Consider the following 72,089-nt stretch of genomic DNA (forward strand, 5'->3'; position numbering starts at 1 on the left):
CTCAAATTGATTACTTAATGCCGCACCCTCCCCTCTCCACCAAGAAGCACGAGGCAATTATACGATCGTGTGTTGGATCAGCGTAACAGATAACCGCTGTCAGCCGCGCTAACAGCACACCTCTGTGACCCTCGAACGTCCCGCAAGTATCGGACTCGGCTTAATGGCCTATGGTAATGGCCCATAGGCCTATCTGTGCGGCCCATCGTTCATCGCGCCTCGTTCGGAGTTCGACTGAGAGAGAGAGCTGCAGCCGTTTCTCACACAATCTTATCGGCATGCTCAGGGACATCTCGCGTGCTGGACCAGAACAAAGAGCAGATGCTGCTGCTGGCGCGTATCTCCGGCCGCTGGATGCATAAGCGGCGTTCGTCGTTCCGCTGATTCACTCCTCTACTATCTTGAGGAATTTCACTGCTTGTAACCAGGACACACGTTCCGGAATTGAGCAAGCCAGTTGTCGTTAGCAAACGGACTGTTTTATAAGGCAGTCCCAAAATGCCCAAAACGAGGACACTTCAAAAAGTAAGTTAAACATTACCATCATAAGCCAAGTAACTGATATTGAATACTGCACTACACCTCAAATAACACACATAGATTGCACTACGTGTCAACACAGTGACCACGTCACTGCATGTAACAGTGTGAATATGCTACCAATCTTTCAATCCCTCGAAGATAGATATCCACTGCTTGGTCTTGGAGCGTTTCGAAAAGAAGCTACAAGAAAGTTCTAATGGCTGAAATATCTCTTTCTCCCCTAATGTTCTTACAGTATCCCGAACAGATGGAAATTGCATGACTCAAGATCAGCATCAGTTATGTTTGTGAGACCTCGGTCAAATTGTTGGCAAATTTCAGTATAGCTGGACACGACGCTACACTTGGCTCATATATCACCAGAATATGTCTGCGGTTTAAACATTTTGCCCACTAGAATCTAACTACCCCGTTTATTTAAGCTTTTGAGTACGTTTCCAGTTACTGCACCATTTCAATCGCACATTGTGATGTATACAGCAGGAGAATTACACGTTACAGTCACTTCAACGTGACCACCTGTCAAAAGCCGCCTTTTGTAGAGCGGGCATCTGCGAAAAGTGCAGGAAGACAGCCAGTGAGGTCCTGGAGAGTAATGACTGGTTTGTGGAGCCATGCCGACACCAATGCCGTGCGCTAGGTTCCTGAGTTGAGGATCCGTAGCCAGACGTGCTAGGTTTCTAGGTTGAGAATCCATGGCGCGAACAGCCCGATGGAGGTAGTTTCCCAGGTTCTCTGTTGGGTTCCAATCCAGGAAGTTTGGAGGCCAGAGATTACGGTAAACTCATCTGTTTTGCACCGCGCACGTACGATGCTTGCTGTATGGCACGTTGCATTGTCCTGTTGGTAGATAGCACCGTGCTGAGGAAATAAAAACTGAATGCGATGGATGTGTCGATCCATTGCGCCTCCCAGTACAACGAGATAGCCCAGAGTATGCCATGAAAACATTACGCTCCGATGATTGTTGCACAGTGATTTGTTTCGGACGTTTTACGCAGTACGCGCCATCGGCTGTCGGTCCTAAAACTTGGTGTATCTGAAGAGGTCACCTGTTGCCACTCAGTAAACTCTCCAGTTGCTGTATTGGCGTGCAAATGCCAGCCTTCGTCACCGATAGAGAGAATTGAGCTTGGGTGCATGAAAGGGGTACCTGCTGCGGATGCCCATAAGAAGCCACATTCTCTGAACGGTGAGACACTGTTGGTAGTTACATGTTTCGTCTGGAAGTTTAGTTGCTCAACAGCTGTTCGGTGGTACACTTCTTCCCAGCAGTGGTTCACCCCTGTCATCTAAGTAACGTGTTCCACAGCAGTTGCCGTTTTGGATAACACCATTTTCCATACTACTTCACAGGGTTAATTATAAACAATACATGATTAAAAATTCAATTAACAATTATATTCACTGGAGTAAACTTAACATTCTTCCCTGAACACTTGCGGGGTGTACTTAAACCACGACGGCACGCAAACAGTTTACAAATTTAGCCGTTTCGATACTGCTTCTAGCCTTGGCAATTGGTCGTAAGATTCTGTGGGACCTAACTGCTGAGATCATCGGTACCTAGGCTTACAAAGTACTTAATGTAAGTTAAAGTAACTTACACCAAGGACAACATACACACCCATGCCAGAGGGAGGACTCGAACCTCCGACGAGGGCAGCCGCGCAAACCGTGACAAGACGACCAAGACCACGCGGCTACCCTTGGCCTGAGATCTATTGCTCATGTCCTTTTGGATGGCGGATAAATCATAGCGTTTTCGCAACACAACAACGACTGCACTGTTTTCCTCGTCCCCCGACGAGCGTTATCCACCCTTCATTGCTACTGCTGCCACTTACTGCGACGATTGCTTTGTTTTCCTCGTTCCCCGATGCGCTTTATATACGCTCCACTCCTATTGCTGTCACCTGCCATCTGTGACGGATATTGCACGATGCACGCGGTGGTCAGACTACTTTGACACGACCGTGTATGCAGGAAACAAGGAATATTTACTCTCCCCTGACCACGTGACACTCTTGTTACGCAATAGTGCTGGGCGACCTGTGTTATTTACATCCTTAAGTCTCTACGTACAGTCGGTAATCACTCTGATCGGACTTTTTCACTGACTTAAAAGTCCCTGGAAGATTAGAACTATGTGGCTGACTGAGTATCGAGACTGGGATCATTTCCTTCCGCAGGCCAGTGCTCTATCGACTGAGCTATCCAAGCACGATTCACGAGGCACGCTCCCAGCAAAAGTCCCAGGTTCGGGTAGTGATCAGGCACATAGTTTTACTCGTCCAGGACATTACAACATGTAACGTTCTGACATTGCTGAAGCACCTGCAATGCACCTAGATTTCGAATATCGCTTGCGCTGTCTTGCTAATTGGTAGACGCAAATCAGATGTAATGCCTGCACCTTCGCAGCTCTTCAGCCGATGAAAAAACTGTGATACATACGACACTGTGCAGTAGACTCTTCCTTGCAGTTCCAGTCGGTCGGAGGCCGTGACTGTAGGAGGTTGTGTTGTTACTGTTAAAGAATTTCGAAGACGGTCGATCAGTGCAGTATAAGCAAATGTATTGTCACTAAATCCTTGTTTATCGTAAGAGGTGTAAGGATGGGTATTCAGAATACAAATGTTTAAAAGAAAAGATCACAGGCCTGAAATATTATCCAGTAAATCCACACATGTTACGAGAATGATAGCACTGGCGACCCAAATTGTGACAGGAGACGAGACGTGGGTACAGTACTACGAATAAGACGTGAAACACCAGTCCATGAAATATCGATACAAGGTCTCGGCCCAGAAATAGAAATTCAGTATATAGGAATATATTGACATCGGCTGAAAAATCTCATGGAATCTGCAGTTTGTGACGCAGATGGTGACACTCATATAGTTTTTCTTGTATGTGGAAAACAATCAGTTCAAAGTTGCGTACTTTAAATATTGACAAGGATACCAAAAGGATATAGAAATGTTTTCCATCAGCATGACAGTCACGTGGCAAAACGGCAGAACTTCAGAGACCTAAGCTTGCTACCGAAAGTCATCCTGCATACAGTGTAGATTTGGCACCGTATGACTTCTACATATAACCAGTAGGAGAAGACGAGCCGTAGAAACATGATTGTGAATTTGACGAAGAAGTTGAGAGAACGCTGGGAGGCTTGTTGCGAAACAGTAAGTAGACTGCTTAGGTGATGGCTACAGAAAACTTCTTCATTTCTGATACAAGCGTATCCAGGTTTTCGGGGATTGAGTATAAAAGTGCATATCAGTAATTAAAGTGCACATTCTAAAATTACGCCACGTTTTCATTTATTAGAATATTAGCAACGAATTTGGATAAGCCACTTTTCATTGAACGATCGTAATTTGTTTTCGGTATCTAAACTGGGTATATTTTACTGTTTGATACAGATAATCGAAGAATTTAGTCACATACGTGCATGTTTTGTTCTCGTTGCGATAATATCTCACTGGAATGTGCACATTTAGATTGCAGTTGACACTCCACTGTGGGTCGCATTATACGTTACACTCAGAAAGTGCACACAGCTCGAACAGAACTGTTAACAAAGAAATCGTAATTTGCAGATAAACACTAGGAGAATGCTAACATATTCTTGAAACAGTCATATCGTGTGCTTGTGAGCAACAAACAAGATCTAACTATCTACTGCAAGCTGTATTCTCTCGACACAATACAAAAACTTAACGATAAGGATGCATTTTAAGTATAGGGAACGCTGAGGCTTTCAAGTCTGATGTCAGGTTGCGTGTGGGATTTCTGCCACAATCGACAGCTGAAAGCAAGTTTGGAATATCAGCTGGGTTCGCCGGAAAACAGGACAATGGCTGCCAGGAAAACGCCATCGGGTCAAAGAGATACGCCGGCCTGTGTATCGGGAAAAAACGGTACAAGGTGCTTTAAAGACAAAGTCCAATCCACACTTGTTCAGGGGTGGGGGATTAAGCAGTGAATTAGATTAAAACTTTTCTAACATTCTGTGTGGTGTCTGTTGTTCTATGTCGTGTCTCCCTACCACTTTCGCGCAACGACGCTCTGAGCGTGTTTTTTAGGGAATTGACTAGTTTTAACCTGGGACCTGTTGCGGGTAAGGAGACGCCAGACCACACATGAAATGTAGAGTTCAGAAGAGTTCAGTGAGACTAGCGATGATATAACCAAATACTTAATGATTTCAGCGTCAGCTCCACTGCACTCCCTGTAAAAGAATCTTAATACTAACTAAATTAAGTGGAAGGGGTTCAAGGCTTTCCTATTTTTAGTTAGCTGGTAAAATAACGTCGAAAAAGCAGTTAAGTTTACCATTGGAAATTTTATTCTACTCACAAAACATCGTTTATAAATTGCACTATTGATAAAAGTAAATGTTTTAATACAGGATGATAAAACCAACTGCGTTCAACAAAAATGTGAACGAATATTCCCTGAATGGGTTTCCAAGTTCTACAATGGATCGAAGGATGACCTATGCCATATCACATCTATAATCTAGGTTTAAATTAAGTTTCACAAAAGAGAAAACTATCAAAATGGTCTACAGTGACCCTCAATTATCTTTAATTACTTATCTAACTTGTCGTAAATTACAGTGGCTGATGTGGCTTCTCAATAATTATATAACAGAGAAATCATCGCGTTTCAGATGTTAACTTATGTAGCAAATGTGAGTACCATGAGATTTAATTAACGATCGACACTAGTATTACGTAAAAAGGGGATGTAACAGATAAGACTCCTGCAGTTGTGAATGAAGCCTTATGCGCTCAAAAATGCGGCATCCCGTGCGTTCATTACCTTGTCGGTGTTCATCAGGGGGCGGCGGCCGGCGCAGTTCCATACAGCTCGCCGTCTCGGAAGCAACTCTTTCCTAACTTCTCCTTACTACAATTTACCGAAGTTGGTTAAAAAAAAACTATCTGGCTGTGTTTTTCATCTGACCAATCAGGGTCTCAATGTTAACCTTAAGCTCTGTCTACAAAAATTCTGTCTATCCAATGAGAAACGTTATACTTTTCGTGGTGGGGCTATGTTTTTAAAGTTTGCAACGTAACAGAGACGCGAAAAAGTCTCACGCTAAGACTTGCAGCTGGTGTGGCCCTTTTAGTGTTATCGTAAGATCTATTCTGTTCTTCTGGAGGGCTCTATCTTGTAACATGGGCTGGGGGATGGTCCTGGTGGTCTTGGAAATAATTCTTATTTGTTAGTGTAACAAAGTTGAAATGAGTGTCTAGAAACAAAAACTTTTTACTTGTACAAGATATTTAGAAAATGTGCTAGGAATAGATTTTACTTAGTTACTACATTTATAAAAAAAATATTTCTAAGCAAATCGATGTGAAAGACTCCTCACTTTCGATAACAAATTTGGAAGCGGCAGAAGACCAGTTTACAATGTACTATATGAAACAAGTACCTTTCGAAAACTACATTACGACAGCATTGAAAAACATAGGCAAAGAACAGGACAAGGGTCCTGAAATACTAGGATTCAAACACAAGTGGAGAAATAAGGATTTTCCAGATAGTCGACAGCACTATCTCGTAAAAACTATGTTTTATTTTTTAGACGAAATGTTGCAACGAATGAATGGTTAATTTATATCCCAGATGAACTAATTAATAAGTACATATGGTATACACATTTAAGTAATGGCCACTTTGGACCAAAGAAATGCTTTCTAAAGATAAAACAAACAAGCTATTTTCCTAATATGGAAAGATGAATTAGAACAGTATTAGTCAAATGCAACAATTTATGAGAGCTAAACACATCACTTTCCAAACCAAACCACCTATGTTTCCAATAATCCCTAAAAAATTAAAACAAATAGCTGCAACAGATTTGATGCACAAAAAATGAATATATTTTCATATTTGTCGTTTTGGAACTTACTTCTAAATATGTTGACACCATTAAAATGGGCAATACGTCTTACTATAAGTAAAGCATTTAGACAAGATTTTCTCAGGCAAGTAGGTCGAGTGGAACGAATAATTTCGGATAATGGCCCACAATACAAATCAGTGCAATGGCAGAACACGTTAAAACAACACAAAATAGATCCCATCTACATATCTAAGTACAAACTTAGCGCAAATCCAGCAGAACGATCTATGAAGGACATAGGCACTTTATGCCGATTAGATGCAGGCAAAAGACACAACACTTGGGATATATACCTTAAAGATTTTCAAGAAGTAATAATTGAAATGCCACATAGCACTATATTTCTACCTCCAGTTACTGTACTGAAAAATATTGAACCCCCATACATAACCAGGGAATATGTTAGATTTCCTATTGTACCACGTAGACAGCACAAACAAATCACAGCAACAGCACTCTCCAACATCAGAAAGGCAGCATTAAAAGAAAAGAAAGAGGAGATAGAACAGCAATTAAAAGAATATACTCAGTAGGCCAGAAAGTATTAGTAAAAACACACCATCTCTCCAGTAAACAGAAACACAAAATACATAAGTTTTACGCTGCATACAAAGGACCTGTCATAATTAGCCGAATTTTTCATGATAATGCTGTGGAACTAATGAACCCAAAAACTGGCAAAACCTTAGGACTTCACCATGCGAGCCATATCAAATAGTTTGAAGATTAATTTTATTACTGGTAAATAATCAGCACAATATTTCAAGATTATGTTGCAGATAAGATCGCAGGAGAAAGTAGAATGAAGAGAGAGGAAGGTGGGAAAAAGGAAGTAGTTTCAATTTAAAAAAAAAAAAAAAACAAAAATAATACCAATAGTACCATAGATTAAGTTGAAGGGATAAAGTGTAGATAGTCTAACAGCATGAAATACTAAAATGCTATACACCATGACACTACACAAAAATAAAAAACGAATTTGAGGATTTTTGTAGAAGTTAAGACTCAAAATATCTTAGAATTGTAACATGCAAAGGGCGCCGATATTTGTAAAGCTTTTTAAGAAGGCGTAAAACAATGTAGGTACTAGACATATGTTAGATGATTATAAGTAAAACTTTTTGTAAGTACCATTGTAAAAACTCCAGCAAAGACCAGATGCAATGACCCACAGGTTGCAATGCAAGAAGTATCAAGAAAGAAAAAGACGTAATTAGCAAGACACGATTCCTACAAGGCAGAAGTGTTGTGAGAAGGGAAAGGACAGCGAACCAACAGAGGGCTCTTGTAGCCGAAGTGGGAAGTAAATATGCAGCCAAGCGGAACCACAGAGTGGCGGAACCCTGCTGGGAAAGAACACAGAACCACAGAGAGGTGGAACACGGAAGGCCAAGAGGGTCTTCAAACGCCCCAACTCAGCAGAGCGAGCAAAAAATGGCCCGACGAGAAGACCGCTTGGGCAAGCTACCACTGGCAAAGAAATATGTGTAAAAGTCACAATATTTCTATTAAACAGCACGCTCCACTTAGTAAAAATGACACGCCCAAACAATTTATCAATTTGTTACAAAGAGGAGAACTTCAAAGCGACTAGTTATCAATAAATATTTCCTTATCCTGCCCAGAGAAGAACCAAGAAGCAAATAAGAAGCAGAGAAAAAGCAGGAGGAACAGAAGTAGAAGATTCGCAAGATTGATACCAAGAAAAAAGATGGGTGAAGAATAGACGACATACCTTCCCAAATCCCTATCCTATTGTAAACTAGTCGTCTGCGAAGTATTACAGCGAAAAACGACCACTTTCAGCGATATATAACGATGACTTTCATGCATAGAAAGCCAGTAAACCACGAGATTCTGCACTCACAGCTCCATTCCATTATGGGACCTCCACAACAGCAACACACACTTGCAAACCCAACAAGGAATGACGAACGAAGCAGTACATCAAATACTTGCCCACATCCATCTCGCTCAAGTCCATCACCTTCGTGCAAAAACATTCGCCAACCTCATGCTTAAACATTCATAGGATTGTGTGAATGTGTGAAATCAAATTACATGATGTAGGAATTGTCCAAAAAGAAACGTGTGAGAAACTAAATAAGTTAAGCGCACCACATGGCTAATAAACTACAAAATAACAGTAATTGACTATGGACTTAAGTAAAAAATAGACTTTCGAGGAAAATAAGTCATTAGTTCTGGAAAGGACAGTATATAATGAACAAAAGTAAGGCATAATAAACACTAAAACTATATGCCACTTATTTTCTCCTCATAAAAATAAAAGAATATCCAATGAGAAACGTTATACTTTTTGTGGTGGGGCAATGTCTTTAAAGTTTGCAACATAACAGAGACGCGAAAAAGTCTCACGCTAAAACTTGCAGCTGGTGTGGCCCATTATCGTAAGATCTATACTGTTCTTCTGGAGGGCTCTATCTTTTAACATGGGCTTGGGGGTGGTCCTGGTGGTTAGCTGGCGACGTGGGTGTCCGTCCCTTATCGTGGGGGCTTCTAGCTTAACATGGTTCTGCTCTCGGCTTCTGTTCTCGTTTCTTCCCTCGGAACTGCGTCTGTTTCACGGTGGGATGATATGACACGCATTTAGGCGTTCTAGTGTTAGTCTGTGGTATTCCATTTGCTCACTCGTTGATGGTATTACTTTAGTTAATTTAATGTCAGGATTTATTCGGGGCTATGTGACATACTGCCGGATTTGCTTATCGTGTCAGGGTTTTGATGGAAGGTGTTGGAATTGCCTGAACCTTACACTTTTAATTAATAAACGTAACAATATGACAACGTAATATAAGAAATGGCATTTTCTAGACGTTACAGTGCTGCCTTACAACTTTAATCTTAGTCGCCACTAGAGTTTACCAGCACGAAGTAGAGAAATACAAAAATTCAGAAAATTTTGTTTTAAAAGTAAAAGTAAATACACTGAACAAAACTTAAATACTCAGTTTTTCACAACACTGTAATTCTCTCGTGTTGCGACTCAGTAGTTTGAAATTCGCCTTAACGGTCCCCAAAAACTTCCTCTGTAATAATGCAAAAGCATGGTTCCCCGTGACGTCGTCCTCAGGCTAGATAACACCTCCAACAATAAGGTGTTGACACATGTGGAAAGTAGACCACAGCTCAGAAGTTCAGGCAACGTGCAAGATGGATCAGTGACTTCACATTGGCACCAAACTTCACACAACGCTGCCCAGTGCCACTGTGGACCTGTCACACGATGTGAAGATTGTCACACACCCTCTAACTCACATTTCACACATTCTTTTGAGGCCTCTTTAATGGGCGTCACAACAGGGAAGACCTGTGTTTAAATTACGTGGTTTCCCTATGGCTGGACGAGGAAGACAATTCAAAGGAACAGCCACTGAGGATCGACAAGAAAACGGGGTCAATGATACTACGTCTCTCGTTGGAATCTTCATTCCTGCACATTTCGCGCTCGAAAACTACAGTCCACAGGACGTCATCTTGACATCCTTCGACAATGCCGCGGATGTTATAGCCCTCCTCTAAGTACACTGTGGGACAGCACCTTCATTCAAGTTTGGAGAGCAGTGCGATCAAAATATCTGTTTCCGTGTACAGTACGGAACCACTAAAGACAGTTAAAAACAATTCAATGAAATTCGAACGTGATCAGGAGCTGCGCTCTCCTGTGGCGTGGCCATGAGACCGTGAGACTTTGACCAAATGTGTGAATGAAATGGTGAAGGATCACCGAAAGCTCCACCCCACGATTAGCAATAAACTGGGTGAACTACCTGGTGTGCCCAGCAAATCTCAGGGAGTTGGTATGAGATTGTGTGGTTCTTGGAATAAAAAGATCAACTTAAAATGCACAAAGTGACCAAAACCATCCCTATACCCCCAAAAATATACGTTTTTTTATATTACGAGCTATGTGCTGCCACCTACTGCCTTGTACTCCGTAACAGCGACCGCAGTAGTCATTAGACATCGTGAGAGAGCAAAACGGGGCTCCGCGGAACTCACGGACTACGAACGTTGTTAGGTGATTGGGTGTCATTAGTGTCATATGCTTTTACGCGAGAGTTACACACTCCTAAACATCCCTAGGTCCAGTGTTTACGATGAGGTAGTGAGGTGAAAACGCGAAGGAACGCGTACATCACGAAAGCGTGCAGACCGACCTCGTCTGTTGACTGACACCGGCGACAATTGAACAAGGTCGTAATGTGTCATAGGCAGGGATCTGACTGTTGTTGTTGTTGTCTTCAGTCCTGAGACTGGTTTGATGCAGCTCTCCATGCTGCTCTATCCTGTGTTAGCTTCTTCATCTCCCAGTACCTACTGCAGCCTACATCCTTCTGAATCTGCTTAGTGTGTTCATCTCTTGGTCTCCCTCTACGATTTTTACCCTCCACGCTGACCTCCAGTACTAAATTGGTGATCCCCTGATGCCTCAGAACACGTCCTACCAACCGATCCCTTCTTCTGGTCAAGTTGTGCCACAAACTCCTCTTCTCCCCAAATCTATTCAATACCTCTTCATTAGTTTTGTGATGTACCCATCTAATCTTCAGCTTTCTTCTGTAGCACCACATTTCGAAAGCTTCTATTCTCTTCTTGTCTAAACTGTTTATCGTCCATGTTTCACTTCCATACATGGCTACACCCCATACAAATACCTTCAGAAACGACTTCCTGACACTTAAATCTATACTCAATGTTAACAAATTCCTCTTCTTCAGAAACGCTTTCCTTGCCATTGCCAGTCTACATTTAATGTCCTCTCTACTTCGACCAACATCAGTTATTTTGCTCCCCAAATAGTAATCTCCTTTACTACTTTGTCTCATTTCCTAATCTGATTCCCTCAGCATCACCCGACTTCATTAGACTACATTCAATTATCCCCGTTTTGCTTTTGTTGATGTTTATCTAATACCCAGTCCATTCCGTTCAACTGCTCATCCAAGTCCTTTGCTGTCTCTGAAAGAATTACAATGTCATTGGTGAACCTAAAAGTTTTTATTTCTTCTCCATGGATTTTAACTCCTAGTCCGAACTTTTGTTTTGTTTCCTTTACTGCTTGCTCAATATACACATTGAATAGCATCGGGGAGAGGCTACAACCCTGTCTCACTCCCTTCCCAACCAATGCTTCCCTTTCATGTCCCTTAACTGCCATCTGCTTTCTTCACAAATTGTAAATAGCCTTTCACTCCCTGTATTTTACTCCTGCCACCTTCAGAGTTTGAAAGAGAGTATTCCAGTCAACACTGTGAAAAGCTCTCTCTAAGTCTACAAATGCTAGAAATGTAGGTTTGCCTTCCTTAACCTTTCTTCTAAGATAAGGCGTAGGGTCAGTATTGTCTCACGTGTTCCACCATTTCTACGGAATCCAAACTGATCTTCCCGAAGTCGGCTTCTACCAGTTTTTCCATTCGTCTCTAAAGAATTCGCGTTAGTATTTTGCAGCTGCAACACCTGCTTTCTTTGGGATTGGAATTATTATATTCTTCTTGAAGTCTGAGGGTATTTCGTCTGTCTCATACGTCTCGCTCACCAGATGGTAGAGTTTTGTCAAGACTAGCTTTCCGAAGGCTGTCAGTAGTTCCAATGGAATGTTGTCTACTCCCGGGGCCTTGTTTCGACTTAGGTCTTTCAGTGCTCTGTCAAACTCTTCACGCAGTATCGTATCTCCCATTTCATCTTCATCTACCTCCTCTCCCATTTCCATCATATTGTCCTCAAGAACATCGCCCCTGTATAGACCCTCTATATACTCCTTCCACCTTTCTGCTTTCCCTTCTTCCCTTTCTTCTTTCCCTTTGGAAACTGGGTTTCCATCTAAGCTCTTGATATTCATTCAAGTGGTTCTCTTTTCTCCAAAGGTCACTTTAATTTTCCTGTAGGCAGTATCTATCTAACACCTTGTGAGATAAGCCTCTACATCCTTACATTTGTCCTCTAGCCCTTCCTGCTTAGCCATTTTGCATTTTCTGTCGATCTCATTTTTGAGACGTTTGTATTGATTTTTGGCTGCTTCACTTACTGCATTTTTGTATTTTCTCCTTACATCAATTAAATTCAGTATCTCTTCTGCTACCCAAGGATTTCTACTAGCCCTCATCTTTTTACCTACTTGATCCTCTGCTGGCTTCACTATTTCATTCCTCAAAACTACCCATTCTTCTTCTACTGTATTTCCTTCCCCCATTTCTGTTCATTGTTCCTTTATGCTCTCTCTGAAACTGTGTGCAACCTCTGGTTCTTTCAGTTCATCCAGGTCCCATCTCCTTATATTCCCACCTTTTTGCAGTTTCTTCAGTTTTAATCTACAGTTCATAACCAATAGATTGTGGTCAGAGTCCACATAAGCCGCTGGAAACGTCTTACAATTTAAAATCAGGTTCCTAAATCTCTGTCTTACCATTATATAATCTATCTGAAACCTTCTAGTATCTCCAGAGTTCTTCCATGTATACAACCTATCCAGACTATCACATAGAAATTACAAATTGCCTCAGGATCCACTGCAAGTACTATGATTTAGGCTGGAGGTGAGAAAACTTGGATTTCATGGTCGAACGGCTGCACATAAGCCACACATCACACCGGTAACGGCCAAACGACGCCTCAATGGGTGTAACATGCTTAAACATTGGACGATTCAACAGTGGAAAAACATATTGTGCAGTGACGAAATACGGTACACAATGTTGCGATCCGATGGCAGGGTGTGAGTATGGCGAATGTCCGGTGAACGTCATCTGCCAGCGTGTGTAATGCCAACAGCAGAATTTGGAGGCGTTGGTGTTATGGTGTGGCCGTGTTTTTTTATGGAGGGGGCTTGCAACTCTTGTTGTTTTTCGTGGCACTATCACAGCACAGGCCTGCATTGATGTTTGAAGCACCTTCTTGCTTTCCACTGTTGAAGAGCAATTCGGGAATGGCGAAAGCATCTTTTAACACGCTCGAGCACCTGTTCATAATGCACTGCCTGTGGCGGAATAGTTACACGACAATAACTTCCCTGTAATCGACTGGCCTACACAGAGACCTGACCTGAGTCGGATAGAATACCATTGGGAAGTTTTGGAATACCGACTTTGTGCCAGGCCTCACCGACCGACATCAATACCACTCCTCGGTGCATTATTCCGTGAAAAATGGGCTGACATTCCCCGAGGAACCTTCCAGCACCTGACTGAACGTATGCCTGTCAGAGTGGAAACTGTCATCAAAGCTAAGGGTGGGCCAATACCATACTGAGTTCCAGCATTACCGATGGAGATCACCACGAACTTGTAAATAATTTTCAACCAGGTGTCCGGATACTTTTGATTACATAATGTATAAGAGGTAAAAATCTTTTATTGAAAACATATTCGAACTATTTTCAATACTTCTTCATAAACATCACTTTTCGTATTGTTTTCCGATATCCATACAAATTTTTCGTATCTCCTACTCGAGAGCAAGCTACGTGTAGTCGACTACGAGGGAAGTAGGAGTCATTGAGGTTGACGCAGCAATATTTTAAAGTTTGTCCTTTAGTTTTGTTAGTTGTAAAACTGCAGGCACATTGTATTGAAATTGCGTCTTTTAAATTGGAATACCAGTTCAGTAGAGACCATTGGTATTTAAGGGATTAATAGTTAGCGTCCTTTGTACTTTCCAGTCATAAGCTCGGCATCGATGATGTTATTCGATAGCTGTTCGACGACCATCCTTGCTCCATATCCCAGTTGTGGTGAATTAATGTTACTGAGTAGTATTATCGGAGATCAAATTTTAAGTCGAAGGCATTGTAATGGCATTCTTTCTTGCAGAGAGTTTCGAAATTCTGTGGGGAAGTTAACACTTTCTTCAACGTTTACCGTCGTGTCGATAAATTTGTATACTTTCTCTTTAACGGGAATTTTCTTTTGAATATTAAACTTGGTCTCTATTTTAGTTGCCGAAATTGGCCGTTCAAATAGACAGTCCGGATTGTTATGGTTGTAAGCAATGTTTGGTTAAATTTGTTTGACAAGTTTGTTTTCATCAGTAGCTGTGTTGCAGAGATCACGAGTTTAATGTGACCGATGGTCGGTTCAGTAGAATACGTACCTTCGTCTGTTTGTAAAATTATTGAGCAAAATGTGCTGTCGTTTCGTATTTTGATAGTTCAACTCTCACATTTTTTGTTAGCCGCAGTATTTCTAAGTGTGGCTAGAGATGTGACTTTTTAACCCTGCATTTATCTCTTCCGCTGGTTTAGACTTGGAGATAACTGGAAGTGTTTGTCGAAACAGTATGAGTAGAGCTCCTCTCATCACTTCTGAGGTTTCTCGCAAGTTTTGTAATGTTCTGTCCATGTCTTCGAGTGATTTTTTTTGTGACGTTGTGCATTCGTCCTAGAAGATAGTTTTAGCTTGCTTCAGAAGTTTATCACGTCAAGATGCTCTTAATATTTTACATCCCGGTAATTGTTCTTCGGCTATATTCAGCGGTAGCTGAGGGTGGAGTGGGCAGTTCAGCCTGCTTCTGTAAGTGTGGTTCCAATGCCGAATGATTCCAGTGCAAGTGTGATGTGTTGTTTGACATTTCCGCCAGCAATAGATTTACTAGAAACGTTTCCCCAGTGCCGCTTGGTGAGTCGAAGAAAATAATTCCGCCATTGTTGTTCTCGATCTGTCCATGATAATATTGCAAATTTCCGTTTGATTGTCAATAAGGAGTGGCTTACTGTGAGCAATGTATTAGAATAGTTCGTTGATGTAGCCTTTTTCCATTCCAGTTGTTTCCTTTGTAATTTCGTAGTTTACCACAGTGGTAGCATCTTTTCGTGGTGCTCGCATCCCAAGCTGTTCTAAGGTCTGGTCGTTTATTGCTAAAAATTTATCTTCAGGGCCAATGAGTGTTTCATTGAAGATTAGGTCGTTGAATTCGATGGTCAGTCCAAGATGTGCTTGTCGGATTTGGTACAGTACGTCTTCACTCTCTTTGAAGGAATCCTGTAGCTGATTTTGATTCTACGGAACACAAGCTGTTAAAATTATGGCGAATAGGTCATTTGTTCAGCTAAGGCTTTAGTAATTCTTCTTTTGTTTTTAATAGCCAGTGGTTGTCGTTCTCCAGTAGTCCTAAGCGTTGGCATGCTTGTCTCAGTTTCAGGCATAGGTAAGCGTCAACATTCTTGAGATCTGTGAAATTGGTCCCGGTATTACATGTACTAACATCCGGAGATAGAAAGATTCGGCGCTGTTCAGATGTACGATGTCTACTGGGAATAGTGAGCCAGTTTTCATAGTTTCTGAACGGGCTTCTACAGGACCTCCTTGTTTTCGTCGTTGACAGATTTTTCTCGATCCGTTCCAAGCATAGTAGGTAGGGACGTCGACAGTAATGCTTTCGCGAACTTGTCCGTTTGGCACAGTCGGTAAAAAAAAAGTTATGGTGTGTTTGAGGTTAATCGCTTGTACCTTTTCGGGCTACGTCTTCCGTGAAGTAAACTCTCTATCTATTCTCCAAATGTACTGCTAAATGTTGACAGGTGGTCCGCGTTCGTGTGCAGGAGAACAGAATTTCCTCCCCGCTACTTCGTTACTGTTGATGTACCTTCCCATTTGGTAAATGAGGAACTCGTCGTTTCTGTTTTGTAGTTCGCTGTGTTCGACTGCTTCAAATACTGCCACGTCACTGCCTTTGTTCACATACTTACCGACATATTTGATGGATTTCACTGAATTGCAGTATTATAAGTTTGTGTGTGCTTGGAGCAATTTAGAAGTAGTATGTTATATGGTACTACCTACTGATTATGTATTTCCAATTCGTCGCTGAGCCGTATTCGTAGTTTTGCTCTAAAGTCACCGTTTCTATGTGATCGTCTACTGTGTTTGGGACAGCTATCAACTCCGGTTTTTGTGTCGCCCAAGTCACATTGAGAATTGGGGTTTAATGGCCCGCATAGTCCGTAAATCATGTTTTTCCACTAGTATGTCGTACAGTTCCTGATCTTCTTGTAGACTAGGAAATTCAGCTTGGGTAATGTTGTCGATATCGGTGGGATGAATTCTGTCGTATAGCCATATGAGATTATTTGCGTGAGGCAGTCCTCGTTTATTCCATTAGACTGTGTACACCCAGCATCTAACGGCCAGAGGTGTGGTATTTATTGATGTCTTCAGTAAATCTCACTTGTTTCATCGGAAAACTCTGGCTGTTCCCTTGAGTCGATGAATGGAGTCTTGTCCGTATCTTAGTTGTTGATTTCTATCCACGACGAGTTGCAAGTAAATGTTACGAAAAGGTCAGGCTGTCTATATCTTCTTATGTAGGCCATGGTATCTTGAGTGTTTTCGTGCATGTGGTTTGGATTTCCTATGTATGATGAGGGTAAGATTTTCATTAATCCAATGTCGTCAATGTTTCTGCCATTAGTTCGTGGGTCTTGAAGGTGGATTTATTATTAGGTGAGTAGTTTCTTCTGATTCAGTCTGATGTAAAGCACTCGTTACGCTTCTGTTTTGCGTACGTATCTAGCAGGAAACGCTGGAGTAAAAACGAGTGTTGAGAACGTGGTTGTATGTTTCATTGATTCTTATCATTATACGGTAAGCAGAGAACTTTTTGGAAGCCACTCTTTTGTTTATTTCTACGCCTGTTTCTTGGTTAAGTTGTTTCCATATCCGTTCTCTCCGTGCAGAAATATTAATGGGTACTGTAGGGCATGGTGTGTCTCTGCAGTGCGTTTTAGTCCCCTTCTTCGCAGTACAATTACGTCACGTGCCTGTGTTTTCATTGTCCACAACTATGATGCCCACTTGGTCTACCTGAGGTACATTAAATCGACATTCGTGTTCTCCAAGTGATCTTTTGTCTGCTCGAATTATAACTTTATATTCATCAGAAATCATTCGATCTTGTGCTGTTTTGAATATGTGAAACCGTTGACTGTATTTGTGTAACATCCTCTGTACATCTTGGACTACATCTCGTCTCAGTCCACTGATTCTTGTGCACAGTTGACCAGTTTCTACCTCTACATTTCCGATGAAGAATGCCTGCAGAAATTTAAGATCTTCGTTGGGTAGTAATAGTAATGATCCCAAGTTGTGACAGATTTGTCCTTCGAGGGAAAAAAATTCATTTGGAAGCTGCCGTTGAACGCTTTCATATTTTGAAGAAAGTGTTTTGATTCTAAAGTTCCCCTACCATGTAATGTAAAAAATCCTGCTGAGGTAATTGCAATGGAAGTAATCGAATTTTGGCGTTCATGCAACAGAAACCTGATGTTCCTCTACAGAATTATTTTGGCGTCGCAAAATTGGCAGCATGTATCCATTTTTCCGATTACAGCGTGTTTGTGTGTTATATTCTCGCACAGGGTCGTAGTAGGCTACGCCGTTTGTTAGGTTGTTTTGTTTACTTCTTCTCGTCCACGCTTCTCGTAGGGTGATATTTTCATGTCTGGTATGGGTTCGCAATCTTTTATTATAAGATTGTGTTGCAATTCTTGATTATTCAGTCCGTTCACTTCGTTGTTCTTCTGCTTCTCTGCAGCTCCCAGTGCTCACTGTCGTTCGTTGGGAACTTAAACATGCTTCGAGTCCTTCGCCTGTTTCGTTTTTTCGCTGTTCTTTTCGTTTTCACCGTTTTGCTTTAGAACTGCTAAGATCTCCTCTTTTACGTTTCGGCAGGTAGTAGGGCGATGGGGTGCTGAGGACACTTTTGATATTAAATTGATATGCAAATTAATTAAACTGATGAATTAATTACCCCACCGCTCCACCCCCGACCACCCCGGCCCCATCCCCAGACCAGTTCACGGGTTTTCCCCTGGTGCCACGTGGGTCCCCGCCCCCTCACCCTCCCCACACCTCCCTCTCCCCGTCGTTCCCTACCCTAATGGCGGGAATTTCAAATTTTGGCGGGATTTATGAATTTTCGTGGTAAAACTGAATTTTCGTTGTCAAATGTAATTGTCATTTCAGACGATATAATATTAACAGAAATTGTGTAACAGCGGTAGATAGAAATAGAGAAGAAATGCAGGGGGTGGGAAATCGGAGAATTATGTACTGCAGAGCATATAATTTGAGTTTTGTAGGACCGGGAAAATTCAAACCATGGTAAATCGATGAATTATGCAGCGCAGAGGACATAATTAGCATTTCCTAGGACACAGATGCTCTTATTTATCTTCCGATCACGTCCTATACTCTGGTCGGTCCACCAGGTGTTGCACGTGGCCTGATCGGGAAAGCAGTCTGCAGTTGAATGATGGCTCGACCACAGCTGCCTCACTTGCGCAAAATTACCGTACCACACACACAGGACCCACCCTCTGCCTCCGAGCCAGCGTTCTAAAAAGTCCGCTACCGTTCAGTGCCACAGAGGGGTCCTGCATATGCCATGAACAACAGATTTGTTTTGAAACGTTAACGCTTTCCTCTCCAAGCTGTGCCCTAGTGAACAAAGACATGTATCTCGAAGGATGCAGCTGGTGTCAGAAGTGCCATGCTATCAGTTAGTCCCAGATGAACAACGAATGTTTTTCTAAAAATATCAGCTGTGTCCAGTTTTCCAGCAACAAGCAGCCACTTGCCAGCAACAAAGCATGTTTTCGAAAGGTCCCTTTATCTATTAGTCCCAGAATTTTTTCCTCTCTCACAACAGCGTTTTGTTTCTCAGCCACCTGCACCCAGCTTGCTTTATCCTGCTCAAATAAAAAAAGAAGAAAAGTTATAACTTGCTGGTATGGCATTCTGAGTTCCTACAGGTACTCCACAAAATAGGGAGTGAAATCTGAAGTTATATAAAGGCCAACTCCCATCACAATTCATTAGTTTTTGGTAGTACCTAGTTAAGTGATTCTCACACTATGAAATGGTCATCCAGTAGAGATCACAGAATAAGTGGTGATGGGAAATGGCCAAACTGTGGCTAACTGCCATGTAAGCGTTTATAAAAAAATGATGAGTTCAGATCGTTACAGCTATAAAAATTCGTAGCAAAGTATTCGAATTTTTCGACATTGTGATACATTTTCCTAACAAGTGAAGTTCTCTTTCCTTGCTGTTGTAACACTTATTCCTGAAATGCTGGGTGAATTAATCAGTCAGCTGGAAGCTGAAAGTCTACAGCAAGCGAAAGAGGTTGTGCTACCATCATGTAAGTACATTTCAAAATTCTGCACGTGATAGCTTACATGTTCAAAAAACAGCTATTGACGTATTCAAACCGCAACAAATGTTTACAGAATTTTTTATGTCACTGTTGCACCATTAGAGCGGCAGTTGATCGACATTTAGCGGCTGCTGGAGGTCGAAATAGAACAAGAACGTAAGTTAATTTGTAATATATTCCTGCTAGACTTTTTTCATTGCATGAAGTTGTGTGCAGCACATATTCTTCATTGTCGCACATGCTGCTATGGAGCAAGAGGAGGATGAGAATCTAGCAGCTGTGTGTGTGTGTGTGTGTGTGTGTGTGTGTGTGTGGGTGGGTGGGTGGGTGGGTGGATGGTTGAGTGTGAATTCCTAAGGGACCAAACTGCTGAGGTCATCGGTCCCTAGACTTACATACTATTTAAGCTAATTTATGCTAAGAATAATACCCACACCCATGCCTGAAGGGGGACTCGAAACGCTGGCGGGAGGGACCACGTAATCCGTGACACGGCGCCTCAAACCGCGCGCGGCAGCAACGGTATGCATCGAGAGTGATGACCAGCAGTTATCACTTCCATCTGGTATCAACTTTTACTTTCTTCTTGGCGATGGTGTAGGCTCCAGCATGCAGCAGCATCAGCTAGCACCCTTTCCACAGCCTGGTTGCTCCCACGAAGCAGGCACCAACTGTTGGCCCTCGTCGACAGCGGAAGGTATGTGTGCCTCGGTGCATACTCCTCACGCCAGACGGCGCCTACTACCTACACCATCGTCCATTGGGTGGACGCTGTCGTCTACTAGGTGGAGTGCGAGTGATAATGAACCTGTGGCTAGATGTAGATTATCCCTCTAGAATATTCGGCGATTGCTACCTTATTTGAGGGGCATTTCTCATTCACTAACACAACCCAGTGACGTTTCTAGAAGCATGCCTTCCGGTGCTGGAGGCGAAGCTCCTTTAAGTTGTAGATGATCCGAGATATAATGCTATGAAATGTAACACAGTACCCTCCTGCAAGTTGACCCACACCCCTAAACAGCAGAGTGCTGCTGACGTGAATAGCCTGCACTACACATGGTGTGAGAATGGTCTTATATCTCGCAGCACATCAATTGCTGTGTTGTATTGCGAATCCACCTTGAGTGCTAGACTGGCCGAGTTTTCTGAGATGGAAGTAAGAGGGTCAGCTAAGGCACCCAACCAAATACCATACCTTGACATCATTATATACATGTCTATGATCCATTAACTGAAGGGTCCAGTTGTATCTAACTCTCTGAGGATATTAACAACAGGCAAGTTTGCATTAATGTCCGAAATGAAGTGGGTAATGCTTGTTTTGGATGGTCAATCCAGACTTGTGAAAGAAATTACAATGTGCATCCAGGGTACAAAGTACGATGACTGAGTGGTAAAGCTTTGACGGTATTGAGTTCCACATAAAGGTTCAGGACGTACCAAAATTTGAGGTATAAAATCCTGTAAAATCGGTTGATGTTTATGGCCTGAAGAAGAAGCAGGGAAACCGGCTAGATGAGCAGGACAAGCATACTGTTGATGGACCACTCCTTTTTTCGAAATATGCAGATGAGTGTGATCTTCATGTAAACATGCTGTTCTTTCCTGACCGTGATAATCATCATTACAAATGGATCAAACTACGCTCCATCTCCTTCCCTTAACTCAAGAAACACCTGTGTAAATAGCACATCCGATTCATCTATCTGAATATCTTTTTGTACAAAAAAAGGCATCCTAAGGACTATGGACCAAGGAATTGGTACGTGTTGTTATACCTTCAGAAGAAAACAAGTTTATTAAATTCAAGAATGCTCGCAACCAGGAACGATGTTCATTTGTAGTATACACAGGCCTGCTGTAAAGGGCATCCCTCAGACTGACATACAGCTTCACATAAAAACACGTACCACGTGCTGCACTGTGCCAAATTGCATGCTCATATGATTCAAATCATAACTGCTATGAATCTTAAGTCAGGCATATTCTTACAGTTTGTTTGCACACTGAGCTTGAAAAACTCTTATGGGATGTTGATAGGAGGGCTGGTTGTATGGGGAAGGAGACTAGACAGCGAGGTCATGGGTCTCATCAGATTAGGAAAAGATAGGGAAGGGAGTCGGTCGTGCCCTTTCAAAGGAAACATCCTGGCATTTGCCTGGAGCGATTTAGGGAAATTACGGAGAATCTAAATCAGAATCGCACTACGCGGGATTGAACCGTCGTCCTCCAGAATGCGAGTGTCCAGTGTGCTAGCCACTGCACCACATCGCTCGGTGATGTTGATAAGATTAACAGCACCAACGTCCCCTACACCGAATTGGAGAAGGTTAAAAAGTTATACGATGATGTGGTTAACTGTCATAAAAAAATGGTTCAAATGGTTCTGAGCACTATGGGACTCAACATCTTAGGTCATAAGTCGCCTAGAACTTAGAACTACTTAAACCTAACTAACCTAAGGACATCACACACACCCATGCCCGAGGCAGGATTCGAACCTGCGACCGTAGCAGTCCCGCAGTTCCGGACTGCAGCGCCAGAACCGCTAGACCACCGAGGCCGGCGGTTAACTGTCATATTTATGGGCTATTGGTAGACAGAAAAGTAGAAGCCCCCTGTAGAGACCACTGTCATCTTATGGGAAATTTACGCAGTGCAGCTGCCAATGTATGAAATTTTAAGGATAAACTACCACAGCAAATATCAGTTTTCTCCTAAATTTAAGTGGGTACGACGCTCACATTCTTGTTGAGCAATTGGTTAATTTCGGCTGGGAGAAAAATCACGTCAGTGTTCTGCCTAAGAGTGTTCAGAAGTGTATTTAACTCTCCAAACGACTGATATCAAAGTTACGCTTCACTTCCTTGACACCTTACATTTTATGCAGACCCCACCCCAGAAACTCATTGAAACTCTACCTCGGGAGGATATGCGTATCATACGATCTGTATACCTTGATGAGTAATAATTTCAGCATGTGCCTAGTAAAGGGGTCTTCCTTTATGAGTACATAGCTATTATACTGCCACAGTAATTAATGCAGATTATAAGCGTGCCATGAATGTCTGATGTGAATTCAACATTCCTAGTTTGGGCAAATACGCAGGATTATACAAGGACACCAATTTGCGCTTATTTGCGGATATTTTTGAAATATTTAGGAGTGTATCCATGGCCACATAAACTCTGCACACCACCTTTTATTACACAGTACCTGGGTTGTTCTGGGACACAATGCCCAAGGAAATGAGGCACAGTATCAACTTTTGGCTGACACTGGTATGATTCTTTTCATTGAATGCAGACCACCTAACACAACTGCCACGCATTTCCTTCCTCGTGGTAATTCTCAGCCGCAGTCTGCAGGGGCAGTAAAGACGGTCCTGTAGCCTTTTTGATGGGAAGTGTTCCATCACCCACAACACAGCCCTTATTGGCTCGTCCTGAGTATCATCTCTGTTCACATGAAACACTGGATACGAAGACAACACTTACGTGCTGGCTACGCGCTATAGACCAGCGTAGAGAATTATCGGAAAGCACAGATGGATGCCTTCTATGACGATGGTGTTGAAAATTTGGTATAATGCTCCGACCAATGTCTAAGTCGGAGCGACGACTGTGTAGAGAAGTATCTGGAAAGTGTAACACACTCTTCGCTTTGAATATATCTGCCTCCAGTGCCGGGAGTCGTGCTTCTAGAAACCTGAGTGGCTCGCGGTACCCACCCGCCATATTCCCAATTCTATTAATCAACATATGCCCCTCAAAGGCCCTAGCAACGACGGAGTATCCTAGAGGGGCCATGGCACCGCTAATTTGCTCTCCTTCAGTATCAGGATGGGAGAGAACAATACTGCTACCCACAGGTTTACTGCCATTAACACTACAGCTAGGAGAAAACTGTATCCACCCAGTGGATTACTTCTGGGGTGAGGAGTATCTTCCAAGACGCACATACCTTTCATGCTGGCGAGAGCGAACAGTCAGAGATGGAATAGGATTAGATGGTGACAGTGAGCTCCTGTCGTAGCACCCAGGCTGTGGAGACTGCGCTCGCATCTTGGAGCCTACACCATCGTCATGCTGGGGCCTGGGTGATCGCAGCTCTGATTGAACCATCCACAGACGCCAGAAGGGATGTGATAGCGCAGGAACCGACATTGCTGTGGTCACAACTGTTTCCGCTTCCTGTAGCAGAGACACGAGAGGTATTTTCCACGGCGATGCACACCGCGTGTGTGTTTGTTTGAGGCCTGCCTCCACAACCAGTACCGCGCGGAGCGGCCGGCGGTTAGAGGCTGCAGGGCCCTCCCGCCGGAGGGAGAGTCCTCCCTCAGGCATGGATGTGTGTGTTGTTCTTAGTATAAGTAGTGTGTGAGCCTAGGAACCGATGACCTAAGCAGTTTGGTCCCTTAGGAATTCACACATTTGAACATTTCCTCAACCACTACTTTAGGTGTCCGTGCCAAAGCAAGCTGTTCTGGTGGTGGTGTTCATGGCACCTCTGCATAATGTGAATAATGGTAAAAATAAAGTACAACCATAAAGAATTTTTAGATATATCCTGTATAGGAATTAATTACGTGAGCCTTCCACAATAATAATTACGTGCTGTATTGACGATGATTCTATTATAATCACCTTTTACAATCTGGGTGCAAGTATTGAGCACTTCAGCCGATCTGTCTGCTAATTCTTCCAACCAATCAAATAATGCCTCCTCCTCCTCATTCAAAACTGCAGTATGGTGTCACTTTTTAGCAGCCACCGTCTCATCCACCCACTCCGTAATTTCACCCTCTTCGGAATTGTTGATATGGAGCCACTGATCGATCTCACGGAAGTAGTCTACAACAAGATGCTCATTAAAAGAAACAAATGCAAGAAATAAAACTCTGGCACTGAATTTGGCTACAACAAGAAGTCGATTATGCATAACTAGGAATAAAATAGAAAGTTCATAGCAGATGGAAGTAGTGACTCCGCATCATCATGAAGTTATTAGCACATGTTACAATTTGAGTACTTTAAGACATGTGTTCTGAACATGTAAACTATCCCACACAGAATTTTGAGAGGTACTTTCATGATGGCAGCACAATTTCGTCGGCTTGCTGGCGACTATCAGCTTCCAGCTGGTGCTCTAATTCATCCAGAACTTCGGGAATGAATGCTTAAAAAGCAACAAAAAAGAATTTTTATAATCAGTTGTTACGAAAATGTATCACAATCTCGAAAAATTTGAATACTTTTCAATGAAATTTTATAACTGCTGCAGTTTGTATTCATCGTATTTTTACAAACACTTCTATGCCAACTGCCCAAAGTTTGGGCATTTCCTATCACCACTGCCTCTGGCATTGCTACTGGCTGACCATTTCGCATTGCGAGAATCGCACAGACACAACTAGGCGCTGTCAAAGCATGATGACGTTTGTGGTGGGGGTTGGGCTTTATATAACTTCAGCCTTCACCCTCTGTTTTGCAGTGTGTCAATAGGAACTCAAAATGCCACGTGAGCAAGTTATAACTTACCTTCTTATTTTCTTCATGCAGTCTGAAGCAGGCTCGGTGCAGGTGGCTGAGGAACAGAATGCTCCTGTGAGGGCAAGTGGCTGCATGTGGCTGGAAAATTGCGTGCAGTTGGTGTCTTTAGAAAAACACCCATTCTTCACTCTGGGACAAATAGACCACCTGGCACTTCCGACGCCATCGGCATCCCACGAAATACATGTTGGAGTTCGTTAGGGCACACATGTGGGACAAAGATGCCAACCTTCGAAAACCAGTCTACTGTTTACGTTAGATGTCCACCTCAGCGTGCCTAGGGAATGGCGTAACTCGTGGCAATCATCTGCCGATTTCTCTTTAAGCACCGGGTGGCTGCTCTAGCCCCCCCCCCCCCACCCCCCACTTCCGAACTGGGCCAAGTGCGTGTGGTCCAGTAACATAGCACAAGGTGAGCCAGCTGGAGTTCAACCGTCATTCGACGGCAGGCTACTGTACTGACCACGCACATACCACATGCAGCATGCAATGGAGTGACCGCAGTATACAATGTCATTGCAATAAATGTATCCCTGTCCTACGAAATGTAATTTATGTCGTCTGCAGTGCATAATTCCTCGATTTGCCGTCCTCAGAATTTTCTTTATTTTCTACGATGCGTGCCCGTTTTATAAACAGTTTTCATCAACAATTCCGTTTATAGTAAGTCCTCTGAATTTACAGTTGAATTTTACAGTAAAAATTCGATTTTACAACGAAAATTCAGAATTTCTGTCAAAATTCGCAATTTCCACAAATATGGTAGATGAGGAGAGGGAGGACGATGGGTGGTGGGGGAAAACACGTGACGTCACTTGTAGGTGTGGTGGGGGTGGGTGGGTGGTGGGTGTAGGGGCAAATAATTGATCAATTTAGTTGATTTGGATAGCAATTTGATATCAAACATTTCCCAGCATCTGCATCTCACTACTACTTGGGAAATGTCCAAACTATAAAACAAATCAGTGCTTACTAACAAATACGCTAAGTACACTTTACATACTATTCACTCTGTATCACTTTGACTACTCACACGTCACTGTTTGTTTTTATTCGCTCATTGTAGTACTTATTCAATTCATCCCTTCGTCACTGATAAGAAACACGTTCGAAACCATGATGGGTCTTGCTTTATACATTCCTAGCAATGGGTAGCCCCACCAGTGTCGAATTCCAGAACACACCAAAATGGCTTTGAATAGTCCACAAAACTCCCACCACATTTTAGAGCGCCCTGGAATGTTCCACAATTATCCAAGATGTTAAGATTCTTTAATCTTCCCGAACGTTTCAGACTATTCCCGAATATTCTAGAGCATCCTGGATAGTTGTTGAACATTCCAGAACATTAAGGAATGTTGTATAATGCTCTCCAGTACCTTAGAATGTACTTGAATACCCTCTAATATTTTGATTTTTTCTAGAAATTCGTAGAGTGTCAAACTTCCCAGATCTTATATCTCCAAAAGCACGCCCTCCACGTAAAAACGTAAACCATTTTCATAAATGGTGGATAGAGTGCTTCTTTTTCAACTTTTCTTTGACACCTCAGCCTTCTGACTGGTTTGATGGTGCCCGCCACGAATTTCTCTCCTGTGCCGACCTCTTCTTCACAGAGGTGTAATTGCAACCTATGTCCAATTATTTGCTGAATATATTCCATTCTCTGTCTTCCTCTATAATTTTTACCCTCTGTAGCTCCCACTAGTACCATGGAAGTTATTCCATGGATTTCAGCAGATGTGTTATCCTCCTGTCCTTTTTCATTATCAGTGTTTTCTGCATATTCCTTTCCTCTCCGATTCTGCGCAGAATCTCCTCACTCCATACCTTATCAGTCCACCTAATTTTCAACATTTCTCTGTAGCACCACATTTCAAATGATCAATTCACTTCTGTTCCTGTTTTCCCACAGTCCATGTTTGACTACCATACAATGCTGTGCTGCAAACGTTCATGCACAGAAATTTCTTCCTCAAATTAAGGCCTATGTGTGATACTAGTAGACGTATCTAGTCCAGGAATGTCCTTTTGCCAGTGCTAGTCTGCTCCTTCAGCTCTGGTTATTTTGTTGCCCAGGAAGTAAAATTCCGGAACTTCAAGTATTTCGTCACCATCAGTCCCTATGTTAAGTTTCTCGTCGTTGTCATTTCTGCTACTTCTCAATACTTTCCGCGTTCTTCGATTTACCCTCGTTCCATATTCTGTATTCATTAGACTGTTCATTCCAGGCAGCAGATCCTGTAATTCTTCTTCACTTTCACTCAAGATAGCAATGTTATCCGCGAATCGTATCTTTGATATGCTTCCAGCTTAATTCCACTCCTGAACCTCTCTTTTCTATCCATCATTGTTTCTTCGATGTACAGATGGAACAGTAGGTACGGAAGTCTTACATCATTTTTTGATCTTAGCACTTCGTTCTTGGTGGTCCAGTCTTATTATTCCCTCTTGGAAGTTGTACATATTGTATATTTCACGTCTCTCCCTGTAGCTTATCTCTATTTTTCAGAAACTACCTAATATCTTGGAACTATTTTACACTATCGAAAGCTTTTTGCAGGCCGGAAAATCCTATGAGCGTGCCTTGATTTTCCCATAGTCTCCCTTCCACTACCAGCCGCAACTTCATATTTGCCTGTCTCACGTGTTTATCTTTTCTAAAGCCAAGCTGTTCATCATTTGACACATTCGCAATTTTCTTTTCCATTCTTCTGCATTTATTCTTGTAAGCAACTTAGATGCATGAGCTGTTAAGCTAACTGAGCGATATTTGTCGCACTTGACGGCTCTTACAGTCTTCGGAACTGTGTGTATGATATTTTTCGAAAGTCAGATGGTATGTCGCCAGACTCATACATAGTACACTCCAACAGCTTCTGTGATTGCTCGCCTTAGAGATGTCCGTTTGTCTTCAAATGTACTGCCTACTGAGCTATTCCTTATTGCGACATCTATAACCATAGAGAACGTCAAGCATATTTCGTCATTCCTTGGTACTTCTGTACCCCACTTCTTTGAGTATCGATTCTTCCTGACTAATCTCTTAAACTTTAGCCTACTCTTCATCACTACTACCTTGTTACCTGCGTCTGTATATGCTCCTGGGTGCGCTTTACAGTTAAGTATTTAATTTCTTTATCTCTGTCTGACGATGTTGTAATCTAACTGAAATCTTCCTGTATCATGTGGTCTTTTCCTAGTATAACCCCTCCTCAGCTAATACTAGCTGAAATTTACCACAAAACTCAATTTATCTTTCTCGTGTCGCATTCCTTGTCCCAAGCCCATGTTCTCCTGTAACCTTTTTTTCTACTCCTTCCCCTACATCTACATTCCCGTTGCCAGTGACTATTAGATTTTCATCTCTCTTTAGGCACTGTGTTATCCTTTCATTATACTCACACTCTTTCTGTCTGTTCATCTTCAGCTTGGGAGGTCGTCATGTATACCTGGACTACCGCTCTCGGTGCCGGTTTGCTGTCAATTCTGATAAGAACAACCCTATCAGTGAAATTTTCACAATAACACACTTTCAGCCCTACCTTCCTATTCAAAATGAATCCTACTCCTGTTGTACCATTTTCTGCTGTTATGGATTTACCCTATGCTCATCTGACCAGAAATCCTTTTCTTCTTTCCAATTCTCCTCAGTGACCCCTACTACATTCATACTGAGGCTTTGTTTTTCCTTTTTTAGATTTTCTAGCTTCTCTACCACGTTCTAGCTTCTGACTTTGCACGTCCCGACTCGTAGATAGAAGGCTACCACAGCATATAACTCCGTTGATCATAGCGGCACTCGTTTCTACGTTTCAGTGGTACGCACATTGAACACTTAATTTTACAAATATATTAATTTTAAAAATGTGCCTTCACGGTCGCAACATGGGAAGAAATCCCAGGAGCGTGCAAGGAACGCCATGACAACCCTTTGATACCATGTCATCATTGCGGAGAACTTTGGAGACAATGTGGCGTCATTTATTCACCATATATGTCACCATATATTTCCGCAGCTCATTGTCTTGCGGTAGCGTTCTCGCTTCCCGCGCACGAGGTCCCGGCGGAGTCAGGGATTTTTCCTGCGTCGAGATGACTGGGTGTTGTTGAGTCATCTTCATCATCAACATTCATCCCCATTACGGTCGGAGGAAGGCAATGACAAACCACCTCCATTAGGACCTCGCCTAGTACAGCGGTGCGAGTCTCCCGCATTGTCCCCTACGCTCCTCGGAGTATTGGGCCTCATCATCATCATATGTCACATGATCTCCTGAGTTGTGACCCTTTTTTTTGGGTGTGTCGACACATTGAAACGTCGTCGAGTTGAGGGTGCCCTCGCAGGCCGCAACACTTTTGAGCTTAACTTCAGAGCATCGCAATGAGTTAAAATTACAAGTTTGTGTGGCGTAGTGTAGTACACCAACACATTAGAAAAGCAACGTTTGGTAGGTTTATAGCATGCGCATAGTATTAAATCACCACATCTGTGGATGATTATGTCAGTTACGCCTGATGGATCGTAGAACAAATGCTTCACGCCTGGAACAACAAAACTTATGCAAATGCATGTAAACGATGTTCCACACATATATTATATACGTTTATTTTTAGGACGATATCTTTGTCACGTAATAAGTGGTAAATCTTTACAAATTTAAGTAATTTATTATAATCATTCGAGCCCTGTAGAGCCTCGTGGCACTGCTTTATTCCGAATGAAAGAGAACAATTAATTATTACAAGTTTGGTCATGTGCCGTTTACATCTTCTTCTTCCTGTGGATTGTTATCGCTAATGCCTTTTAGGATCCCAGTCCACGTCCTTGCTTGTCTTCTTACACATCTTCTGCCTCTGCGTTGGTATTTGAGTAATTGTCGATTAAACCGGATGACCGTCAGCTATAGTACGTTGGCTTTCCAAAATATTCTGTACTGCTGTAGTTTCAGATCCCTAAGGATGTCATCAAATCTTTTCCAGTCCCATAGTAAGTTGTCAGCTGTTCTTCTCAAGAACAGCAGCTCGTTTTCATGGGTCTCCGTTCACCATCTCTGCAGAGTGCAGTGTATCCAAGCTTTGGTGCCATACACGAGAGTAGGTTTGACAACTGTTTTGAATAGTTTCAGTCTATTTATTAGTCCTGTGATTTGGGGGAAGATTGCGCTTTTCCGAGGCATATAGTTTTCTTGAGTGTATCAAGATATACCCTACGTAACTCTTTGTCGATACTTGCTTGAGTGCTGTGTTCTCTATTGAAATTTTAGTTCTCTTTTGCTGTTTCCCTATCAAGGCAATAACTCATTATATTTCTGCTGTTACATGCAGGTTATAGACTTACTCTGCAGTCCATCCTCAGGTTCTACAAAAAGAGTACTGTATTTCACATCAGTTTCCCTCTCTTGATTCTGCCATGGGGATTTTTATCTCCATTCACTGAAGAATTTATTTATGTATACGCTGAAGAGAAACGGTGAAAGGCAACATCCTTATCTAACTCCTGGATCAATGGTTTTCCATTTTTATTGCTGTTATCTGTTTCTGACTAGAATCGCATTTAGCTTGTATGCTTTATATGAGAAACGATAGGGTGCTATGTTCTGCCAGGATTTTCAAAGCTTTTTTCTTTCAACTGTATCGTAACCTTTCTTGAAGTAAGTAAATGCTAGATGAGTTGCAGATTAAATTATTTCTTTTCTTCAATTAACATTTCGAATGTTGACTAGCACTCTGTGTATGGTCTGTGCTTTCAGAATTTAACCTGTTCTTCTCCCAAGAGTGGTTCATAAAATGTTTGTAATTTTGATTTTATGATACTGGCGTAAATTTTATAACCAGCGTTGAGGAAGCTTATTTCCCTGTAGTTACAGCAGCCTCTGACATCATCTTTTTTATGGGTTCGAATGACAACTGCCCTCTGCCATCTCTGTGGTGAAGTATATCTTCTCCAGATTCTATTTATAAAGTTTAGCAACCGTTCCTTAAATCGCCTGTCACTGAATTTAAGAAGTTCCGCATTACTGCCTCCCTCGCCACCGGATCTGTTATTTTCACTCATTTCATCACAGACATTGTAATGGTACTTGAATTACGGAACCATTACGGAACCTCACCTCAACCTCTCGATACCAGCAATATTCTACTGTGTTACTGAAAAGTAATTTATTTCTGAGACAACATTCAGATTTGATTTCATTAATGTAGAGGTACTTTGACACATCGATATGTTTATATTGCAATGATATTATTCTTATGTGTATTTTTTTGTCACTATGATCTTTGTCGTACTTGTAACTCTGATTTTTGGGTGCGTATGTGGTTATTGGAGAGTCAAGTCTTGGTCGTCATATTAAAAAGTCGCATGTTGTAGTCAGTTTATAAAATGTGAACTTTAATAGTGAGGAAGATATTTTCAAGTATATTTTATAATGTGATGTTTTGTGTGTTACGTGATACTGCAACAAAAGTAATAAAAAAGAAGTGTAACTTAAATTCGGAGTGCTAATTACTTTTTTACATCACCATTGTGCTAACTTTCAAAGGTTTAATCTTCAAGAATTGTTTGTGAAACACATCTACAAAACTTTAGAATATCGCAGAATAACACCTAGGCCTTTCTGCATCCGAGCTTGGAATCATCACCACCTAGATTTTCGACGAATGAGCCATGAGTTCACAACGAGACCAGCGTGGGAAACACGAAAAGATGGGTGTCTAGTGTATTCATTATTTCATGAAATGACTTTATTAACTGTGCTCTAATGACACCTGTCACATAATATAACTTTGTTGTTGCCCGAAAATGCAGTATTTAGCAGCGTGAGCAACACCACAATCATAATTAAATTGTTAGAACATTAACCCGTGTGTTAGTGTCTGTTACGAATATCTGTCTCGTTGGTTGATTTCCGGTTTGATTGAGGACCAATATGTTTGACAGGCATCTTTGATTTCCACTGGAATGTCTGCGTCACATCGGACTTTTCTCTTTGTCAATGATTTTGAATGTTTAGGGTGTCAGTCCTGTCACATCTCTTTCGGGGTGGTTGATGAAATAGCCGCTTTCTACTTCCTCCTGTAGATAATTGCTCTTTTCCTTCTACACTCAATAAGCTCTTCTACTTTCTTTGTTGCCAAATACTGCGAATAAGCATTCCTCTTGTCTAATATCCTCATTGTAGACTCTCAGTCCTTGTTTTTCTCTCAACTTGTTTTCATTCCGATGCTCTCGTCTTTTGTCTCAATTACCGTTTTAGTTATAAGGTGATAAGACTGTTTGAACCGGGTAAGTTGGCAGGTGCAGCTTCGCCAGCACGAACTACAGTGAGGGAATAATATACGGAACGTTCTAGCGTGCAAACTGTGTCAGTCAACGATTAGACCACACAATTATATGAGACCATTGAATTTCGGAGATGTTTCTGTCAAAACACATAGAGAACTATGGCAATGATCTTGGAAAATGACAACAAGCTATTCAACACAGACAATCTTTGCGTAAAGAGTTTGAAATCGCGGTATGTTTGGGATCTCACTACAGAACGCAGAGGTATTTCGTTTGCCCTCATCCACAGGAGAAACATGGAGAGATTTTCTGGCAAATTATAAAATGGGATGTGACTTTCGGTTCATTCCACGTGCTCCTGGAAAATATTATTCCAGCAACCAATTATTAGATCAATTTTATGTCCATTATTCATTTCGTTGTTTAAAGGTTTCGTTAATATTTAGGTGGAATAAATTCCTAAATATATTTATAATCTAAACAATATGTTCACCAACATTGTAAAGAAAATTCATTCACGTTCCTTTCAGGATTTTCACTGTCCTTAACTTTTTATTTCAGTTAATTCAAATTGTGGAGACTTTATAATTTGTAAGAGGTTTGATGGTATAGTTACTGTTGGTGCTATCATAGTTCGAATGTTGTTTGCCATGCACGGATACAAATCCTGTAGTGAATTTATATTAAACCGACGAGAGGTAAGCTGGACGTAGTGAACTCTTTAACCTGACGAATGCCAGAGTTTGTTGAAAATTTTGTCATAAAGAACTTCCGAATGACGCAGAAGTAACAGAAAATAAGAGCATATTACATATACGGAACTTGAAAGATACCTGGAAAGACTGGAGCGATAGGATGCGACTCAGGGTGGTAGCCTGATGATGTTACAAACTTTCGGTGATGTTCGAGAACGTTACTTAAAAGCATTATTGATCACAGCTGATGTTAGCTTCTGACCAGTATCAGCTTTTTGGTTTCGGGGCATCATCAGAATTTGCACTGTAATAACAAAAGTAACACTGCTGTATTACATAGAGAAGCCAATATTGTAAAAGTATTCTCTAAAGCGATGTATGACTATTAATCTGGATGCCAGCGATGGCGCCTGATCGGCTATGGATGCCTTAGTCATCCTGATGGTAGTGCTGATGACTAAGCAGTTACGAGTTGCATAGGGTAGAGAGAGGTCGCTCTAGAGCTTAAGCCATCGCCGTCAGCCAGTGGGGAACGACTTACAAATCGTTCTGAGTGTTCATTCTTAAATATTTATCTTTTAAATTTAACCAATTAACAAACGAGTTTATGTTCATTTATGATTCATAATCCATGTTACAGCCAGCCTCATAAAAAGCATGACACGCTGGTGTAATTGGTTAACTGAGGATCAGAGCGTCGTCTGCATGAAATAATTAGCACTACAAGTTTGTTAGTTCTATAGCGACTGCTATTTATTCGTAATGAAACGAAATGTATGGAGTATTAATACGAAAATTATACATATTGACTTGATGATGATGATGATGTTTGGTTTGTGGGGCGCTCAACTGCGTGGTTATCAGCGCCCGTACAATTTCCCAACCTTTTCTCAGTCCAATTTCGCCACTTTCCTGGATGATGACGAAATGATGAGGACAACACAAACACCCAGTCATCTCGAGGCAGGTGAAAATCCCTGACCCCGTCGGGAATCGAACCCGGGACCCCGTGCTCGGGAAGCGAGAACGCTACCGCGAGACCACGAGCGGCGGACACACACACACATATTGACTTGTTCGTGTTAGTAGTCCGTTATTTAAAGCGTGAGAGTGACAGTGACTGCGGCATCCAGAGTGGGCAACCGCCATCGCCGTCATCCAGATTAATAATCATACATCTCTTACAACACTGACTTCTCTATGAAATATAGCACTGCCACTTCCGTTATTACAGTGCGAACTTTGATGATGACCCGTAATTAAAAGGCCGAAACCAGTCAGAAGTTAACATCGGCTGCGATCCAGAGTGCTTTTAAAAGATTTTATCACGAGAAGATGGCTGTTCTCTGACAACGTTATATAAAATTATGAATGTTAGAGAAAAATCAGTGTATCAACTTGAGGTAAGGGGCCCATGTTTGGAAACGATCGTGTCGAAAGTATAATTGGAAATCTACTCAAGTTCCGCATTAGTCTCGCGCAGAACTGAACCTTAGGGCCCATGCTTCCGAACCGTGATCTTGACATTCCCCAATACACTCAGAATGATGACCGTATGGCATTGGTGGCCGGGAGACCCCTCGCGGGGCGCTTCGGCCGCCGCTCCACAAGTCATTTAACGCCACTAAGGCGACTTGCGAGTGAATGAGGATGAAATGATGATGAAAGACATACAACAACCAGTCATCTCGAGGTAGAGAAAATCCCTTACCCCGCCGGGAATCGAACCTGGGACCCCGTGCGCGGGAAGCGAGAATGCTACCGCAAGACCACGATCCACGGGCATACACTCAGACAATTTCCCCTGTCGTACCGTACAATTAATTTCATTTACCTGCACAAGTTGCAGAAGCTGCTACGTTTACAACACTTGTTCAAGAGAAGGCGTGCCCCAGCGTCAGTGCAGGCATGGTGTCGCCGCACAAAGTTCTTTTGTACCCTTTCCAATATCCTAGGCATCGTTTGAACAATGTCGCAAGCACTGAGAGTTACCGGCAGTAGATTCTCTTCCATCTTCACAGGCGGATCGTACACAAGGCGTTTGAGAGGACCCCACAAGAAGAAATCAAATTGGCTAAGATCAGGTGAACGTGTTGCCGCGAAACAGGACCTCCTCTGCCTATCTATTTTTCAGTGAATGTCTGCTCCAACGGTTCGTGAACCCTCAGTCCGGAGTGAGGTGGGGTCCATCATGTTGTAACCGCATTTGTTAACAAGTAACAAGTTAGATGTGTTCCACGAACCTCAGTGGTATATATCTGATAATCACTGCTTAACTTGGCACGTTTAAGCGGGGAAGAGAAAGAAATAGGCCTACTACGTAACTGAGTTTGTTTGACTACACGTTGGTAGGTGGGTGTTCACAGCTGTAGCGGGCGTTTCTCGTCGGCACAAACATGGCTATGGTGACTGTGTAGCACTCAGTCTGGGGTGAAACAAGGTTCATCCGTACGAACTACAAACGCAGGAAAGTGAGGACTGCAAGACCCATTGGCTGAACACGACAAGAAGTCAGCAAGAGTCATAACGTGCACTTTTTGTGGATGGCAGGCGTGCAGCTCCATTTCCCGTAATGCCACGCGGAACTCTGCGAAACGTACAACTGATCGGTGCTGCTTGCAGACACCTCAACCGCTCGAGTAAACACTGCATCTTCCAAGTTAGGAGTCTCTTTAGTTCGTCGTCCCCCTTCGACGATGTGCTGTGGCACAAACTGCTCTGTTTCACTTAATTGTTTGATCGGTCTTGGAAAGGTGATGTGAGTTGGGTGTTTTCTACGTGGATATTTCGCCCTGTACAACATTTCCGCTTCTCTGCTGCTTATATTTGCTCTTCCATACGCGAGAAGCATGCCTGCAATATCCGTCACCTGGTCAGCTCCATTTGATTATGGTTGATAGGCGTTGTACATCTACACATCTACATCTACACCTACATGGATACTCTGCAAATCACATTCAGGTGCCTGGCAGAGGGTTCATTGAACCACCTTCACAATTCTCTATTATTCCAATCTCGCATAGCGCGCGGATAGAGTGAAAAGCTATATCTTTCCGCGCGGGCTCTGATTTCACTTACTTTATCGTGGTGATCGTTCCTCCCTGTGTAGGGTGGTGTCGATAAAATATTTTCGCGTTCGGAGGAGAAAGTTGGTGATTGAAATTCCGAAAGACGGTACCGTCGCAACGAAAAACGCCTTTCTTTTAATGATTTCGAGCCCAAATCCTGTATCATATCTGTGACACTCTCTCCCATATTTCGCGATAATACAAAACGTGCTGCCCTTCCATGAACTTTGTCGATTCCTATCTGGTAAGGATCCCACACCGCGCAGCAGTATTCTAAAAGAGGACAGACAAGCGTACTGTAGGCAGTCTCCTTAGTGGGTCTGTTACATTTCCTAAGTGAACAGCCTATAAAACACAGTCTTTGGTTAGCCTTCCCCACAACATTTCTATGGGTTCCTTACCATTTAAATTGTTCGTAATTATTATAATACCTAGGTATTTAGTTGAATTTACGGCTTTTAGATTAGACTGATTATCGTGTAACCGAAGTTTAACGATTTCCTCTTAGCACTCCTGTGGATAACCTACGCTTTTCGTTATTTAGGGTCAACTTCCACTTTTTGCATCATTCAGATATCTTTTCTAAATCGTTTTGCAGTTTGTTCTGTTCTTCTGATGACTTTATTAGTCGATAAACGACAGTGTCGTCTGCAAACAATCGAAGACGGCTGCTCAGATTGTCTCAAAAATCGTTTTTATAGATAAGGAACAGCAAAGGGCCTATAACACTACCTTGGGAAACGCCAGAAATCACTTCTGTTGTACTCGTTGACTTCCCGTCAATTACTACGAACTGTGACCTCTCTGACAGGAAATCACAAATCCAGACACATAACTGAGACGATATTCCATAAGCACGCAATTTCACTATGAGCCGCTTGTATGGTACAGTGCCGAATGCAAGTTTTATTTCAGTCGACACCACATTGGGCGATTTGGGTGCCGGTGATGAGGATGAAATGATGACGAGGACAACACAACACCCAGCGGAGAAAATCTCCAACCCGGCTGTAAATCGAATCCGAGCTCGTCTACAATGGGGGCGAGCATGTTGCCACTCAGTTAAACAGGCGGACTAGACAACAGCAAGAAAGCCCTAATTGTACAGTCGTTTTTAGCACGCTGAAGTCCGACTTCCTACAGACTTACTTTCTTATGGTAAGTCAGCTTTCGTTGGCAAACAGAACTCTTTGAGAGAGCTATGCCCCATCAGTAACTGAGAAAGTTATACCATGAGATGTATGAGGAAGTGTTTTATTCGTTTCATAATGCACGTCCACTGTTTATTTATTAATTTTGACTGTACCTAAAGGTATATTAATTTTAAGAACTTGATGATGATATAATATAGGCCCGAAACATTTTATATTAAACACGAGTAAAGCACATATTTTTCACAACTGGCACGTATTATTGGCGACCTATGTACTGGTATTGCATTTCTTTATATACAGACAACTTGTCTCATTTGTGACAAACCGAAACACATTTTCTATCTCACAAAATATCATCAAATCCTTTCATGTGGACATGTTAAATAAACTTTCATTTTCAACTATGATAAGAATTTAGTTTTTTGCTGTGAGGAAGTCTTTGCAGCGTGTACACAACGATTTCACAATAGCCAACTGGTAAAATAAAGTTTCCATGCTTCAACGAGTAGCACGAAAATTTGGACTTTGTTAATCTGTAAGCAGCCTAAACTCTTACGGATATAGTCATTAGTCTCCATCAGCTGAACACGCTTTTGTTTGCTGTAGTCGGAATTACGTTGCAATCGACAGTGATATACAGTGCCTCATCATCCAAAATATTTTGGTAATGATCTTCCGTATCTTAGAGAGAGTCGGCGATCTCTTGTAATATTTACTGCACATATTAGCTTATAGTCTCTCTTCTCACAACATACCACTCAAAAATGTTGATAAAAGAGGCACATTTAGGACAACAGTCCATTCTTACCTGGTATGACAGTATATTTATGAGTACATGTCATAATTCATATCATGAGTTTATACCCAAATATCTACCGCTTATTTTTGTATTGATCTCTTGGGACACCTTCTAATAATCACTACCCGATTCTAAAATTAGTCATAATGTCACTATATTACATTCTCTTACTAAGTTTCTTCTTCTCCTCGTTTATATAATATTTTCTAAGAAAAATTACATCAGGACCTTAGATCACAGCCACAACTAACTGCGTCATGACGTTATCCAACTCTTCGAAGAAGATGTATGTGGTCACGAATCGCTGGAGTAAGAAATTTGAGAAATACGTGACTTTCTGCGTCGTTTATGACGGAGATTATAGTTGTTCGCCTCCCAGAGAAATAGGAAACGACAACATGCCATCCGTTTTCCCTTCAACTGTGGAACATTAGTAACAGATCAAAATGAATCAACTAGTTTTTATATAAATTCTTTCGCAATTCTCAGTACGCATTAGGTCACTAGAATACCTTCACATTTGGATTCCAAACAACAAACGAATCCACCAAAGAAACGAAAAGTTGCTGTTTAACATGATTTTAAAGAAAGTGTCCATCAGTGAAGATTAGTTAGTCAGGAGAGGAGATAGTGTGCAAAATCAAGAACAGCTTCGTTGTGGACTTCGTAGCTTTGCAAATGATATAGCTCTACTAAATGCGTAGTTATAGAGTACTGCCACAGGATTAAAAAATTTTACAGGAATTTACAGTAAACGCAAAGGATTCTGTAAGGCACAAGATCTAGTTCGTGAAAGCTAGAATGAAATGGAAGATAGAACCAGTGGATATATAGTATCGAAAGCTTTCACTTGTTACCACTTTAACTACAGAACAATAGGTTTACTACTGAAAGATCCCAACTTATAGAACTGCAGAACTTGCTTGAGAAAAAGTGCGATGTCAATAGTTAGAAAATAGGGCTTTATAAAAAACACTTTTCTAAAATTTCACTATCTGGTACAAGCACATTACTACTGCAAGTAACGTGTAGGACACATGCATGTGCTATGTTGTCGACCAGCCACTCTGGCCACGTGTCGTCGTGGTTCACTACTTAACTGCCATACTGAAACCCTACTGTAAGACTTGAATTCGTTAAGAGTGTAAGGCATATAGTGGAATGATGATTTAGCTCTGACGTGTTCATTGCGATTCGCGAGAATAATGTTCTACTGTGTTGAGACAAAAATGAATAAGCGCACTCTGAGTTGAGAATAGCATTCCTGACTCTGTGTTTAGTTTTATCTGTGGTTGACTTGTGCAGCGCTGGGGCATTCTTATTCGAGGCATAGTATATCTGTTATTTGTGGATCTATGAGAAAATATCTGAAATACTTTGCTGTCGAAATGAATACATATCTGTAATACCTTCTTGTTCGTTATATTGATGGAGATGATTTTCGAGGACTTTTAAAGGCATGTTTGTAATTTTTGAAATGAGAGAATTTTGTAGCTGTTAAGAGTCTTCCTGCGTTGAACAGTCCTTTTCACAATAATCAGAGTATGATTTCTAGAAATCGATTTTCTTTAATGTAAAACCCACCTCTATGATAAATAATTTAGAGCATTTTTGACGTATGAGCTGTGCACTTTTTTATATTTTTTTTTCTTCTGACTTGTCTGACGTGGTCCACCACGAATTCCTCTCCTGTGCTAACCTCTTCATCTTAGAGAAGTACTTGCATCCTACGTCCTCAATTATTTCCTGGATGTATTCCGTCTTCCACTATGTACAGTTTTTGCCCTCTAAAGCTTCCTCTAGTACCATGGAAATCATTCCCTCATGTCTTAACGGATGTCCTATCATCCTGTCCCTTATCCTTTCCTCTGTTTCCCACACATTCCTCTCTCTCCGATTCTGCGTAGAACCTCCTCTTCCTTACCTTATCAGTCAACCTAATTTTCAACATTCGTCTGTAGCACCACATCTCAAATGCTCCGATTCTCCAATTCTCTACTGTTCCGGTTTTCCCACAGTCCATGTTTCACTACCATAGAATGCTGTACTCCAGGCGCACATTCTAAGAAGTTCCTTCCTCAAATTTAGGCCGATACAGATATCGGTATTGCTAGACTTCTCTTGGACAGGAAAGTGTTTTTTGCAACAGCTAGTCTGCTTTTGATGTCTTCCTTGCTCCGTCCGCCATTGGTTATTTTACTGCCTAGTTAACAGAAATCCTTAACTTCATCTACTTCTTGACCATCACCCTTGATGTTAAGTTTCTCGCTGTTCTCATTTCTACTACTTCTCATTCACTTCGTCTTTCTTCGATTTACTCTCAGTCAATACTATGTACTCATGATCATTCTGTTAGGCAGATTATGTAATTCTTCTTCACTTTCACTCAGGATAGCAATGTCATCAGCGAATCGTATCACTGATATCCTTTCACCTTGAATTTTAATTCCACTCTAGAACCTTTCTTTTAGTTCCGTCTTTGCTTACTCGATGTACAGATTGAACAGTAGGGGCGAAAGGCTACATCCTTGTCTGACACTCTTTTTAATACGAGCACTGCGTTCTTGGTTGTCCATTCTTATTATTCCCTCTTGGCTGTTGTACATATTGTATATGACCCATCTCTCCCTGCAGCTTACCCATATTTTTTTCATCATTTCGAAAACCTTGCACCATTTTACACTGTCGAACGCTTTTCCCAGGTCGACAAATCGTATGAACGTGTCTTCAATTTTCTTTAGTCTTGCTTCCATTATTAATGGCAACGTCAGAATTGCTTCTCTCGTGCCTTTACATTTCCTAAAGCCAAAATGAACGTCATCTAGCGCATCTTCAATTTTATTTTCAATTCTTTGTATATTACTCTTGAAAGCCATTTTGGATGCATGAGCTGTTTAACTGATTATGCGATAATCCTCGCCGTTGTCAGATCTTGCCGTCTTCGGAATTGTGAGGAAGAGGCTTTTCCGAAAGTAAGGTGGTATGTCGCCAGACTGATACATTCTACACACCACTGTGAATAGTCATTTTGTTGCCACTTCCCCCAATGAATTTAGAAATTCTGATGGAATGTTATCTATCCCTTCTGAATTATTTGTCCTTCAGGTCTCCAAAGCTCTTTCAAATTCTAATACTGGATCCCCTATCTCTTCTAAATCGACTCCTGTTTCTTCCTCTATCACATCAGACAAATCTTCCCTCTCATAGCGGCTTTCAATTTATTCTTCCCACCTATCGGCTCTCTCCTCAGCATTGAAAAGTGGAATTCCCGTTGCTCTCTTAATGTTACCACCCATGCTTTTAATGTCACCGAAGGCTGTTTTGACTTTTCTGTATGCTGAATCTGTCCTTCCGACAATCATATCTTTTTCGATATCCTCACATTTTTCTTGCAGCTATTTCGTCTTAGCTTCCCTGCACTTCCTATTTATTTCATTCCTCATCGATTTGTATTTCTGTATTCCTGAATTTCCCGGAACATTTTTGTACTTCCTCCTTTCATCAATCAACTGAAGTATTTCTTCTGTTACCCATGGTTTCTCAGCAGTTACCTTATTATGCCTATGTTTTCCTTCCCAAATTACGTGGTGGCCATTTTTAGAGATGTCCATTCCTCTTCAACTGTACTGCTTACTGAGATATTTCTTATTGTTGTATGTATAGCCTTAGAGAACTTCGAGTGTATCTCATCATTCCTTAGTACTTCCGTATCCCACTTCTTTGCGTATTGATTCTTCCTGACTAATGTCTTAAATTTCAGCCTCCTCTTCATCACTACTATATCTGCTCCTGGGTACGCTTTACAATCCAGTATCTGATTTCGGAATCTCTGTCTGACCATGATGTAATCTAATTGAAATATTCCCGTATCACCCGGCCTTTTCCAAGTATACCTCCTCCTCTTGTGATTCTTGAACAGGGTATTCGCTATTACTAGCTGAAACGTGTTAGATTTCTATCCCCCTTTACACACTGTATTACCCTTTCAATAACCTCATACACTTTCCCTCTCTCTTCAACTTCAGCTTGCTACGTCGGCATGTATACCTGTAATATCGTTGTCGGTGTTGGTTTGATGTCGATTCTCATAAGAACGACCCTGACACTGAACTGTCCACAGAAACACACTCTCTGCCCTACCTTCCTATTCATAATGAATTCTACTCCTGTTATATCATTGTCTGCTGCTGTTGATATTACCCTGTACTCAACTGACCAGAGATTCTTGCCTTCTTTCCACTTCACTACACGGAAGACGTTTTTGAATTTGAATCAAAGGCGCTACCCCTTTTTTCGCTTTTTTCTGATCTCATTTTGTTCGGCAATGTTCGTTGCATTTCTCTGTGGCGGGCGTTCCATGACACCTGTTCACGTTCACCGTTGAACCGTTCACTCAGATTTTTTAGTGCAGAGGCCAGCTAACCCTCTGACCGATCACCCTTAGCTACAGTGCCGGCTGCCCCTAGACCGCCTTACGCCATATGAATTTATAGATTGTTTTTGATAAGCAAACAGCTCCAGACACAAGAACACCATACTGAGCAAGAGGTAAACTATTTATATTTCAGGACAGTTCTCACCTTACATTCTTGAGCAAACAGTGTGTAGCCAGGATTATTAGGTATCATGCTAGGATTGTCAGGTGTCGTGTTCACATTGATTTTCGGTGAACAGTGTTGGTAATTTTAAACGCCTAGTAATGTTTGTGTGCGCGTCAATTCAGACAGTGGTGTATGCGGCTTGTAACGTGGTTTTGTGAGCGTGGACTTATCTTGTACTACCACGGCGGAGTCGGTTGGTTTGCTCAGGCCTCACTTCATGGTTTAGATTTTTTATGACGAATGGATTATGTATTTGGCTTCCTCGGTGTCTATCCTACATTATAAGTGGTTACATGACTGATGGTTCACGTGTCAAGCTACTTTCAGTATTTTACATTCATTCGATTTCATGACTGACTGACCACGTATCCAGTTACTTTTACACAATCTGATGATGCCTAGAAGAGCGAAACACTTCGTTGACATTAAATAATTTTACAACCTACACTGTTTTTGTTCTGAAACAATTTTAAACCGGTGGCTGTAACAGCCTGCCACTATGGAATGGGGTAATGATTGTAATTTCATACAGTTATTTTGTCCCGAGTGGAGCAGTAATTTGTTTTTGTGGATATCCCAAGCCAAACCCTGCACTCCATACCACGTAACGTTCATAACGTACTTCGACACTAAGTTTTAGTTGTATAGTATTCATAGAGGACACAATTAGTTTCTTTTGATAGGTAATTAGATTATTTTTCTTTATTTTTAAATTTGCATTTCGCACAGTTTACAGTTTTGTTTCACGATACTGTACACATACTCAACAGGGAACCAACCAACAGTCGGTTTTGCGCAGCAGTAGAATACGATACCGAAGTACAAGTTACGTGAGAAGAAAGTTTTATGAAATCTATATAGCCAGTTTTCTCACTTTCCGATAACATATTGCATAGAAAGTTTAGAATGTATGCGTTGACAAATTCATCGATAAATAATACGGGGGAAATAGTACGCTGTTCATTTGAATACAGGACATGATTCATTAGCAAATATCGCCTGTTCTTAAATCGGTTTGCTACCTGAAACCCATATGTTTTGAAATATGTTCATTTTAATATGTCTTCCAGGAATATTAATAATAAGAAATGAGGACGCCTAACCTTATGGAAGAAACTAGTGAGGCTGACATTCTAAATAAACTCCAGAATTTGCAGTCGTGGTCATAATCTGCTATAATTGTTATTTTGAAGAGAGAACCCATTTTGGCTTTACCGCCATCGACTAAACCTTTAATCACTGCGCCTGTGTGATTTGGGGATGTCCGTAAAACTGAACCAGTACATTAAAGTAAGTCCTATACTGTGAATACTATAGTTTATATGAACCTAATTTTATCAATGGAACATTGTTCAACTTCACTAGATTTTGTGTTCGTAATTTTTTGACTGTACCATATACATCGAAACTATGTAGCACTCTTTAGTCACAGACAGCAGTTTATATGCTGTTAGTAATGCAATGCGGAGTTATTAGTCTGCGATATTTTGCTCTGCTAAAGGGCAGGCTACAGTTATATGGACGAGCTACAGTTCCACGAGCTTCCCATGGGAAGTGTAATGCGTAATGGTAAGCAGAATAATTTTCCTAGCTTTCCAGAGGGGTGGCGGATATGATGGCTGTAACTGGACCGATATTCGGTATGTAATAATTTTTCTGAGCTGAAAAGTATAAGAGACGCGGAATGCTTTACTTTAATGCTGAAAATGGCCTGTGATATTACGTTTCCTTGCAGCCAGTGTCTGGTAGAGTTAGGAGTCTGTCCACGGACAGACCTGCTGTACTTGTCTACACCTGCTCGCTGGAGCTCGACCTCAAACAGCCTGCTATACAACGACCATCACGAACGCCACACTGTAACCTGTAGGCACGGGAGCAACGATTTTAGGGACTATACTAAAATATTTTGGGTAATGAATATGACTGACGGTTGTAAAGTAGAAAGTCTTCTGCAAGACTGCCAGAGTTTTAACTGGATTTTCTCCGGAGTCGGAGTTTAACATTGGCGATTGGCCGCCCGGCATCATTTCACGGATTGCGCTGCCCCTCCCGCCGGAGGTTCGAGTTCTGTCTCGGGCACAGGTGTGTGTATGTATTGTTCTTAGCTCAAGTAAGTTTAAGTTAGTTTAAGTAGTGTGTAAGTCTAGGGTGTCATGATCTCAGCAGTTCGGTCCCATAGGAATTCACACACATTTGAATATTTGATTTTAATTGTCGATCGTTTATTTGAATAGACGTGGCTGTAAACGTGAAAAAAGATCGGGGCACTAGTCCGTGCTACATGCTACATCACATAACATCACATTGCATTGTGTCTACTTCCGCTATTCTGTCGCATGATGCCCTCACTGCACGATTATTTGATTTTATGAATTAGAATACTTAAAATCAAAATCTGTGTTCGTGTTCTGTTACCTTTTGTGCTCGAAACATCGTACTTAAAATATATTTCTCCTGATCAATAAGTAAGCGTTGGTCAATTTGGAATGAGAAGAAAAGAACAACTTCCCAGTTGCAAAAGATATACATACGCGATGTCAGAAATAATGCAAAGTGAACTTGTGCTTGAGTAAAGACAAAACTGATTCTGTTCTTTACGCATCTCACTGAAGTACTCTAATTTGTAATAACAGATAATTCTGATCTATAGCTAGTTCATTTTTTACGCTTTTATTTGGTTTACAAACTTTCTGTATGTTTATATTTATGTTTGGGTATTGGTAAATATGACAACGCAAATGTAGTTTCGCATACATTCAAAAACAAAACAAACATAAAACCAAGAAAATAAACTTGATACATTTTTTGCCACTTCTACTGAAATCCTTCAGCAGATCTCGAAACATAAGTAATTATTAATGTTTTTTATAAGAGTTGCAAAACGAAGTTTTAAACGTAAGTATCCCTTAAAACGTTGTGCACGTACACACACACACACACACACACACACACACACACACACACACACCATCATGAACTCACATTTATAATCAGTACTAAATCGTGTTATGAGAACGCGGGATCTAAAGCAATTATGAGAAATATTATAACAGATGGATATGGTTGACTGAATACTGCTGTACAAGTGGTTAAACGAAACGTAGTGCCACACACTAAAATCTTTAACGTAATAGCTTTCACTGGAGTGCAGACATTACGTACCTCCAAGAGCATCGTCAGCAGCAGCAATTACCTTCTCTGTTTGGAAACGTTTCTACCACTAATAAAGTGGCGAAGTGCAGACTTCTGTTTTCTAAGCTATTAGAACTGTGTGTTCGCGTAGGTGCACTCATTTACACTGTCGCAATCCGTTCACAGTTACAGTGCAAGCGAAGGCGGCGAATGTCAAGTAAGAGAGTAAACGGAAGGGAAACTGCTGTTGTTTAGATGCGCGCTGCGCTGAAACAGATCCTCGACGTAAATGCCTTCTTTATATAAACGCTCAAGGCTTATGTTAATATAATGATGAGCTACGATCAAGGTGTCTAAATGGTGAGAACAGTATGCCTCACAGTCCTAACTGGCTATTTTATAGAGAACAACTGTCAAGCAATCTTGAACAAATTGAGGAGCCGTGGAGCGACTAGGTAAGTACTATTTACAGAGGGTGATGTTTTACACCGTGTAGGATACGCAAGAAAAGAGGTCTAATGAACTTATGTCCGGAAATGCTTGGTTTCCATGCCAGAGTACCTTTATTCAAACATACTTTGTTACAGAGACTGCGGTTTAAGACACGCTGTATCATGCAGCCACAATTACAGTATACATGGTTTCCTCCAAGAGGGTGCTACACTTCCTCATACCCCATGGCTTAGCGCCCTCTCCTGCAGTAGTAATTGGTAATGTTGTATCCGATTCACTTCTCCGTCTGATTCGCCCTGCCGTGATGTGATACACAGCTGTACACAATGTTTCCGTGTTCGAATCGAGAGCTTGTCGGCATGGTGTTTACTTACGGAAAGGCAAATGGAAACGGGTGGCGCGCAGAAAGATAGTACCAGGAGACCTATCCCTGCCGACAACAACCATTGATTGTTTGCAAAAGTGTTTCGCTGTTTGGCTGAGACAGGGTCGTTTCACGAAGCAGAAAATCATGAAGGACGTACTCGAATATTTCGGACACCAGACTTGAGGAAATTGTGATTGACAATGTGGAAGGCGACCGCCGTGCCAGTACCAAGCAGCTGGTCCGCCAGTACAGGGTAAGCCAGCCGAACGTGTGGAACAGTCTCCATGACAATTGTTACAACCCTTTATCACTTACAGCGTGTGCAGGCCTACCAGCGACAGACTTTCCACATTGGGAGCAGTTTTGTCACTGGTTTCTTCACCAGGCAGTTACGATTCCGGGATTAGTGTCATCCATCCTACTGACAGATGAGACCACCATTACGCGGAGTGGTCTCTTCAGCTTTCATAACAGTAATCTTTGGGATAGTGTGCAGAGCCCTCTCCCCATCCCATGGTATGGTGACAGCGAACCATCAACATCGGTGAAGCCGGAATGTGTGGGCCTGCGTAACTGGCGATCGTATTCTGGGCACAGTCTTTCTTCCACGTCGCCCAACAGGCCGGAACTATCGGCGTCCTTTGCGGGTGACTCTGTGTCCCCTGTTGGAAGAAGTGCCACTAATGATTCGAAGGTTTATGTGCCTGTGGCATGATGCTACTCCATCCCACTTTTCCGTTAACGTTCGGAGGCATCTCAATCATGTCTTCCCTGGTCAGTGGATCGGACGAGGGTTCCTGTCGAATGGGCTGCTTGTTAATTGGTTCAAAATGGTTCAAATGGCTCTGAGCACTATGGGACTTAACATATATGGTCATCAGTCCCCTAGAACTTAGAACTACTTAAACCTAACTAACCTAAGGACAGCACACAACACCCAGCCATCACGAGGCAGAGAAAATCCCTGACCCCGCCGGGAATCGAACCCGGGAACCCGGGCGTGGGAAGCGAGAACGCTACCGCACGACCACGAGATGCGGGCGCTTGTTAATTGAATCTCAACCAGTGCGATTTCTTGTTATGGGGCCATCTCAAAAGTATCATGTATGCAGAGGCCAGGGAGCAGCCTCTGTAACAATGTATGATTGAAGAAATGGTCTCCAGCATGGAAACAATGCATTTCCGGACGTAAGTGCAGCAGACCATTTTTTTCCGTATCCAACAATCCTTAGAGTTTGAACATGGTGGAATAGATCAACCTGTATAACTAATCACAAAAAATGATTCAAATGGCTCTGAGCAGTATGGGACTTAACTTCTGAGGTCATCAGTCCCCTAGAACTTAGAACTACTTAAACCTAACTAACCTAAGGAAGTCACACACACCCAGGCAGGATTCGAACCTGTGACCGTAGCCGTAGCGCGTCTCCAGACTGTGTGCCCTAGAACCGCTCGGCCATCCCGGCCGGCAACTAATTACACATGGCATACATATTGCTTAGTAACATTTCCTGGAACGCATTTTCGAAGTTTCCTTCAGTTTTTTTCCACCTACATGAACAGGCTACATAATTTGAAACCGATGGTCAATGTAGGGATTGCCTTAAAATCTGTTACCTGCTGAGAGAGGAGTTTGAAGGGGCAAGTACCTCAGAACAAACCCGAAGATCGGTGGATGGAGACGTTCAGTTTAGTTGCCATTTCACAAAATATGGAATATTCAAATTTCCTATTGTGTAACTAACACGTAAATATTTTCATACTCTTGATTTTGCTGTTCCAATTACCTCTATTAAAAGGATTAGTTGTGTCAGATGCAAAATGGTATGGAGATACAGTAAAACACCTTTTATTTCCAGATTAAGTGATGCTTGCTAGTAGTTTCGCATCGCCACGTTAAAATACTTTTGTGTCTGATATTTTGTTGTAGTAAATTAATGATTAATATAATAAATTCGAATTAGGTTAAACGAGGAAAAAAATTTCTGAAAATGTACGTTTCGAGCACAACGTCATATGGTGATGAATCGTGGGTTATGGGAGAGCCGGAAAAGAACAGAAACGTTGGAAATGTGTTGATGCAGAAGAAAGTTCAAAATTAGTGGACGGACAGGATAAAGGATAAGAAGGTTTCCTGGAGAATTGGACAAGAAAGAAACAAATGGAAAACGCTGACAAAAGAGTGACAGGGTGATAAGAATTAGTTGAAATATCAGGAGTAAATTACATTGTACTAGATAAAGCTGTAAAGGGTATAAACTGCAGAGAGAGACACAAATTTCAGTATTCAAATGGTTCAAATGGCTCTAAGCACTATGGGACTTAACGTCTAAGGTCGTCAGTCCCCTAGACTTAGAACTACTTAAATCTAACTAACCTAAGGACATCACACACTTCCATGCCCGAGGCAGGACCCGAACCTGCGACTGTAGCAGCAGCGCGATTCCAGACTGAAGCGCCTGGAACCGCTCAGCCACAGCGGCCGGCAACTGGAGTATTTCCAACAAATAATGGAGGATGAGGTGTGTCATTGCTACTCTGAGAGCGTGGCGCAGTAAAGAAGTTTTGGCCGGCTGCATCAAATCAGATGTCTCAAAAAGAATAGAGCATATGCAAGTAGCGATTATTATTGTATTGACGTTAACTTTGTATAAAATCTTGGAATACTGGTAGCTGAACTCGAAAGAGGGTTCACAGTGCAGTTTATTACCAGACAGACATTACCTGCGACTGCGTGTGTGTGGGGTTTGCTGTCTTCACCAAGAAGAGGTTACTCCTTTATGTGACAGAGCAATAGTTACTACGAGCATCTGAAGGCACCTCATGCGTCGCCTTGTACCATGCCCATCAGCAAAATCCAAACGGAAGCTGATGCCTGGACAGTCCTTAGTTTCAGTGAGCTTCATAGGGAACCTAGAAAAGAAGGTCTACTGCGGAAATAAAATCACAAAGTTCTAAGGCTGAAAAGTATGTTTTCTATCGTTCTAATATACGTTATGCATTACCAAATAACATTCTATCAGCCTGGATGTGTTTTGAGCTTCACCGAATTACTTCTTAAATTTATATATTCTGGATGAATACTCTATACTGTCACTGCACTCTTTGTTCCGCTTCCTCTCTCTCTCAAGCCAACGCACGCGCACACATGCCTGCACACACGCTCATCATACACACACACACACACACACACACACACACACACACACACACACACACACTACAAAATCGTTTAAAGTGTTTCAAAAGTGTCACTGCGTCTGATCTAAACGTAGGTACTGTTCCGAAATTTACACACGTATGGTTAGTCTGTCGGTTCAACGAAACTGTTGTTTGCTCTCTGTGTCTAGAAAGAGGCAGTGGTTGTCATTCTCCAGATGAGTCCTCACATTATTTTTTTGCCCTTCCTCCTATGCAAAATCATAACAAGAGTTACGCCTGGTTAAGACTAAGTTGTTTCTGGCAGCTTTGCACTCTGGCAGTTCTTAATGTGTTGGACATTCTTATTCTTACCATGGTTTGGATTCCACATTTAGTTCCACACTGTTGTGCGAAACGTGAGGACGAAAGTAACTTCCGCATGATGTGTCACTGCCATGCAATACAGCTCGATGAAAGGTGGACCATACTTTGAAAGACTGCTGCAGTATAGCACAGAAGCTAACTGTGATGAATACGCAGTGATACGAACAGAAATGACGTTTTTATTGAAAGGACATAAATACACTGAACTCCCAGCGTATAATGACCGCCCCTGGAAAATACAAAAGGCTGGACATTGTTATTAGTAGGGTGTGTGATCACCACGGACGGCGAAGCATGTTGAGTAACGTACTGCAATGGTGGACACAGGGTTCGTGAGGAGTTCTTGAAGTAGAGCGCCCCATTCCTCCACCAGCGAAGTTGACAGCTACTGGCTCATCGTTGGTGCATATGGAAGTGCTACATTATATCACTGCAACGCATTCTACATTTGCTAGGTGGAATTTAATTCGGAGAATGGGCAGCCCGTCACACTGCTCGAACATCCTGTCGCTCCAAGAGATCCTCAACCTGTACTGTTCGATGCGGTTGCGCATAATCATCCAAATAAATTAAGTCAAGGACGATTTCATCCCTGAAAACACACACTTCGAGGAGTAATACAGTTCACAATAATGTTGAGACTTGTACCTTGTTCCAAAATCTGGAGGATAACACGCCCATGCAACGTTATACCCCCGTACACTGTTACGCCCGAACCACCAGAAGGATCATGTTCGACAATGTTCCTGGATGCATTTCTACCCCAATATGTCGAGAGGTGGGAACAGTGTACAAGGTTCATTTAAAAAACTCGTAATTCCTCTCAATTTCTGTGCACCTGTGACAGCGCTGGAGAAGCTTCTCAATTCCTTGTGCAAAGAATTCTTCTGGGATTGTGCGTAACCAGTTATGCACTGCTGCCTAGACTTTCTCATCATCAGCAAGCTTTGAGTCACTACGAGCTCCGTTCACTGGGTTTAACATGTGATATCCTGCAGATGCCAGATCAGGGGAATACGGTGGCTGGGCTAAGCAGGTTTCCATGCACACATCCATCTGCCTCTCTTCAGTTTCAGATGTCAAATGTTTTGGAACCGACCTCGCACGTGTTTTCTTGAACATCAGTACGTCATGAGCAGTATGGTGGGCTGATCCGATCACTTATGTTCATTGTTGCTGCCACATCACTCACCGTAACACGTTTGTTTTCCCATATCAAGTCATCAGCTCTCGCAATGTTGTTTCCATGACTGCACAGACGGCGTCCCAGGCGTGGCGAAACTTCAACGCTTGTTACACCCCCATTCGTATATTTCAGCTGAAACAACTTTCACCATATTACACAGCCATCCAACTGTGATTTTCATTTGGTTTCTAGCCTTCATCTAACAAAAATCTAACGACACCCGCAGCCCCACATTGGTGAAACCCTGCGAGGGTGCCACCATCTGTTTTCACTGATTCCCAACATTCCGTTCGCGAGGCTGATGTGGTAGCGAATCTGATAATAGTTATAGGACACCACCAAAAACTAAAATAGAATCACAAACTATGTTGAAGTTCAGTATTTATTGTATGTACCGTTTTAATTCGCACGATACAAATTATAGTAGAGAGTACAAAGAATTCGAGACAACTAGGGTCAATTACGACACGTCAATCTGACATTCACTACCGAAGTGTCATACTCTAATTCACGTTACAGTGCAACTCTTAGAAAGAAATGTCTTTGTCACTGAACGCTTAAGATCACACTGTAGCAAAACGATTTCTCATTTGGAGGCACAGGTATTCTGTGTTGCTACGTTTACACACACGACCACTGTGCAGCTCACGGTAGTGACTTTAAGTGACTGGCCTTGCCTTACAACATTTCATGACCTCGTAAAACATGGTTTCTGTTCCTGTGTTTGACTTGTCGTGGTGGTGACAGGTGACGGAGCGTGGCAGGTCACGGATCGTCAACTCCAGAGTTGTCCCCACACTGTAACTGCATTGTAGGTGTTCTATTGTATATGTCTTTTAGATTAGTTCACAATAAAGTTAGGGCTTGATAATATAAGAATAGTTCACTCAGACTAATGGTATATAGGTAATAAAACGCTAGTGTGAAATCCATAGATTACGTAGTACATTGTAGTGACTTGCGTTACTAATCATAGTATTTAGGGAACTTGAAAGAACAACTAGGATGGAGTGATTTTTGACAATAAATGTTTTAAAATCTATAGTAATCGTTAGTTGTAGCTTTCGTTTTAAAGCCATGAGCCACTTGTCAACGAAACCAAACTTGTTTCACATTCTCAAGTTCCACACTAAACTTGAAAATCGAATAACACCAAACCAAATTTCAGCACTAACAGTCAACTTCACCCATTTGGTGAGCCAACTGCATACGTGGTCACGTTGCAGCAAGAGCAAGCGCGCAATTCGTAATTGTAACAGTGAGAGAATCATGAAAATTATTTTGTAAAACCTTAGGTCACACCTTTTTAACTAAGAGATATTCTGTATGCCAAGAAAGAACCCTCTAATCAGCAGGGTTCCATCAACGTACTACACATATTCTTAAACAAGTGAAATTCTCGTACCTTTAACTACAAAACGTAAATTTTAAATGTAGGTGTGCTGGAAACATGTTACCATCCAAAAGATATTCCAAGCATACTCTAGATTCTAGAATGCATGACTCTGCCGGCCGCTGTGGCCGAGTGGTTCTAGGCGCTTAAGTCCGGAACCGCACTGCTGCAAAGGTCGCAGGTTCGAATCCTGCCTCGGGCATGGATGTGTGTGATGTCCTTAGGTTAGTTAGGTTTAAGTGGTTCTAAGTCTAGGGGACTGATAACCTCAGATGTTAAGTCCCATAGTACTTAGAGCCATTTTGTATGACTGTGGCAACATACAGTCTAGATACGAAAAACTATCATCCACACAGTTCCGAAGACTGCAAGACCTGACAAGTGAGACAACTATCGCACAAACAGCTTAAAAGCTCATGCATCCAAGCTGCTTACAATAAAAATATATGGAGGAATGTAAAAGAAAACTGAGGACATGTTAGATTTGTTTGACGATCAATTTGGCTTTAGGAAAGGTAAAGGCACCAGAGAGGCAATTAAGACGTTGCCGTTGATTATGGAAGCGAGACTAAAGAAAAATCAAGACATGTTCATAAGATCTGTGGACCTGGAAAAGACGTTCGATTGTGTAAAATGGTGCACGATGTTCGGAATTCTGAGAAAAATTGGGGTAAGAGAGAGGGAGAGATGAGTAATATACAATTTGTATAAGGGTTAAGAGGCAGTAATAAGAGTGGACGACAAGAACAAAGTGCTCGGATTAATAAAGGGTGTGACACAGGGATGTAGTCTTTCAACCCTTCTGTTCAATCTGTACATCGAAGAAGCAATGTTGGAAATAAAAGAAAGATTCAGGAGTGGAACTAAAATTCAAGATGAGAGGATAACAATGATACGATTCGCTGACCAGATTACTATCCTGAGTGAAAGTGTAGATGAATTAAATATCTGCATAATGGAATGAACAATCTAATACGTACAGAATACGGATTGAGAGTAAATCGAAGAAAGACGAAAGTAATGAGAAGTAGCAGAAATGAGAACAGCGAAAAACTTGACATGAGGGTTAATGGTGACGGATTATGGGAAGTTCAGTAATTCTGCTACCTGGCAGCAAAATAACCAATGACGGACGGAGAAAGGAGGGCATAAAAAGCAAACTAGCACTGGCAAAAAGGGCATTCCTGTGCCAGTGACGTCTACTACAGTCAAAGGTAGCCTTTAATTTGAGGAATACATTTCTGAGGATGTAAATATGGACCACAGAGTTCAATGGCAGCGAAACGTGGACTGTGGAGACAACGGAGCTGTAGAAAATCAAAGCATTTGAGGTTTGGTGCTAGAGACGAATATTGAAAATGATGTGGACTGATAAGGTACGGAATGAGTAGGTTTGCAGAACTGGAGAGGAAAGGAATATGTGGAAAACACTGACAAGAAGAAGGGACAGGGCGATAGGACATCTGTTGTCTAAACTGTAGAGGAAGACAGAGATTGGAATACATCTAGCAAATAATCGAGGACGTAGTTTCTTACTCTGAAATGAAGAGATTGACACAGGCTCAAGAGAGGAATTCGTAGCGGGCCACTTCAGACCAGTCAGAAGAGTGATGACTAAAAAAACAAAGAAACCCCTCCCAAAGGTCAGCGCATTATCGTATTGAACAGTAATTTTAATTACCCAGCACTTGTAATTTTTCAAGGAGGAGAGGCATTATTCGTGCGTAACACCACGTTCATTTCCTGCACAAATTTTTTCACTTCAGAGTAGCACGGTTTCAAAACATAATCGATTATTTGTTTGATATATTATAAACCCAACACTCCGTTTCAATTTTTACATTAACTTGCGTCATGGTCGGGAATAGAACAGTGATCCAAAAAACGTAGAGTAAATTTATTTTATTTTATGTGAATGGTCTCAAAACTGTTAGACCGTTAGACTACCGGTTTTGGTTCCCAATTGCCATGTTCAGATCTGTTTTCAAACATGTCCTGATACGATGAAGCCACTGTGGCATCGTAAAAAGACGCATAGAAGATCAGCTTAGGATTTTCGTATGTATTTAAAATATGTTATAGACTATGCCACAGTGTGGGCGGAGTCATCTTGTTAACAGTACTATTGTTGAAAATAAACTACAGAATTTTCTCCACATTACTCCTCACCCTAGGCCTAGAGGATATCTTTCGCAGCAGAAACTGAAGCTTGGTGCAAGAAAGCTCTTTACTGAGTTTCAAATGTTATTCGGAAGCTTCTTTACTTAACAAACATTTATCTTTACACGATTAACGTAAATGGGCCCTAATCCAGATGACTTGTCTTTCAGTTTTGTCTCTTAAGGAGAGGGCTGACCACTGTTCAATTTTCCCTTTCGTATTGTTTCGTGTGACGCCAGCTGCAAGCCACTATTTATAGAACTTAATATTCATTACCTCGGTGCTGATTTGCTGCATCAGTTTACAGAGCATTTTGACTCTGTCATAAACCAGAAATGGCATTACTTTCACAAACTACAACACAGTCGACAATAGAACAGATTATTTAATGAACAGTAACACCGTTAACAAGAGGACTCCGCTGAAATTTTGGTCTAGTATATACCATATTTTAAATACGTGCGATGATGCTAAGCTGATTTTGTTCCCAATGCCACAGTGGCTACGTTATATCTGTTAGGTCATGTTCTAAAACAGATCTGAAGATGGTCATCGCTTAGCGAAACTTGTGGACTAAGGGACTAACAGTTTTGTGATCATATACGGAAATAAAAGAAATTTATTATGCACTCTTTGGATCACTGTTCATTTCGCAATCGTGTTGCAACTTGTGAAAACTTTCATTAATCTGACCTGACCAAAATCAAAGCTGAGGGCTGAGATTAGACTATATCAAACAAATAATCGATTGTGTTGGGGGAGTGTGCTACTCTGAGATGGAAGGATTTGTACAGGTAAGGAAATCGTTGGGGTTGTTTCCTGAACTGTTAAAACAAAGACCATCATCTTGCCTTTTCTTGTAGTATTTTTTTTTTTTTTTTTGCATAACACTTCCCTCATTAATTCCGCTGAGAGCTCTAGTTTTTTATCACTAATATCTCAATATCCTTACGTAACACGATATATCAAACAACTCATTTCCATAATCATTAATGCTCTAGGAAATTTTAACTCAGTTCCCTAATCTTCTGGTTTTCCCGCAGTTCATGATTCACTTCCATTAAGCGCTGTGTTCCAGACCTATATTCTCAGTAATGTCATCTTAAATGCAGGCCTATTTTTGCTACCCAGTACCACTACCAGATAGTTCTTTTCCTGTTCCAATCGCAAATATAGAGGGGGGGGGGGGAATGATTATACAAGTGCTAATGTCTCTCATGTTATTTTAATCATCCTTACGCAAGATGTACGTCGGTGAATCGTTCTGGGTTCTGCTTCAAATGCCGGCTATCCAAATTTTCTCAGTATTCTTCCTTCAAAAGAACGTCACCTTCCTTCCAGTAATTCCCACTTGAGCTCCCGAAGCATCTCCGTAATACTTACGAGTTGGTCGAGCCTACTCGTAACAGATCCAGCAGTCTGCCTCTGCATTACTTCGATGTCTTTCTTTGGTCCGACCTGGTACGGAACGCAGACACTCAGCTGTAGCCAACAATGGGTAGCACTAGAGTCCTTTATTCGGTCAACTTTCCTGATGAACCACACTCTCCTAAAATTCTCCCAAGAAGCCGAAGTCGACCATTCGCCTTCCCTACTACAATCCTTTCATGCTCATTCCATTTCATATTGCTTTCCAACGTTACGACTAGGCAAGCATTCAATGTGACTGTGTCAAGCAACACACTAGTAATGGGTTTGTTCTTCCAACTCGTTTGCATTAACGTACACTTTTCGACATTTAAAGCTACCTGCCATTCGTCACACCAACTAGAAATTGTGTCTATGTTTTCTTGTGTACTCCTAGTGTCATCCAACCACGACACCTTCCTATACACCACAGTTTCAGCAGCAACCAGTCGCAGACTACTGATCTTCCTCTCCTCCAAATCATTTATGTATTTAGTAAATTACAGCGGTCGTATCACAGTTCCCTGCGACATCTCCGTGACGATAACCTTGTCTCTGATGAACACTCGCCGTTTTGTACCTAAGAAGTCAGCCACTAACATACCTGGGAAACTATTTCGTATTATTCTACCCTCCTTAGAAGTCGGCAGTGTGACACCGTATCAATTGTTTTACGGAAATCTGGGAATACAGAATCTGTCTGTTGCCCGTCATCCATGGTTGGAAGAATTTCATTTGAGGAAAGGGAAAGCTGAGTTTCGCTCGAGCTGATTTGTAGACAAAACTGAGAATATATCAGAGAATCGTGCAGCAAACTGAAGATAATAGCCTGTGGTTTTGCGGGCTCGTTCTTTTACACTTCTTTAGTACTGGAGTCGCCAGCACTTCTTTCTAGTATCTTGGGATTTTGTGCTGGACAAACGTGATAAATGCAAGCTATATAAGGGGCCAAGGCTTCAGAGGGATCTTTAAAAACCTAAATGGGATTCCATCAGGACCTGGCGACGCATTTGCTTTCAACTCTTTCAGTTGCATCTCTACATCAGCTATGTTAAGAAAAATGTTCAAATGTGTGTGAAATTTTATGGGACTTAACTGCTAAGGTCACCAGTCCCTAAGCTTACACACTACTTAACCTAAATTATCCTAAGGACAAACACACACACACCCATGCCCGAGGGAGGACTCGAACCTCCGCCGGGAGCTATATTCATTACAACGTTCTCCATAACAAAGTCTGCGTGATGATCAAACGCAGATACGTTTATACGATTCCGCAGCGTGAATGATTTCTTAAATGCGAAATTAAAAACTTGATTTTACTTTTACTGTCTTCTACTGCCACAACAGACTGGTCAACAAGTGACTGGATAGAATCCTTAGATGCACTTAGCGACTTGGTGTGCCACAAATTTCTCTTCTCCCCAATTCTATTCAGTACCTCCTCATTAGTTATGTGATCTACCCATCTAATCTTCAGCATTCTTTTGTAGCCCAACATTTCTAAAGCTTCTAGTCTCTTCTTGTCTAAACTATTTACCGTCCATGTTTCACTTCCATACATGGCTACACTCCATACAAATACTTTCAGATACGATAAAATCTATACTCGATGTTAACAGATTTCTCTTTTTCTGAAACACTTTCCTTGCCATTGCCAGTTTACAATGTATATCCTCTCTATTTCGACCATCATCAGTTATTTAGCTCCCCAAATAGCAGAGCTCATCTACTACTTTAAGTGTCTCATTCCCTAATCTAATGCCCTCAGCTTCATCCGATTTCATTCGACTACATTCCTTTATCCTCATTTAGCTTTTGTTGATGTTCATCTTATATCCTCCTTTCAAGACACTGTCCATTCCGTTCAACTGCTCTTCCAGGTCCCTTGTTGTCTCTGACATCATTACAACGTCATCGGCAAACCTCAAAGTTTTTATTTTTTCTCCTCCACAGTAGAATGGAAAAGAAAATTGAGAATGCGCTAGATGATGATCACTTTGGCTTTAGGAAAGATAAAGTCACGAGAGAGGCAATTATGAAGTTGCGGTTAACAATAGAAGAAAGACAAAAGAAAAATCAGTACATGTTCATAGAATTTGTCGACATGGAAAAAGTGTTCCACTACCTAAAATGGTCCGACATGTTCGAAATTCTGAAAAAAGTAGGGGTAAGCTATAGGGAGAGACAGGTCATATACAATATGTACAACAAACAAGAGGGAATAAAAGAGTGTACGACCATGAACGAAGTACTCCGATTAAAAAGGGTGTAAGTCAAGGATGTAGCCTTTCGCCCATACTGTTCAATCTGTACATCGAGGAAGCAATGATGGAAGTAAAAGAAAAGTAGAGGAGTGGAATTAAAATTCAAGGTGAAAGGATATCAATGATACGATTCGCTGATGACACTGCTATCTTGAGTGAAAGTGAAGAAGAATAACATGATCTACTGAACAGAGTGAACAGTCTAATGAGTACACAGTATGGTTTGAGAGTAAATCGGAGAAAGACGAAGGTAATGAGAAGTAGTAGAAATTAGAACAGCGAGAAACTTAACATCAGGATTGATGGTCACGAAGTCAATGAAGTTAAGGAATTCTGCTACCTAGGCAGTAAAATAACTAATGACGGACGGAGCAAGGAGGACGTCAAAAGCAGACTCGCTATGGCAAAAAAGGCATTTCTGGCCAAGAGAAGTCTACTAATATCAAATACCGGCCTTAATTTGAGGAAGAAATTTCTGAGGATGTACGTATGGAGTACAGCATTGTACGTTACTGAAACATGGGCTGTGGGAAAGCCGGAACAGGTGAGAATTGAACATTTGAGATGTGGTACTACAGACGAATGTTGAAAATTAGGTGGACTGATAAGGTAAGGAATGAGGAGGTTCTTCACGGAATCGGAGAGGAAAGGAATATTTGGAAAACACTTATCAGGTGAAGGGATAGGATGATAGGACATCTAAGACACGAGGGAATGACTTCCATGGTACTAGAGGAAAAAACTGTAGAGAAAGACAGAGATTGGAATAGATAAAGCGAATAATTGAGGACGTAGGTTGTAAGTGCTAATCTGAGATGAAGTGGTCAACACAGGACAGGAATTCGTGGCGGGCTGCATCAAACCAGTCAGAAGACTGATGAAAAAAAAAAAAAGAAAAAACCTCTGAATTTAGATTTTTACTCGGTCGACTCTTTGGTTGCAAATATAGGGCGCAGTATTGTATTAAGACACGAGTTGACGTTTGAAAATTTTTCCCGCTATTATATTGCTTTTCCTTTATGGTTTGCACCCGATCATTAATGCTGTAATTTATCAGCTCTTGGTCGTAAATACAACCGGAACAATTGCACTAAGGCACAGGTTGCCGTTGAACAAATGAGTGACCTTGTGGATACATTTAGTTGTTAACCGGTTCAGTTCTTTGATTGTAATTGAGTTTCTCAGTCATTAGTTATATTCAGAACAACCTGTCGTACTAAGCTGTTCGTTGCTTTGTTTGAAAGTCCGGTTCTTTATTGGTGTACTTTAGCTGGACCTTGTGGTTCCGCAGATTAAGTTCTCTTGTAATAAGTGTTCATAAGTAACATTCCTAAAGAGCGATTGTAGTAACTGACAATCCTTTTAACTTTGAAAATACTATCAACCAACTGTCACCAGGGCTTTAGTCAAAATAAAATTGTCAGATGGGACGAGTTGGGATCCAGGTGCACCTCTGTTGCCGACTGAAATGAAGAGGTTGGTTGCTTTGATGTAAGTCTTATCATTGTCGTATTGTTTCCTAATCTGTTTAACCTTTAAGCACAGATGCGCATCTTAACCCCAAACCTTTCGACTTACAGCTTTTAATTAGAACTTACGTTATTTGTTTTGAGTAACCGGTTCAAATGGCTCTGAGCACTGTGGGACTTAACATCTGAGGTCATCGGTCCCCTAGAACTTAGAACTAATTAAACCTAACTAACCTAAAGAAATCACACACATCCATGCCGGAGGCAGGATTCGAACCTGCGACCGTAGTGACCACGCGGTTCCAGACTGAAGCGTCTAGAACCGCTCGGCCACACCGGCTGGCGTTTTGAGTAACTAAATCACTCATGTCATCAATGGTGCTTGTATAGCTTTCATACGTTGCAGAAGAGTATTTGAAAAGACAGACTGTGTCCAGCGCGGTAGTAAACACTGGTGTTCCACCCGGTAAAGGGCGGGCTGCAGGTCCGGCCGTCTTGTAATCATTGTCATATTGTTTGCTGTTTTGCAATACAGCATTTCAGATTTCTTTTGCAAAGATTAAAAGCTTACTCAACTTAAGGTTTAGGGTCAAAAGAATTTTGCAAATTTGTTCGATTTGTTAAAGAAAATTTTATCGTTATGTATTGTTAAGAGAAACAGGTTGTGTGAAAAGAAAGTTATACTGGTGAGTTCTCCCACGTTTCCCTTAATCACAGTAAGTACCACGTCTCACTGCCCTTCCTCTTGTAAGTGATTCCACGTACCTGTATCCTCCTCTATTCTGCGAAGAACCTCATTATTCATTACCTTATCAGTCCACTTAATTTTCAACATTCGTAGGTAGCAACACATCTCAAATGCTTCGATTCTCTTCTGTCCCGCGTTTCCCATAGTCATAGTCTATGTTTCACTTCCAAAGAATGCTGTGCTGCAAACGTCCATTCTCAGAAATTTCTTCCTCTATTTAAGGCCTATGTTTGATACCAGTAGACTTCTCTTGGCTAGGAATGCCTTTTTTGCCGGTAGTAGCTGCGTTTGATTTACTTTCAATCCGTTCCCTGTACAGATTGAACTGTTCATTCCATTCAGATCTGAATAGAGCACTATTCAGGAATCTTTTGCCAACGGAGAGTTCATCATGACACTTTCTCGGTAACAGACCACATGTCCTGTCGATATACGTTATGTGACTTTTATGCAGTGGTTTCCTTTGCCTTCTAAATCCTCATGCCGTTGATCATCGCTGATTCTTCCGCCTTTGGGGGCAGTTTCACATCCCAAGGACATCTACATATACATCTACATGGATACTCTGCAAATCACATTTAACTGCCTGGCAGAGGGTTCGTCGAACCACCTTTACAATTCTCTATTATTCCAATCTCGTATAGTGCGCGGAACGAATGAACACCTGTATCTTTCTGTAATAGCTCTGATTTCCCTTATTTTATCGTGGTGATTGTTTCTCCCTATGTAGGTTGGTGTCAACAAAATATTTTCGCATTCGAAGGAGAAAGTTGGTGATTGGAATTTCGTGAGAAGGTTCCGTCGCAACGAAATACGCCTTTCTTTTAATAATGTCCAGCCCAAATCCTGTATTATTACTGTGAGACTGTCTCCCATATTTCGCGGTGAAACAAAACGTGCTGCCTTTCTTTGAATTTTTTCGATGTACTCCGTCAGTCCTATCTGGTAAGGATCCCACACCGCGCAGCAGTATTCTAAAAGAGGACGGACAAGCGTACTGTAGGCAGTCTCCATAATAGATCTGCTACTTTTTCTAAGTGTCCTGCCAATAAAACGCAGTCTTTGATTAGCCTTGAACCCCAACATTTTCTATGTGTTTCTTCCAATTTAAGGTGTTCGTAATTGTAATACCTAGGTATTTAGTTGAATTTAGGGCTTTTAGATTAAGACCGATTTATCGTGTAAGCGAAGTTTAACGAGTTCCTTTTAGCACTCATGCAGATGACCTCACACTTTTCGTTATTTAGGGTCAACTGCCACCTTTCGAGCCATTCATATATCTTTTATATATCGTTTTGCAGTTTGTTTTGATCTTCTGATGACTTTATTAGTCGATAAACGATAGCGTCATCTGCAAACAACTGAAGACGGTTGCTCAGATTGTCTCCATAATTGTTTATATAGATAAGGAACAGCAAAGGGCCTAAAACACTACCTTGGGGAACGCCAGAAATCACTTCTGTTTTACTCGATGACTTTCCGTCAATTACTACGAACTGTGACCTCTCTGACAGGAAATCACAAATCCAGTCACATAACTGAGACGATATTCCATAAGCACGCAATTTCACTACGAGCCGCTTGTGTGGTACAGTGTCAAAAGGCTTCCGGAAATCCAGAAATACGGAATCGGTCTGAAATCTCTTGTCAATAGCACTCAACACTTCATGTGAACAAAGAAATAGTTGTGTTTCTGAGGAACGATGTTATTTAAACACATGCTGACTTTGTGTTTCTGAGGAACGATGTTATTTAAACACATGCTGACTTTGTGTAAATAGACCGTTTTCTTCGAGGTAATTCATAATCTTCGAATGCAATATATGTTAATACAATTGCGAAGGCTTCCGCGGCCAGAGTCAGTCGACATCAAAGTTTTCTGTGTATGGTACTGCGTCATAATGTAAAAAACTACTGCTGCTGGAGAAAAACCAACGTTTCGGCCACGGTTGCAGCGGTCGGACCCAGAAGAAGGCCGCTCGGCTCGGTACTATACCCAGAAAACTATTATGTCGACAATACATGTTCTAAGAGCCTGCTGCAGATCGACGTTAACGATATGGGCCCGTAATTTAGTAGATTACTCCTACTACCTTTCTTGAATATTGGTGTGATCTGTCAGGCAGTAGTAGCCGACCGAGACAGACGCAGCAACAGGGAAGTAACCGCATTTGTCACTTACGAGTTCCTAACCACGAGCGAATTTTATTGTATCACCTGTGTGCTTTCAGTTTCTTGTGTTTCTGCGTGTAAATTTAATATCTAATAGCCACATTTGTCGCATTTTCGTTTGCGTCGGAAATAAACCGATTTTGTGACATTAAAAGTTCCTAATAGGGCAAATTATTTAGTTTTATCTGAGAGCTTCGGAAGATAGGTTTTTGAATACCTGCGTATTACTAGACACTGTTCGTGCGTTGTCGTCAGGGTCTACAGTAGAGTAGCGCAGCACGTGCCGATAGTCCGTTTATCTGCATAGTTTAGTTTCCCCGGCCTTTAGGGCCTGCGATTGTTGTGTGCGAGCGGAGTTGATGACACTTCGCTCTCAGCCTCAGGCTGTGATGGCTTCGGTTACACAGCTTGAGGCTGCAGTGGATGGGCACCACTGTAGTAGGCCGGCGGTGGGGATCCAACGCACGTCCAGCACGTCAGAGTCGTGCGATCGGTCCTCAACGTTGGCCAGCCCAGTTACTGCTGGCACTGAGGCTGACCGCTCACTTGTGGTCGAGTGGGAGGTCGCTGCAGGGTGAAGCAGGCCGCGAAAGACTTCCCAGGCAGCCACAGGTAAGGCCTCCCCGTTTTGTCTGACAAATAGGTTCCAGTGCTCTCTGTGGCTGACACTGTCGCTGAGCCAGATGCTGTCGCCTGTCCTGTTTCAGAGGAAACCACTCAGCCTGCAAGATCCGGGCAATCGCAGAGGGTGGGATCATAGGTAGTTGGGAGCTCCTACGCTAGGTGCGTTATGGGTCCCCTTAGGGGGGGATAGGGTAAGAAATCCAATGTGCACTCCGTGTGCATACTGGGTGGAGTCATTCCAGATGTGGAAAGGGTCCTCCCGGATGCCATGAAGAACCAACTGCAGGTGGTGGCTCACGTCGGTACCAATGATGCGTGTCACTTTGGATCAGAGGAGATTCTCTCAGGTTTCGAGCGGCTAACAGAAGTCGTAAAGGCTGTCAGTCTTGCTTGCAAGATGAAAGGAGAGCTGATCAATTGCAGCATTGTCGACAGGACCGATTGCGGACCTCTGGTACAGAGCCGAGTGGAGGGCCTGAATCAGAGCCTCAGACGGTTCTGCGACCTTGTAAGCTGCAGATTTCTCGACTTGCGCCAAAGGGTGGTTGGGTTTCGGGTTCCGCTGAATATACGCAGGAGGCGGCTACGCGGGTAGCAAGCGCTGTGTGGCGTGGACTGGGCGGTTTTTTAGGTTAGAGGGTCTCGTGAAAACACGAGAACATCTTCAGTCACAAAGGGTGCAGGCCGGACACAGGAAAAAACGTAGATACAGGAACCATTGGTATAGCAGTTGGAAATTATCGTAGATGTGTTGGGAAAGTACCAGAGCTCCAAGCGGTAATAGAAAGCACTGGTGCTCAAATCGTTATAGGAACTGAAAGCTGGCTAAAGCCGGATATAAGCATAGCCAAAATTTTTGTGAAGAACTTAACGGTGTTCCGAAAGGATAGGCTAAACACGGTTGGCGTTGGCGTGTTTGTTGCTGTCAGAAGTAGTTTAACTTGTTGCGAAATTGAAGAAGATACTTCCTGTGAGATTGTATGGGCAGAGGTCATTGTTGGCAACCGGAATAAGATAATAATTGGATCCTTTTTTCGACCTCCCAATTCAGATGATACAGTTGCTGAAACGTTCAAAGAAAACTTGAGTCAGCTTTCAAACACGTACCCGACTCATACGATGATAGTTGGTGGTGACTTTAATTTACCCTCGATATGTTGGCGAAAATACACGTTTAATTCCGGAGGTACGCATAAAATATCATCCCAAATGGTGCTAAACGCATTCTCTGAAAATTATTTCGCGCAGTTAGTTCACAAGGGAGTGTCCTGAACTTCTGTCCGCTGCTCCGCCCTCTTTGGCAAGGCCGTTGCCAGAATGAAGTTAAGTTCTTGTGCCGGAAGTCTTCGGGCGCCAATGCTGATCAATACTCAAATTTGAAACGATGGTGGGTTACGAACACGGGATCGAAGACGTCTTGATCACTAATCTAATACGCTATCCTTGTACCACGTGACCCACTAAACCACAGATGGTAAAATCACGGTATGAAGCAAAACGAACAAAAACTTTCTTTAGGAATCACTTTTTCAGATAAGTTACAATCTAGAATATGTCCTTCTTTACAGTTTTCAAATAAACAAAAGACACTGACGAGGGCACATAGGTGCTGGAACGTGTTTGGATTCAAAGAAAGAACAATGTGTTTGTGAAAATTTGGAACCAGTATCCTAAAATTTAACTGCAAACGCGGGAAGGAAGACAAGAGCTGCAGATCCAAAAGATGAGTTAGTGTAGACCTGTATTATTTTCTTGCAGTATGAAACTTCGAGAGGACTTCTGTGCAAGATTGTTTCTTAATTGTTTCCACAACGAACCTTTGTCTCGGATTCCGTCAGAAAATCGGAGAGATTCTGGGCGTATGCTAAGCAAACTAGCGGCCGTATGCAATCAATAGATTCATTATGCTGCAGAAATGGTAGTATTAACGATGAAAATACCACTATAGTTTAATGAATAGGGTTTTCCGAAATTTCTTCAACAAAGAAGAAGAAAATAGTCCAGAATTCGAAGGAAAACCAGCTGATATCATTAGTAACGTAGAAGTAGATATCCTAGTGTACCGAAGCAGCTTAAATTACTGAGTAAACACAAGACCTCTGGTCCAGACTGTCTACCATTCAAGTTCCTTCCAGAGTATGCCGATAGAATAGCAACGTACATGGCTTAGGAAACAGGAATCTGTTGAAATACACACCCACATCACTGACGCCGATATGGCCTAGGATTTTGGTACGTATACTGTTTTTAAACATTAGCAATTATCTCGAAGAAAACGAATGATATATTAATACATCGTCAGTACGGATTTAGAAAAAACGTTCTTGTGAAACACAACAAGCTCAATATGCACACGTAATGCGTCCTACCCACAGTCCTCTTGCCTGCACTATGCTTTTCCATCGTCTCCTAGAGTACTGCTCTGCGGTATGGCTTCCTTATCACGTGGTATTCACTGAGGATATCGAATTAGAGTCAAGATCACACAGTTCTGTACTATCACAAAATTGAGGAAAGAGTGACCCGGATATGGTATACGAGTAGGGGTGGCAATCATTAAAACAAAGGCGTATTTCGTTGTGGTAAGATGTCATACGAAATTTCAGTCGCCTACTTTTTCCCCTGACTGATAAAAACTTTTGTTGGAGCCCATCTACGTAGGGACAGGATCATTGTAATAAAAGAAGAGAAATCACAGCTCGCACGTAGAGATTTAAGAGTTCGTTTTTCCTGCATACTGTTCAAGAGTGGAACGGCAGAGAAATAGTTTGAAGGTGGTTCGATATCAGGCACTTGCTTGTTAATTGCAGATTAGTGGTGTAGATACAGACACAGATGTTTTCTGCGGCAACACCCACACTTACCACACACGTCTCATCAAATTTGTAAGGCCCTAACATTAGATACACCGGAGAAAATTTAATAAATAGAAATTTACGTTACTCTTTTATAAGATTCCCGCATCTAAAATAATTCGTCTACGTGTGACAGGAAAAATACACATCTTACACTATTTTACCTTACGTAACAATACATTAATGTTAACACACTTATATTTGTAACAACAAGAGACGTCTGAATGTTGCTTCGGTTCTCATATTTGCGTAGTTATTTTCATGAGCAAAATTCATAACCATCTCATCTGGGAGTAGTGTTGCCAACCTTAGACTAGTTACAGCGCGTACAATGAAGTTTAAGCTAATATGAGACGTGATTCTTAAATATTTGTGTCTGTTAATGACATTAGTTTGCTGGTGTCGCATGTTAAGTGTATGTTAGACAATGTACCGCAAAGCACAGTTCATGAGATAAGTTTATGGTCAGTAGAGAACAGATTGAGGCTAAATCACAGTAAGGTTCAGTTTCTTTTTAGTTTTTAATACTAAAAATGATATTCTGACTGGGCAGAATGGGTGCATAATTAGTCTGAACTAGGTGTTCAGATAGGTAGTAGGCTGTCGGGGAGAGCACATTTTCACGATCTTGTTAAAAAAGCACATGCTGGAATATTTTCTTTTAGTAGAGTACTTGCAATGAATGATATTCCAGTAATAAAATTAATCTACTTTGATCATTTCTTTCCGCTTATGACATACTGCAGTGTATTCCGCGATAAGTTTTCCGAGTCGCAAAGGGTATTTATGGCGTGTGATACGTGGTGTAAGGCTCTGAAACGCTTGTCGACCCCTTTCCAGGAGACTGTGAATTATGGCACTGGCATCTCAATATATATTTTGTTTAATGTCGTTTTTTATTATCAATATGAACTTCTTCCCAAGTATCAGTAGCTTCCACTCAGATAATACTAGGAAGAGATCCGACCCGCATTTAGATCGGATCTCTTTGACCCTTGTGCCAAAAGGTGTGTAGTATTATATGGAACCAAAACACATTTTAAAAATATCCTAGCAGTAATTCTCGCACTTTCAAGTCCAAACTAAAGAATTTCCTCATGGCTACCTCCTATTCTGTCGTTGAGTTTCTGGACAAGAAATTAAGCTAAATCCTGTGCTATATTGTTGGCTGTGGTAATGGATACGCTGCAGCTTGTCTCCTGCATAGGGTTCGTTCGAATTTTACTAGCAGCAACGCATACTGTCTATACCGATACCTTTGTTATGGTATTGTCTTCAACTCTGAACGGGTCTTGGAAGGTCCAACGTTACCAGTGGACTGCCGTGTCATCCTCAGCCAATAGGATACGGATGTGGATATGGCAGGGCGCGTGGTCAGCAAACCGCTTTCCCAGCTGTCGTTAGTATTTGTGACAGGAGCCACTACTTCCCAATGAAGTAGCTCCTCAATTGGCCTCGCCACGGCTTCGTGCGCCATACTTATCAACAGTGCTCTGCAGACCAGGCACTCAACCATACAAGTGCTAGCCAACCCTATCAGCGCCTAACAGCGGTGAAAAAGAAAAAAAAAAGGTTCAAATGGCTCTGAGCACTATGGGACTTAACATCTGTGGTCATCAGTCCCCTAGAACTTAGAACTACTTAAACCTAACTAACCTAAGGACATCACACACATCCATGCCTGAGGCAGGATTCGAACCTGCGACCGTAGCAGTTGCGCGGTTCCGGACTGAGCGCCTAGAACCGCTAGACCACCGCGGCCGGCAACAGCGGTGATCTGAAGGGAATTAATGTTAAGAGTCTGTATACAATGCAGTGAAGTGCCATTCTAAATTGAAGCCTACATTCACATATTTGTAAATATTAAGAGGGGCCCCTCTTGCCCACACTTGCATGGCGAACATTAAAAAATAAATAAAAATAAAAAGTCACTTCTGCTTCAGTTAGTATTTAAAATAACTCTGCCGAAAATGCAGCAATTTATTTTCGACTGGTTTGTTAATTATTTGTTACTTTCAAACAAGCTTCATGAATGGTGAATTTCGATTAAATCCAACACATTAAAATTTGCTTCTTTCGCCCAAACACAGTGGAAATACGCACTCTCGCCTCACTAACATATTGTGCAGAAGCAATTGCGAGAGAATTCAGAAACGGTGATGTATTAAGTTTATCAAGAGAGAAAGTGACTAGAATGGGTCAGTAGCTTAGGAAAACACACTTCCTCGGTATAAAGTATATGTGTAATGTATTCACGTAAGTTGTTCCAAAGCCAAAGCAAATGTCGGTTTACCAGCTATCGACACACCTTAGAAATTTTATTCTGTCCTTGAAAAAGTCTGTGGTCACTGGAATAACACAGTAGATAATGAAGTTATAATCTTATGACAATTTACTCTCCTCATTGTGTGCTATCACTTGCCAAAATCTCATTTCGTTATCTTAAACCGTTTATGAAATGTGGGGAATGTTGTGGACATTTCACTCTGGCTTTATCGTTGGTGCTGCGCGATCTCAAATGAGTGTGCTACGTCAGATCAATTTTTTCACGATTGGTTACAGATAGAGAACTCCAACCGACTCTAAAGAAAAACTCGGTATGTTACGTAAATTTCATATGCAGCAACATATTACGTACTATGCACCAAACTCAAAATCATTGCGACCCTTACTTCCACGTAAATATCACAATAACGCTGACCATTAATAAAATTCTGGGCACATCATCATGAATCTGCCACATAAAGATACAAGTAATGTAAAAACGATTTTTCTTTCCCCAATAGTTTCTTTAAAATCATTTAACAAAGACTGTAGTGCGTTCGCCTCGATTCTGTCATCGCCGACCGATCGACGGGTGCTATCGCCCTCCCTTTCCGAGTAAACGAGTGAACTTTCCCGGGATTTTGACGAAAATAGCTCACTGCGCATTGGTCAACTGATCCTGTCTGGACTCTACCACTGTGACAAGAGCGGTGTCCATACAATTTTAGGTGGTGATGAAAATACCAATTATCATATCGAATCTGGTACTGGGACGTTTCTAGACAGCGTGGCAGCTGCGGAGACAATGCGTGGGTCTCCAGACGGTCTCTGAGCAGAGAGACGTGCGGCCCTGGGCGGCGAGTCGGCAGCTGGTCCGACGGTCGTGTGAGCGCCGCAGATTGCGTCACCGGGATGGGCGCTCCCCTTGTTTACAGACGCCACGTGGCGGCCGGCTGCGCGGGTGTGGGCGCCGTGGAACGGGTCGGTCGGGCGACACCCGCACACCTGGGGAAGGAGACAAATGCCGTCTGCCGCTTCGTCGGCCGAATACGTTTCGTCACCGCGACGAGAGAAGGCTACAGAGGACGGGAGTGGAGTTGTACGCTAGTCAAATGCCTCTGAGCACTGGGCGACTTAACTTCTGAGGTCATCAGTCGCCTAGAAATTAGAACTAATTAAACCTAACTAACCTAAGGACATCACACACATCCATGACTGAGGCAGGATTCGAACCTGCGACCGTAGCGTTCACTCGGTTCCAGACTGTAGCGCCTAGAACCGCACGGTCACTCCGGCCGGCTGTACGCTGGTCTCTATGTGGTTATGTTTAAACACTATACTGCGACAAATTAGGAACTGAATCGAACGGAATTGTTTGTCTACAGAAGTGTTAAAAATATGATAATTTTGGTAGGAATATTACAACTAAATAGTCTCGTTTTATGAGACGGGACTGCGTATCACTTTACGAACAAACTTTCTGTATGCAGACAAACATGAAGCCACTTCTTTGAGCTACATGTAACTCAGTGAGGTAAGAAACGACCGCTATCTCTATATCATATAAACTATAACCCCTCTTTGTCCAGATAACGAGTTTACAAAATGACGTCATGTGGTTCTGTTGTGCTAGCAACCATCTTCAGATCTAAAATTGACACAAGGAGTTGTTGTTGTCGTTGTGGTTTTCAGTCCAGAGACTGGTTTGATGCAGTTCTCCATGCTACCCTATCCTGTGCAGGCTTCTTCATCTCCCAGTACCCACTGTAACCTACATCCTTCTGAATAGTGTATTCATCTCATGGTCTCCCTGTACGGTTTTTACCCTCCTCGCTGGCCTCTAAATTGGTGTCCGCAGCTCGTGCTCGTGCGGTAGCGTTCTCGCTTCCCACGCCCGGGTTCCCGTGTTCGATTCCCGGCGGGGTCAGGGACTTTCTCTGCCTCGTGATGACTGGGTGTTGTGTGATGTCCTTAGGTTAGTTAGGTTTAAGTAGTTCGAAGTTCTAGGGGACTGATGACCATCGATGTTAAGTGCCATAGTGCTCAGAGCAATTTTTGAACTAAATTGTTGATCCCAAGATGCCTCAGAGCATGTCCTAGCAACCGATCCCTTCTTCTAGTCAAGTTGTGCCACAAGCTCATCTTCTCCCCAATTCCATTCAATACCTACTCATTATTTGATCTACCCATCCAATCTTCAGCATTCTTCTGTAGCACCACATTTGGAAACCATCTATTCTCTTCTTGTATTAACTATTTATCGCCACATAAATACTTTCAAAAAGGACTTCCTGACATTTAAATCTATACTCGATTTTTACAAATGTCTCTTCTTCAGAAATGCTTTCCTTGCCATTGCCAGTCTACATTTTATATCCTCTGTACTTCGACCATCATCAGTTATTTTGCTCCCCAAAGAATCAAAATTTATTTACTACTTTAAGTGTCTCGTTTCCTAGTCTAATTCCTTCTGAATCACCTGATTTAATTCGACTACATTCCATTATTCTCGTTTTGCTTTTCTTGATGTTCATTTTATATCCTCCTTTCAAGACACTGTCCGTACCGTTCAACTGCTCTTCCAGATCCTTTGCTGTCTCTGAAAGATTTACAATATCATCGGCGAATCTGAAAGTTTTTATTTCTTCTCCCTGGATTTTAATTCCTACTTCGAATTTTTCTTTTGTTTCCTTTACTGCTTGCTCAGTATACACATTAAATAACATTGAGGATAAGCTACAACCCTGTCTCACTCCCTTCCCCACCACTGCTTCCCTTTCATACCCTTCGACTGCCATCTGGTTTCTGTACAAATTTAAAATAGCCTTTCGCTTCCTATATTTTACCCCTACCACCTTCGGAATTTGGTCAAAAGCTTTCTCTAAGTCTACAAATGCTAGAAACGTAGGTTTGCCTTTCCTTAATATATTTTCTAAGATAAGTTGTAGGGTCAGTATTGCCTCATGTGTTGCTACAGTTCTATGGAATCCAAACTGATCTTCCCCATGGTCGGCTTCTACCAGTTTTTCCCTTCGTCTGTAAAGAATTTGTGTTAATATTTGGCACCGGTGACTCATTAAAGTGATAGTTCCATAATTTTCACATCTGTCAACATCTGCTTTCTTTGGGATTGGAATTATTATATTCTTCTTGAAGTCCGATGGTATTTCGCCTGTCTTAAATATCTTGCTCATCAGATGGTAGAGTTTTCTCAGGGTTGGCTCTCCCAAGGCTACCAGTAGTTCTAATGGTGTCTTCTCTCGTGG

Source organism: Schistocerca cancellata, chromosome 9 (assembly GCF_023864275.1).
Source record: "Schistocerca cancellata isolate TAMUIC-IGC-003103 chromosome 9, iqSchCanc2.1, whole genome shotgun sequence".
Taxonomy (NCBI): Eukaryota; Metazoa; Arthropoda; class Insecta; order Orthoptera; family Acrididae; genus Schistocerca; species Schistocerca cancellata.